The sequence below is a fragment of the Phycodurus eques genome, chromosome 8, assembly GCF_024500275.1.
Source record: "Phycodurus eques isolate BA_2022a chromosome 8, UOR_Pequ_1.1, whole genome shotgun sequence".
In the NCBI taxonomy this organism is placed as follows: domain Eukaryota; kingdom Metazoa; phylum Chordata; class Actinopteri; order Syngnathiformes; family Syngnathidae; genus Phycodurus; species Phycodurus eques.
The window spans coordinates 5,124,440-5,196,528 of record NC_084532.1 but is presented as its reverse complement, the minus strand read 5'-3'; the positions used below and the strand labels follow the sequence as shown (position 1 = coordinate 5,196,528).

The 72,089-nt window shown below is 40.5% G+C and overlaps 4 protein-coding genes across 7 annotated transcripts; 2 read left to right on the top strand and 2 right to left on the bottom strand.

Moving 5' to 3' along the window:
- Positions 1-2,823: 2,823 nt before the first annotated feature.
- Positions 2,824-11,111, top strand: glrx2 (glutaredoxin 2). Of its 4 annotated transcripts, none has more exons than XM_061684613.1 (4): positions 2,824-2,858; positions 3,611-3,677; positions 7,025-7,201; positions 10,569-11,111. In XM_061684613.1, exons 2-4 carry the CDS (start codon positions 3,612-3,614, stop codon positions 10,728-10,730), a joined length of 405 nt encoding a protein of 134 aa, XP_061540597.1. In that variant the 5' UTR covers positions 2,824-2,858; position 3,611; the 3' UTR covers positions 10,731-11,111. The 4 variants fall into 4 exon arrangements, with proteins under 4 accessions (XP_061540597.1, XP_061540598.1, XP_061540595.1 ...); XM_061684614.1 differs by having other exon boundaries at positions 2,830-2,853; XM_061684611.1 differs by lacking the exon at positions 2,824-2,858 and adding an exon at positions 2,865-3,073.
- A 471-nt stretch (positions 11,112-11,582) lies between these two features.
- uchl5 (ubiquitin carboxyl-terminal hydrolase L5) lies at positions 11,583-26,983 on the top strand. Its single transcript, XM_061684538.1, has 11 exons — positions 11,583-11,799; positions 12,256-12,319; positions 12,399-12,504; positions 15,947-16,072; positions 16,476-16,537; positions 16,699-16,829; positions 18,612-18,675; positions 18,911-19,013; positions 26,141-26,254; positions 26,447-26,545; positions 26,670-26,983. The coding sequence occupies exons 1-11, from the start codon at positions 11,724-11,726 to the stop codon at positions 26,712-26,714; spliced, it is 990 nt and encodes a 329-aa protein (XP_061540522.1). The 5' UTR covers positions 11,583-11,723; the 3' UTR covers positions 26,715-26,983.
- A 9,403-nt stretch (positions 26,984-36,386) lies between these two features.
- Positions 36,387-38,272, bottom strand: LOC133406222 (regulator of G-protein signaling 21-like). Its single transcript, XM_061683663.1, has 5 exons — positions 38,155-38,272; positions 37,972-38,061; positions 37,647-37,708; positions 37,280-37,446; positions 36,387-37,141 (listed from the first exon to the last, which is right to left on the bottom strand). The coding sequence occupies exons 1-5, from the start codon at positions 38,247-38,249 to the stop codon at positions 36,962-36,964; spliced, it is 594 nt and encodes a 197-aa protein (XP_061539647.1). The 5' UTR covers positions 38,250-38,272; the 3' UTR covers positions 36,387-36,961.
- A 16,369-nt stretch (positions 38,273-54,641) lies between these two features.
- LOC133406088 (regulator of G-protein signaling 21-like) lies at positions 54,642-62,252 on the bottom strand. Its single transcript, XM_061683362.1, has 5 exons — positions 62,017-62,252; positions 61,663-61,722; positions 61,311-61,375; positions 61,046-61,212; positions 54,642-57,299 (listed from the first exon to the last, which is right to left on the bottom strand). Exons 1-5 carry the CDS (start codon positions 62,091-62,093, stop codon positions 57,111-57,113), a joined length of 558 nt encoding a protein of 185 aa, XP_061539346.1. The 5' UTR covers positions 62,094-62,252; the 3' UTR covers positions 54,642-57,110.
- Between the last annotated feature and the right edge of the window lie 9,837 nt (positions 62,253-72,089).

Sequence of the window (72,089 nt, the reverse complement as noted above, 5' to 3'; positions counted from 1 at the left end):
ACCAGCGTCCACCCTGAATAAAAAGAAGACCGACCCCATACGCTCACAGAGACAACCGCACACATGCATGTGCACGTACAAACACTAAACTGACATGCCACCAATCGAATTTGTGCACCTGCGGTCCCCCCACACGCCCCTTCAACAAAAGCAGCAATCGGTGTTGACAGCAGGAAGGGGAAACTAACTTGACACATTGTCGTAACCTTCCCGAAAACAAATGTCACTGTCAACAGCATAGGTTTTCTCAGCTGACACAAGCCACGTCCAATCTATCAAATGTGACCCTAAACAAACTAAAGCTGACCCATGGTGAAGACAGGCACCTAGGAGCCTGGGACATATTTCAAAGTGGAGATCCTTAATACCACCACTATCACGTCGCCATTTTGCAAAATAAACAAAAACACAATATAACAATGTGTGGCATTACAGAGAGAGAGAGAGAGAGAGAGACAGATTTTATTTTATTATGATTTATTTGTTTGCTAACCGAGGAATTGCTGCACGGCATCTTTCACTACTTGTCCAGCAGACACCCCAATAGCTTCTTCCCTCTTGCCATTAACTTCTTAAAGAGTTGACTTACAATTCCATTGTAACACGCTGCCAATTTTGCACATTTCTGTTGAGATACTACTACATACAGTACATTATTCGAGCAGTCAATGTAGTCGTCTCGTCACTCTGCACTATTTGCATCCAGTATCTGTTGTTTACCAAGATTGTCCAGTCATGTGCTTGAGAAATATCTGCACCATTTGCACAATTGTCACTGCTCCAGATTATTGCACTAGTAGTCACTTTAAACTGCTTAAATAGCTTGAAGACATTTCCATTTGCACAATTGTCACTGTACCACAGATTATCGCACTATTAGTCACATCAAACTGCTTTAAATTGATTGAGGACTCTGCATCATTTGCACAATTGTCAATGTAACAGCATTACCACATTACTGGTAACCTTTCATTGCTCAATGACTCTCCGTAGTGTGCTTTTATGTCCTAAAAGTATATTTTGTCACAGTGGCTTTTGTCTGTCTGTCTTCGTAAATTAATAGAAAATGGAGCGTACTCTGCCTCCCTGAACACTGCACTCAGTGAGAGCATCAGATTGAATTTCTGAACGTACCCAGTCGCAGAGCACGCTCCATTTTCTATGACTTTACGAACGAGCGTGTTGGCCATTGGCAGGGTGCGTCCGCCATATTGAATGTGTCAGTTCTGCCTGTAAACATCTCGTCCTGCCTGACGCGCCAGCCGCTCTGTCTCCTCAGTCAGAGCGGCAAGGAGTGCGCTCCGGCAATCCCAGAGTGTGGTGCTCTGAATAACCAAACGGCACACTCCAACAATGCTCTGAATTTCCGAACGTACCCGAGGTAGCCCTGTTTATTGAATCTGAAATCAGAATGGTTGAAAAAATAAACAGCTATTACCATTGTATGTATGTTGCATTTACCACATTGAAGGCCCTGGGCAGATTATATTGACATGGCAACACATGGAAGCTGGAATCTGATTGGACCCCCGCAAAAATATATCAATGCATAACTAGAAGCTGGGTAGCCAAGACAAACACTATGAAATAAAGACAAAAGACTGTTGGAAAGGAATTCATACATATTATATATATATTATTACATATCATTATACAGTGGGTACGGAAAGTATTCAGATCCGCTTAAATACTTCACTCTTTGTGATATTGCAACCATTTTCTAAAATCATTTAAGTTCATCGCCCAACACCCCCCCTCCCCAGTGTACACACAGCACACACAGTGTACACACAGCACCCCACATTGACAGAAAAAAATGGAAATATTGACATTTATTAAAAAAGAAAAACTGAAATATCACACAACCATACGTATTCAGACCTTTTGCTGTGACACTCATATTTAACTCACGTGCTGTCCATTTCTTCTGATCATCCTTGAGATGGTTCTACACCTTCACTGGAGTCTATCTGTGTTTGATTATACTGATTGGACTTGATTAGGAAAGCCACACCCCTGTCTACATAAGATCTTACAGCTCAGAGTGACTGTTCCTGAATGGCCCAGCCAGAGCCCTGACTTAAACCCAATTGAGCATCTCTGGAGAGACCTGAAAATGGTTGTCCACCAACATTCACCATCCAACGTGACAGAACTGGAGATGATCTGAAAGGAGGAATGGCAGAGGATCCCCAAATCCAAGTGTGAGAAACCTTTGCATCATTCCCAAAAAGACTCAGGGCTGTACTAGCTCAAAGGGGTGCTTCTATTAAATAATGAATTGTTGAAAAAAAGGGTCTGAATACTGGCTGTGTGATATTCCAGTTATTCTTTTTTAATAAATCTGCAAAAATTTCAACAATTCTTTTTTTTCCTGTCAATATGGTGTGCTGTGTGTACATTAATGAGGAAAAAAAATAACTTAAATGATTTTAGCAAATGGCTGCAATATAACAAAGAGTGAAAAATTGAAGGGGGTCTGGATACTTTCCGTACCCATATATATTACAATAACAATAATTAATTAATAATGTAATGAAAATGTAAATGTAGGTCAGTGCTGCATATGCAAATGTATTTTAATTAATTATTTGTTGTTTCTTTAAAAAAAAAATATATATATATATATATATATATATATATATATATACATATACATGTATACATACACACGTGTGTTTGTATATACAGTATATATATATATATATATATATATACACAGTCAAATTGTACCAAGGGTCCTTGACAGACGCTCCACGACTCGAGACTCGCGCACATCAATACCACGTGAGCGTTGTGACGTCAGTTAGCTACGTTGAGGGGAAGACATCACTTCCGACTTCCGGTGTTCATGTAAGGTAGGCTTCAAATTAATTTATATAAAAGACGTAAACAAGCATGTGACACTATTCATGAGTGCTGTATAATTACGCGCTTCCTAAAACACTAACTGCATGTTTCATCGAGACCAATTATTTGATATTTCTGGGGCTGTTTGTAGTTTTTTTATAGTTTTATTAGAGTTTCTTCGAGCTGGATGTTTTCCTCGAGCGGCATGGACGGGCTGCCGAAGGTCATCATTTGCAATAGTTACTCATTCACTATATCATCTAACGCGACAGATCATTGTATACATACGTTTTCACCCGTATACATCCTAGGGATTAAATAAAACAACTCCAGAGTATTCGGTTTTGGAGAGATAGATCCTCTTCACAGCCTTATTACGTAGGATGGCGCTCCGAAACGCACCATCTTGATGTTTGTCAGATTTGAAAGTGTCCAGTGCGTCACCCACTTTGGTTAGTAATCCTGGATTAACCACATGCACAAACCTTCTGCAAAGCAGTTGCTCACGACATGAAAACGAGTGAAACAACGCAGTTCCGAACTCGTGAGCTACACAACCAGCGATTTAGTAATGAGCGTATGGAAGTTTAGATCAGAAATTCTGTATTTATATTCCATACTTAATTTCACCTCTTCCTGTGATAATTTGCCATTTCCAAGGTTATAAGAACCAATTTTGGGATAGTAGTAGACGAGTAGTCAATGTTGTCGACTGTCTTTGATTCAAAAGTGTGCTCAAGCAACTGCATTCTTGTTTCAGAATGGGAAATTTTGCATCCTCCACAACAGGTGGATCAACAAGTACAGCATGTGTAAAGTTTGTTCATGTAAGTAAAGCCGATTCCTTATTTAGGTGTGTGTACGTGTGTGAATGGGATGGGATAGACTCGTCTGTAAAACATTTTGGTCAGCACCCCCACTCCCCCATTGACGATTGTAGTCCGACCCCCCCCCCCCTGAAAAAACCTTGGACATAGTCTGGCGACCCCGCTAAAAACAGGCTAGTGATAAATGTTACTGTATGAGGTAGTAATTATGTAGTAAGTAGTCGTAGTAATGGTTGTAATTAGGGATGTTCGATACCATTTTTTTCCAGACTGATACCAGTAAGAGTTGTCAACTCTTGAGTACTCACCAATACCGATAGTAAGTACCAATACCACTAGTACTTTTTATTTAGAAATTTTCAATCAACACAATGACAGATAATTTTAACAAAGACTTTTTTTTTCTATTAAAAGGCAGCATGGTCACTCTGCAATAGAGAGTTAAAAGTCCAAAATAAAACACAAACAGCTCTCTCTGAGTTTAGGATTAATTTGTTATAAATTAACAAAAGTGTAATATAAAACTAACAACTTTCTAAGTTTTAGTATTTGTTTAAAATAGGTTTTCGTGCAAATTTAAACAAGTTTAAAAGTTAACGCTCCCTGAGTTTTAGTCAAAGGTGCAAAATTAATGCAAAGAACAAAACTTTGACCTTTTAGGTGGTTAACTATCTATAGTTGACATCTGAAGGTGAAAAGGGAAGAAATGTTCTTATTGAGGAACAAAAGCATCTCTGTATTCTCAGCAGAGAGTCTTGTGTCACCAAGACTGTGAGCTACTGAACTAACGAGCTGTTCTCTATCTATGCCTCTATGTTTAGAGATATTTTCTTGCTACCTTGGCCAGAGAGGAAATGTTTCTTTCTATTCAGCCCAGTAGTGGAGTGGATTGGCATCACGCTCAAGTACATTATGTGTTTTTGTCAATGTATGTCTCCAACTGCATTGCAGCAGCGATTACTGGAGCACTTATCAGAGTGCTTCGAGACGATGATGTACAGTGGGGCAAAAAAAGTATTTTGTCAGTTCTCCTACTTAAAAAGATGAGAGGCCTGTAATTGTAGTCATAGGCATACTTCACCTATGAGAGACAAAATGAGAGAGAAAAAATCCAGAAAATCAGTCTGATTTTTATTTATTTATTTTTTTAAAAAAAGAATTTATTAGCAAATTATGGTGGAAAATAAGTATTTGGTCAATAACAAAAGTTCACCTCAATACTTTGTTGTATACCCTTTGTTGGCAATGACAGAGGTCTAAGGTTTTCTGTAAGTCTTCACAAGGTTTTCACACACTGTTGCGGGTATTTTGGCCAATTCCTCCATGCAGAGCTCCTCGAGAGCAGTGATGTTTTGGGGCTGTCGCTGGGCAACACAGACTTTCAACTCCTTCCAAAGATGTTCTATGGGGTTGAGATCTGGAGACTGGCTAGGCCACTCCAGGACCTTGAAATGCTTCTTACAAAGCCATTCCTTCGTTGCCCGGGCGGTGTGTTTGGGATCCTTGTCAATGCTGAAAGACGTCTTTAATGCCTCTTGCTGATGGAAGGAGGTTTTCACTCAAAATCTCACGATACATGGCCCCATTCATTCTTTCCTTTACACGTCCTGGTCCCTTTGCAGAAAAACAGCCGCAAAGCATGATGTCTCCACGCCCATGCTTCACAGTAGGTATGGTGTTCTTTGCATGCAACTCAGCATTCTTTCTCCTCCAAACATGACAAGTTGAGTTTTTACCAAAAGGATTCACCCAATCCTCTTCTGGATCATCCAAATGCTCTCTAGCAAATTTCAGACAGGCCTGGACATGTACTGTCTTAAGCACGGGGACATGTCTGGCACTGCAGAATTTGAGTCCCTGGCGGCGTAGTGTGTTACTGATGGTAGCCTTTGTTATTTTGGTCCCAGCTCTCTGCAGGTCATTCACTAGGTCCCCCCGTGTGGTTCTGGGATTTTTGCTCACCGTTCATGTGATCATTTTGACACCACGGGGTGAGATCTTGCGTGGAGCCCCAGATCGAGGGAGATTATCAGTGGTTTTGTAGGTATTAAATTTTCTAATAATTGCTCCCACAGTTGATTTCTTCACACCAAGCTGCTTACCTATTGGATATTCAGTCTTCCCAGCCTGGTGCAGGTATACAATTTTGTTTATGGTGTCCTTTGACAGCTCTTTGGTCTTGGCCATCGTGGAGTTTGGAGTGTGACTGTCTGAGGTTGTGGACAGGTGTCTTTTATACTGATGGGTTCAAACAGGTGCCATGAATACAGGTAACGAGTGCCTCAGGAGCCTCCTAAAGAAGAAGTTACAGGTCTGTGAGAGCCAGAAATCTTGCTTGTTTGTAGGTGACCAAATACTTATTTTTCCACCATAATTTGCGAAAAAAATATTTTAAAATCAGACGTTATTGTCCGGATTCTTTTTTGTCATTTTGTCTCTCATAGGTGAGGTATACATATGATAAAAATTACAGGCCTCTCATATTTTTAAGTGGGAGAACTTGGACAATTGGTGGCTGACTAAAGACTTTTTTGCCCACTGTACGGCCGGATCATTAACTTCAGTGATGAAGCTAATGACCAGAGCGTTACACAAAGAGCTGCTAATTTGGCTCATGAACCGTCGGAAATCCCACGTTGTCCACAAATCTGAGTGGTAAGCTAGTGAGTGCCCGTGTTATTTGTAATTCCCTTGGACTGGTGCTCTTCAATTTCTCGGTTTTCTGTCGAGTTTGCTGTGACGTTGTCTACCAGAGTTTCCTCTTTTCCCGTACGCCAGCATCAACTGCTTTGTGCTAATTTTCGTGTTTCATGTGTTCATTAAAGGAACTACTATTGTGCAAAGTTTGGTTTGTCTTCATCTCAAAGAATTTCCAAACTGGCGACATTTTGACGAGATAAAACAGCCATGCTTTCGGGTTTGGTGTTGTCAGAACGGGCAGTGATTTGCCGTGGAGTCAAACTGCGGCAGAGTAGCGCCAACTACTTGCGATGAGGACTTACTCAACGTCAGATTTTTTTTGCCTCAAGGTATCATCGCTGGTATCAGTATCCATCACGAGTATTCGTGGCTGGGGATGTTACGCCTGTGATACTGTGTGCAAAACCGGCAAATTCACAGCTTTCTAATTCTTCAGCCCTCCGTTCCACATCTGTACCTTAGGCACAGAACAGCAAGCCAGGAAAATGCTGGCTTAGATTTCAAGTGAAAAAGATGTGACTGTGTGCTATTACTTCTAAAGTCTTCTGAAAATTACAAACTATTATGAAAATGCACAAGAAAAAGAGATTTTTTTTGTTTTCACAAAAATGATCTTTTGGGCTGATACTGATTGTTAAACCTTTCAGGAATTGGTGTCACAGAACTGCGTTGTGATATTTTCCAAGACCACGTGTCCCTACTGCAAAATGGCAAAAAACGTGTTCAATGAAATAGGTGCATCTTACAAAGTGATTGAACTTGATGAACACAATGACGGGAGGAAACTACAAGAGGCCTTAGCTCAGATGACTGGTGCCAAAACGGTAAGAGCCTCATTATGCTTATGGGGATTGATTTTTTTTACTTGAGTCAATTTTTTTTTTCCATTATTTTTTTTTTACCTGTCCTTTTTGAAAGCTTAGTCATGAACTATGATGAATCTTTATGCCATATCATGTAATAATGTTTTTTCTGTGAAACAGGAGAGCCTGATGGACAGTACTCCTTTGTTGTAGTTTTCATGGGTATTTATGTCTGTTGGTAATGTGGTGAGGCAGTATAAAGCAAAAAACATTTTAACTAATTTATATATTTTTTAAATCACTGACACTGACTTCATTTGACTGACTGACATGCAGCCAGCATGGGTTCAGTTCCCACTCATTGACAATGTGAATGTGAGTCAGTTTCTGTATGTTCGCTGCGATTGACTTGATGAGTCCTGCAGTGGGTACGGAAAGTATTCAGACCCCTTATATTTTTCACTCTTTGTTATATTGCAGCCATTTGCTAAAATCATTTAAGTATTTTTTCCCCTCATATTGACAGACAAAAAAATTATTGTTGAAATTTTTGCATATTGATTAAAAAAAGAAAAATTTAAATATCACACAGCCATAAGTATTCAGACCCTTTGCTGTGACACTCATATTTAACTCTGGTGCTGTCTTTCTTCTGATCATTCTTGAGATGGTTCTACACCAGGGGTGTTAAACTAATTTTATTTCGCGGGCCACATCCAACCCAATTTGATCTCAAGTGGGCCGGAGCCTTATTGCTGTGACCTTATAAGGTATTAATAACGACAATTCAACTTTTTTTTTTCACCATCTTTTTGTGCGCATATAATTACAACTACATTTGGGAAAATATTCACATTTATAAATTATTATATTGTTGCCAATTTTGTTTCAAATCATTTGAGCAATCTCAAATGTCATAACAAAAATTAGTGCAATTTCAACAATATTATGAATCTGTGTTTTCATCTACAGTTGAAATCACAGTGGATCTACAAACTGTATGCACCTTTTATAAAACACCCTATTTAGAAATATTTTTAAATGTACAAAAATTTCCACATCCATCTGAAAATCTTGAAAGTCTCAACTGTTTGATTATTTTGATTGGACTGATTGGAAAGCCACACACCTCTCTATTTAAAGATCTTACAGCTCACAGTGCATGTCAGAGAAAATGAGAATCATGAGGTCAAAGGAACTGCCTGAAGACCTCAGAGACAGCATTGTGGCAAGGTACAGATCTGGACAAGGTTACAAAAAAGGTTCTGCTGCACTTAAGGTTCCTAAAAGGACAGTGGCCTCCATAATCCTTAAATGGAAGACGTTTGGGACGACCAGAACCCTTCCTAGAGCTGGCCGGCCGGTCAAACTGAGAAATCGGGGGAGAAAAGCCTTGGTGAGAGAGGTAAAGAAGAACCCAAAGATCACTGTGGCTGAGCTCCAGAGATGCAGTCAGGAGATGGGAGAAAGTACTAGAAAGTCAACCATCACTGCAGCCCTCCACCAGTCGGGGCTTTATAGCAGAGTGGCCCGACGGAAGCCTCTCCTCGGTGCAAGAAACATTAAAGGCCGCATGGAGTTTTCTAAAAAACACCTGAAGGACTCCAAGATGGTGAGAAATAAGATTCTCTGGTCTGATGAGACCAAGATACAACTTTTTGGCCTTAATTCTAAGCGGTATGTGTGGAGAAAACCAGGCACTGCTCATCACCTGTCCAATACAGTCCCAGCAGTGAAGCGTGGTGGCAGCATCATGCTGTGGGTGTGTTTTTTCAGCTGCAGGGACAAGGGCGACTGGTTGCAATCGAAGGACCGATGAATGCGGCCAAGTACAAGGGATATCCTGGACGAAAACCTTCTACAGAGTGCTAAGGACCTCAGACTGGGCCGAAGGTTCACCTTCCGACAAGACAATCTAAGCACACAGCTACAATAACGTAGGGGTGGCTTCAGAACAACTCTGTGACTGTTCTTGAATGGCTCAGCCAAAGCCCTGACTTAAACCCGATTGAGCATCTCTGGAGAGACCTGAAATTGGCTGTCTACCAACGTTCACCATCCAACGTGACAGAGCTGGAGAGGATCTGGAAGGAGGAATGGCACAGTATCCCCAAATCCAGGTGTGAAAAACTTGTTGCATCATTCGCAAAAAGACTCATGGCTCTATTGGCTCTACTAAATACTAAGCAAATGGTCTGAATACTTATGACTGTGTGATATTTCATTTTTTATTGTTTTAATAAATCTGCAAAAATTTTAACAATTCAATTTTTTTTCTGTCAGTATGGGGTGCTTTGTGTAGATTAATGAGAAAAAAATGAACTTAAATGATTTTAGCAAATGGCTGCAATATAACAAAGAGTGAAAATTTTAAGGGGGTCTGCATACTTTCCGTACCCCCTGTATGTGTAATCCACGTTTTGCTCTAAATCAGATGGAAAAGGCTCCAGCTCCTTGCAACCCTGAACAGGATAAGTGCTATTGAAAATGGATAGACTAATAGTCTATATTTGGACTGGGAAGACAGTGCCCCTCTGAGGAAGGGACATATAAACAGGATTGCGACAGGATAGGGAAAGACAGGAACAGTAAATTAGGCAGCTCTACTGGTGTGTGATAAAGTGGGAGTGGCTGTGCAATGCCAATCACCCCTGCAAAGAATTTGAATATGTTTGCATGCAGAAATAAATTGAGTTGATGACATACCGTAGTTTGGTCCCTCCTACTTTTTCCACACTTCCCTATGAAGTCACAGTTTACATGTTGCTCGTTCCACTTAATCTCTGAGCACTAGGTAACGATGATGCTCCTTACAGCTTGTTTCCTTACTAGACATACAGCTCTGGAAAAAGTAATAGGAAAATAAACAAAAATTTGACCTTTTGCCCCCCCATTTTTTTATTTTCTGCACACACAAAAATGCTCCAAATGACAGTACAATATTTACAGTATATTTGGAATTTATGAGTTGTGTTGTCAATAGTTCATACAATAAAACCAAAGTGTTTCAAATCTAGAAATAGCAAAATCAGAGAATTTAATAATTTTGTAGTGGTCTCTTGATTTTTCTTTATATCCGTAAATGCCTCATTGAGCAGCTTGTCCGTAGAATGTTCAATATTTGTATTATTCATATTTATTATTTATTGTCTTATTGTTTACTTCTGTCTCATCACTGCTCTGTGTTGATGCTTGTCGAGTTACATACATGCAGTTTAGCCATCCTGCATGTGTGTTGTTGAATGTGTTTCATCAGCCTAAACACACCCATGTCACTTGAAATGTAAATAGATGCATATAGGCAATCAACCGGAATTGGGCACTTGGACCTGCAGTATAAATCCAGCCTCATGTGCATGTTTAATACTAACATCATATGTGTTTTCAGGTGCCAAGAGTCTTCATTAATGGAAACTGTATCGGAGGTGGCTCAGATACCAAACAGCTCCATCAGCAGGGCAAGTTAGTGTCCCTGATCAATCAGTGTGCTCCCTGCTGTGCGCCTAGCTCCGAAGGCTCAGGGAGTGGACAGTTTGAATCTGCAAAATGACTAACCGTTCTTTTGATATCTTTCAATCATGCATTTATAAATGTTTGATACATCTTGTGCTTCAAGTTGTATATTGCTTTAACAATGTTGTCTCATTTATTTATCATAGTGCACTGAATACTTTGATGTCATGCAACACATTTTCATTCAAGAGTTTACAATATTATTTAAGGTTTCACTTAAAGCATGAAGCTTCATCATAGGTTTGGTTTCAGTTGTCATTGAATACTAATAAGTGAGTTTGTTTTATTTCTGTACGTGATTGTGTACTGTAAATTGTTTCAGAGGATTAACTAGTGCCTAATGAAACAGTATCCCTCCTATATGATAAGTATATTTAACAGGGCTCATGATGCCAATAAAATATATTGAGAAATGCAATGACTGTGTGGCAATATGGTTTATTTTTAGACTTGCTCTCCATTTCAGTGGGTTTTAAGCAACTGTTTTTGGCCCAAAACTAATATTGACACACCTATGGACAATTTAGAGTGACCCACACAAGCACGGGAACAACATGCAAACTCGACACAGAATTCTAAATGCTGTTTCGGGAAAAACGATTGGACACGTCGTTGTTTGTATATTTCCCAATCAGAATAACGGCAACGCAAACACTTATCGATCTGTGAGAGAGAGAGAGAGAGAGAGAGATATATATATATATATATATATATATATATATATTTATATATATATATATATATATATATATATATATATATATATATATATATTTTTTTTTTTTTTTTTTTGTGAGACTGTTACTTATAAACATCGATGGACCCGACCGAAAACTAATACTGTATGAAATTGCTACTGTGTACGTGGTGTCACAAAACAGGCGCACCCGCTTCCCCGCAACGTTGCACGGCTCACCGTCTCCATCCTGAGCGCAGTGACATTAGCTTGACTGGATGCTCTCTTGGTAAGCTAGGTTTGCAGCCAGTAGTAAATGTGCCCTGTATCGTGACTGAATTAATATTCTTAATAATGGCTGGAAGTGCCGGTGAGTGGTGTCTCATGGAGAGTGACCCCGGCGTGTTTACGGAGCTGATAAAGGGTTTCGGTGAGTGATGTTAAGTGAGTTGCAAATACAATCGTGGTGATTTTATGTGGCTAACTATCCTAGCCTTGCGCACTTGAGCTAAATGCAACTATATAATAACGGTGTTTTCCGAAACGACTGTGTAAAATGAACCGAACCTGACTCAAAAGCAGTGCGGTCTCTTGTCAAGTATGTAGCATATTTTGAAATGCTGAACGTTTTCACAGCGCATCTCTGCCCACATTAAACAAGCTAATTGGTTAGCATTACTCAGCTTTCAAACCAACGGCGCGTGAAAATCAGTCATTGTGAATGACCGATACCATTTAAAGGACTCTGTTTTCAAATTGATACTTTAGACACCTTCGCCTCTTGGCCCTGTTTTATTTTTTTTATTTTGCTTTTTTTTTTAAAAAAAATGCTCGAATGTACCAAGAGCAGTTAATTGAATCACCCATGCGTTTGTGTCATTTGTAGGCTGCAAAGGTGCCCAGGTTGAAGAAATATGGAGTATGGAACCAGAGAACTTTGACAACTTGAAGTATGTAAAAAAATAAAATAAAATCAATACGCATACCTTGACTGAAGATAGGCATTTTCATTTACACGCTCTATTCCAGGCCTGTCCATGGATTGATCTTCCTGTTTAAGTGGCAAGCAGGTGAAGAGCCAGCAGGATCAATTGTGCAGGATTCAAGACTTGACCACATCTTCTTTGCCAAACAGGTAGCCTACGATTTCGTATGCCATGTACTGTATACATTAACTATAGAATGTTCAAAGAACTGCAAATGCTAAATATGCAGTCTTTAGCTCTACCTTCATAAACAACCACATATTAGGTACCTGCGCAGTTGAGGTCTCCTGCAATTAGTATTTGGCCTGTAATTGTACTGGCATCTTTTTGCAACTGCATCAAAACGTGCATATTAAGTGCTATTTATTAAAATATAAAGTAAAATCACACATTTGTTCCTCTAAATGCCGATAATTCAAATTTATTATGTAATATCATTTATTATTTTTTTTTTGGTATTGTTGTAAAACTATTTTCATATTGAAAAAAATAATGAAAAATGAAATCTGTCTAAGGGAGGCATCAAGTGGGCAAGTTAAATCAAGCTGTTGCTTGGTTACGCTAAAATGAAAAGAGCTTCTTATGCATAGCCTAGGCCCCAAGTGATTCAGCCGCTTCTTTAATTTTCTCTCTGGTAGCTACAATTGTTTCACACAATACATGGATAGTTCTGACATCCCAAACACTGGACCTTTTTGTACTGGTTAGAGTTAAGTGGATGACAGTAAACACAGTGTATAAATTATGGTATAAAGAAAACAAAAATTGTTCATGCTTACTTACTTACCATTGATTGGCCCATTTTATTTTGTCTTCAATTTTTTTGTATATCGTTTTTTATTGTTACAATATTCCAATATGCTTAAGGAGAAATTTACAACAACAAAGAACATATTACAGTAGGGGGTATCAAATTCAATATAATTCATGGGCCACATACAGCCAATTTAATGTCAAGTGGGTTGGACCAGTAAAATCATAGCATAAAGGCCTTTTCATACTGCACTTGGTTTTCTTGGCGATCGCCGTGGGGAAGCGTGCAAGTACGACAAGCATAGCCCATATTTGGAAGTGCTTGCGTAGCAGACTTCCATAAAGTAGCAGGAGCTTTTCCAGCTGGTTGGTCTACTGGTGCTTGCAGTCGAAATTCACTCTGCCAGCCCTTCTCCTATTGGATGCGCTTTCTGACGTCACCTTGACACCGCTCTCGAGTTGAACATTTTTAAACTCGAGGGTGCATCGCGGCAAACACCCAACGATGCGACCTGCGTCACACCCTTGCAGCACAGACACAATGGAGTTTGTTGACTGCACGCTGCGCATTGCTAAATGCAATGTGGAAATGTCTTAACTATTTTATTCGAGTCATACTCATGATCCCACAAGGGGAAATTCAACTCTCACTCTGCTGCTAATTTTTGTTGAACCAGATCCCACACAGGCAAGGCGAGATTCAGGTTGAAAGTGGTGCGCAAACAGTGCTGCACCTCTTGTTCGGGTTGGAGATGGTGCAATGATATATAATGTTCAAACTGGTGAAACTTATTATTATTTAGCTAAATTCACTCATTTTGAATTTGATACCTGCAACACGTTCCAAAGAAGCTGGGACAGGGTATGTTTCCTTTTAACAACACTCAACAAGCATTTGTGAACTGAGGACACTAATAGTTGAAGCTTTGTAGGTGGAATTCTTTTCCATTCTTGCTTGATACAGAATGTGGTTTGGCACTGAAATCAGCAGGGACGTCCCTGAAAAAAATGTTGCTTGAATGGCAGCATATGTTACTCCAAAAACCTGTATGTTGTACCTTTCAGCATTAATGGTGCCTTCACAGATGTGCAAGTTACCCATGCCATGGGCACTAACACAACCCCCATGCCATCAAAGAAGCTGGCATTTGAACTTGCGCTGATAACAATCAGGATGAACCTTTTCCTTTGGCTGGCAGGACATGACGTCCATGATTTCCAAAAACAATGTAAAATGTGGAGTCGTCAGACCACAGTACACTTTTCCACTTTGCGTCAGTCCATCTCAGATGAGCTCAGGTCCAGAGAAGCCGGCGGTGTGTCTGGGTGTTGTTGATATATGGCTTTCGCTTTTCATGGTAGAGTTTTTAACTTGCTTTTGCAGAGGTAGTGATAAACTGTGTTAACGTACAATGGTTTTCTGAAGTGTTCCTGAGCCCATGTGGCAATATCCTTTCCACAATGATACCTGTTTTTAATGCCGTTGTCTGAGGGATTGAAGGTCATGGGCATTCAGTTTTCAGCCTTGCCACTTACATGCAGAGATTCATCCAGATTTTCAGAATCTTATGATGATGTTAGGCAGGGTTCGACATTAACTGTGGCCCGATGGCCCCGGGCAAGTACGCTGCTCTGTCGGGCCACTGCCTACCTATAGATGCTGGTCTGAACGGGCCATGGAGAAGCCCATAATGTAATAACGGCCCATAACATAATAACTGGCCAATAACATAATACAATTCCTGAACCTATAACATAATAACGTATTTTTGGGGGGGACAGTTTTGTTTTCTTCAAAGTTAGACGTTTACATACATTTCATTAGTATTTGGTACTATTTCCTTTGGGCACGAATATGGGCTGTATTTTTATTTTAATCCTGTATTTAACCAGGTAAAAGCTTATTGAGTGATAAAATCTCCATTTCAAAAGCCACGCGGCAGCAGATTTTATACAGGCAGCAGAAATTATACAGTACATAATAAACCATTCATACAGTAAATAATAACAAAGACTAAAACAAAGACTAAATCTGCAATATAGCGGAACCGCGAAGCAACAACCGTCACATAGCCAAATATTACTGCATACGTACATACGTACGTTGCAGGGACTTAATGTTCAAGGGCAGGGACTAATTATTTCCAGACATGTGCATCCTGGGACTCACATAGTCTCAAGTGTAAAATGATCTATGCTCTAATACTACAATATTCGATAGCTGTAGCCCTACATTGAGTTCCCTGATTATATTGTCGTATTTAATAAAACCCCTGCTTTAATAAAACCCCTGCTTCGAGGGCCAGTGCGATAAACCTGCAAAAAATGTCTCCACAAAATTAGAAAGTTTCTCCTCAAATGAAGAAATTATTAGCAAAACTGCTCCTTAAAGAAAAAAATAATAACTTGAGCCTTGCTCTTGACGATTTGCAACAAAATGTTTGATGGTCCTGTGATCATGCCCCAATATCTTAGAAATTTCAAGAGTGCTGCATCCCTCTGAGAGACTTTTGATATCTTTTTTTTTTTTTTTTTTTTTACTTTTCAGTCATTTAAATCTCTCTTTTTGGCCCATTTTTTCCTCAAGAAAAGAAGCTATGCTTAAATCCATTAATCCATGTCAGATCATACATTTTGAATTATTTCAATTAGTTTACAATGATTTTTGTCACAAAACAGCAATTTTAAATTGCAAGAGCGTTCCATTAACACAGTTTCTCTAATTCAGTCCTCCTTTTAACCTTCCTGATGCTTAATCAATCAATGATGATGAGGTTTTGTGGAGGCAGACAGCTTCCGGTCTTATTGTTTTAATTTAATTTACTTGTGTGATTTCAGGTCATTAACAACGCTTGTGCCACCCAGGCAATAGTCAGCGTTCTGCTCAACTGCTCCCATCCCGACATGTTGCTTGGAGACACACTAACGGAGTTCAGAGAGTTTTCGCAGAGTTTTGATGCTGCAGTATGTTTATTAATATTTTCTATGAATATACAGTATCTCAAGTGAGTACAGTACACCCCTCACATTTCAGCAACCATTATATCCCTTTTGTGAGGTACTGTAAGTCATCGGTGTGTAGTTTAGTGAATGTTATTTTCTTCACATTAGACTGGCATCCTTAAATACAGTAATGGCCAAGTGGTAATAAAAATATAATATTAAAATAATGTAAATGCTGTTCTCCACCTGAAATCAGTCATGCAAGCCACACATTCGATAGTAATGGTAATTACAAAGTTTATATTTAGTTTATTGATTCATAATTTATTGCTTAAAAATTAAGCCAGAAACCCATATTTTTATGCTAATTGTAAATGTAGGAAACCGTCAATTGTATAATCCTAGCTCCCTGTTTGTCCCTTAGATGAAAGGTTTGGCTCTTAGCAACTCTGAAGTTATCAGACAAGTTCACAACGGCTTTGCCAGGTAATGTCATGCTTACGTTTTATCTGGAACAGTTTTTAATTGACATAACCAAAAAAAGCCAAATGTTTAGTTCGTATCATGGACCACCTCAATTTTAATTAGCAGTGGCCATTTTACTTGTGACACTTTATTATTCTTTGTTTTTTTATTTTCATTTGCAGGCAGCAAATGTTTGAGTTTGATGCAAAGTCATCTGCAAAGGATGAGGATGCCTTTCACTTTGTGAGTTATGTTCCTGTAAACGGTCGACTTTACGAGTTGGACGGACTTCGAGAAGGACCAATTGACCTCGGTAAGCATGAAATGGCTGATTTACCTCATACATCTTTTTTTCTTTTACATGAATTCACAAGTATACAATGAAATCACCCACTAATATAATGTAATAATGTCTAACCTTAATGACATAACCAAAACACTGCACTATATTCGCTACCACCACTTAGCAGAACCAACATTTCAGCTCCGTCCACATGGAGACTGTCAATCAACCCTGACTGTCATGACACAGAAACACTATGATAGTACAGTACTTGGGAGCCTGAGTCTTTTCTGCTCAAACCATGAGTTGGTTTCTTTATGTAAGGGAAAACACAAGTTAATCCTTTGATGTTGACTGAAATGAAGTCTACTGATATCTGTTGACTGTTCACGTGATATGCTGGCAATAGTTCTTTTTCAGTTCAGTTTGTCGTCATTACAGCTTTACTCTTCGGCACAGTATGTGCTTGCGTTTTGGAAAAAAGTATCTCAAAATGCTGAAGAAAATGCGAAATGTCCCAAATTAATCATTCGGCTTAAGTATCATATGATTTCACATTATTTGAACACGTTTGGACCCCCAAAATGTTAAAACTAGGGCATATTTTTATAAAACTGAGGCTGAGTCCCAATTGTACAACTTTTGGCGCGTTCAAACCAGTGTTCCCAACTTCACAACTTTTTGCCGAGATTCCGATATTATGAATATTTCTCCTAACGAAAAAAAAAAAAATGTAGTGACTAGGGTTGTCTCAAGACAACTTTTTCACTTCTGATACAGTAACGATTCAGCAAATCCGCTGAATCGATTCCCCTCCTGACCAGTGATAGGTGGTTTGCTTTGATTTGCGTTGTATGGACGGAAGCCGCACAAGGCCAAACAACAAAAAATGGCGACTAAAGCAAGCAGCAGCTGCAGCATGAAGCAGGCAACTTCTCCTTTTAAATTTGATGTTTGGGTTCATTTTGGATTCCTCTGTAACTCCAGAACACAGGAAATAGACAAAAGACCACCTACCTCTGCTTGCTCCTCTGTCGGCTTAAGATGCTAAGCATGTCTGCTGCTCTGTAGGCTGCTGGGTTTTTCCAGCTTAAGCTCTCCGAGGCTCGTAAACACTCCTGAGTATGCTACGCTATGAACCCAAAGTTACTGAATGATCATAATTCCAGCTAGTGCTAGCGATCATATGTTATTTTACTGTGGAGAGTGACTATTTTTTGGCATCGTAGGTCAAGATTTTTAGTCAAAATATATAACCAGCAGGACACAGTCAGGGTAGAAGCCACCCACACCCCAGGACCCAAGGCAGTACCCCAGCCCAACCGAAGCACCCCGACCAGTCGCCAAGGGATCATATTTCATAAACCATCAACAGTTTCATCCTTAAGCAAGTGTACCTATTGATCTGGCTAGTATGTTCATATCGTGTACATATATTGGGGAGAGACTTATTTTGTACATAAATTAGAAGACACTCTCTATCACTAACCTGCTAATACAGTAATTAATTTGTGATTACAGAAAATATTTGTGTGAAAACACTTCTAGGCCAGAAATATACATTTAAAAGAACAGAACCAATAACATTTCTTAAGTAGACTTCTGTGGTAGGCTTGCCCACTGCAGACGTTTACCGCTGCACACACGAGCTCATAGTGCATCATTTTGTTTTTTACAATGGAAACGCTATAAATTGAAACGTATTTCTTAATAAAATAGGGGCGTTTTTTTCGTAAACCATGAAATGCCGTAGGTCAAGGGCGTCATAAACCAAGGACCGATGAACAACTTCTGTCTTCTGTTTTTCACTAGGTGCCTGCAACCAGGATGACTGGATCAGTGCTGTTCGTCCAGTCATTGAGAAAAGAATACAAAAGTGAATATTTCCACTGAACACATAATGTTCATGCATCTAAATGTTTAACTATGGTTTTATCTTGAATTTCCATATCAGTTATTCAAAGCTCAATACCCACGGCCATTTCCTTTATTTAATTACAATTATACTTTATGGGCATTGTTTCATAGTTTCGCATCATCCAATGAATAAATATTCTTACGTGTATAGTTTTGCCTTTTGTCTTAATGTGACACTATTGCATTCCTCTCAGGTACAGTGAAGGAGAGATTCGTTTCAACCTAATGGCCATCGTGTCAGACCGGAAGATGATATACGAGAGGAAGATTGCAGAGCTTCAGACTCAGCTTACTGAGGTGAGGAAAAAGTAAAACAGCTAAGGACAGGAACATTCAAACCGGTTTGAGGTCCTATTCCCCGGTTTAGTGGACGCTGGCACGACCTGAGGGAAGGAGCTGGTGACCGGGATGTGGAGGGTCCGAGAGGATTTTGTACGCTCTTGTCTTTGTTCTGGCAGTGTGCAAGTCCTCAAGGGTTAGTAGGGGGGTACCGACAATCCTTTCAGCAGGATTGGAGCAGGACTTTCAGCTTAATGAATCTAGTGTTGCACCAAGTACCGATTCCAGTACTGGAACGAGGTATTTGTCAAAAATAGCACAGTACCAGTTTTTTTTGTTTTCTTTTGTTTTTTTAGTACTGGTAAAAAAAACGCAACAGCGCTCAATGCATACAAGTATGCAAAAAGCTGATAGTCAGCCAATGACTGCCTGTCTTGAAAGTTAGGGTTGAAGAAGAAGAAGAAGAGGAGGTTGAAGAAGTTAGAAATGCCTTAAAGTGTGGACGGGGAGGATTCTGTGTGGGCAACTGAATGCGAGCCGGGAGACTTAAATGGCTTCAAACTCCCACCTACCACGCAAGATCTCACCCCGTGCAGTCAAAATGATCACAAGAACGGTGAGCAAAAATCCCAGAACCACATGGGGGGGGGTGAACGACCTGCAGAGAGCTGGGACCAAAGTAACAAAGGCTACCATCAGTAACACACTACGCCAAGGAACGTATGTTGCCATCTAATAGAAGACCATTTATCATTTGTTCTCTGTCACTATGCCTCACTGGCATTAATAGATGAACAAAGATACATTATTTATTGTAAATATAATTTTTTGAGCAATTAAGTGCATAAGTATATACAGTTAATGAACAGGTCATTTAGATAGACACATTCCTCCATCTTGTGATCGTTTTTTTTCAACTCGCCGATCAGCCCCAAAGATCCTGATTGTGTTAACCCTAATATATATATGGGTCATTCCACTGTCACAATTTGTGACATGTAAGAAATATTTAAGAACTTTACTCATTTTGTTGAAAATATGTTAGTAATATTTCTTTGAGGTATATCAGTTGCATTTAGGTGTTCATGGGATAAAAACATATAGTTTACTTAATATGACCATTATTTGACCAGTGGTTGCTTGTAACACCAACTCTAGATATGAACATGGAAAGCTGTTTATTGTATGAAAACCTTGGGAATTTTTCACACAAATACTAGGGTTAGGGTAGGTTCACAAACCAACTTATGTCCTACTTGTTAATGCACCGCAAAGTATCGAATGAAAAATTTACTTAGTGCAAACTAGTGTGTAACATTGACTTTTAGTCAATGTTACTTAGTGTAACATTGACTACAAATACAACATGGAAAAGGAAGGACCTGAATACTAACAGGTATAAGTGAATGAATTCAGTGGATATCAGAACTTAATAGGACGAGTGAATTTTTCAATATCAGTTTCCTTACTTGGTATGATACCCTTCACAGTTAGACCATCAACTTGAAGCTTGAACGTTGACATGTTCCATCACTTGCCATTTTTAACTTCCAAATCAATCATTTGACCAACTATGTTTATCTAATTGTACATGATAAACAATGTAAAGTCATCATTTTAGAGCATAGGGAACATTAAGGTTGTTTATGTTTTTATTTTTATTCAGGTTTAACTTTTATTGCCATTTTTTACTGCTAAAACCCTAGATGTACCTTTTCAGTGTTATGCTTTGTCAGTTGGAAGTACACGCAAAATTGTTTATGAAGAACAGCATGTACGTAACTTTGACTGGCCTTTCTGCCAGTCAAACACATTTCCAGTTACACACACCATGGCATTCCAGAGTTTCAACATGTATTCCAAATACCAATCCTTGACTGAACAATACTATGATTTCAAAACGTTAACACACAGTTCTGAACACAATGTCTCCACAGAAGTCAGTGTTAATAAACGATAATACAGCCATTTAGACACCAGCGGTCTTTGCCAGTGCACATGTCATGATGCAAGCACCAGTAACAATCCACCGTGCCACCACACAACCTCAACATTTTTATCAACAAAGTGAATCATATGTTTTAATTTAAGATAGTTACAAACGTTTAACAGGTGGCCTTTATAACCGAAACCGACTCAAAGTTTAATAATAAGGATTAAAGTATGCGGGTAATCATGACCACATCCTCAACACTGCTGTGACTCGTCAAAATTACCAGCGAGTCAGCAGTGCAGTCAGGAGACACAGAAAACAGCCTGTGCACTAGCGATAGAAAACGGTCGAAATTCACCAATCATTTCTCCTTCAACTAATCAAACAAGAAACCATCTAATTCTATACAAACTCGCTTTTCATCATTGCTAGTAACTTGACCGTTTGAGATCGAAGCATGTGACATTTTAACATCATTTTCTTGCAAATACTTACCAAGTTCTCCCGGTTCCCATTAAGCTCAAATGTTGCCGTATGCTGGTCGTATGTAAGCCGGAATGGTTCTGGGTGATCGATGTTGCAAAATAGTCAACAGTTTTTGTTGTTTTGTCCAAGTCGCTCAAACGAAAATATGACCAACACTTAACTATCTAAGTCAATATTGTCTCCTACTCCTTCTGAAGCATTTGATTCTTCCTTCTATTATTATTTTTGGAGATTATTGCATCAATTCCAAATAGGCGTCGTAAAATGGTCGTTGTTTGTTTACAGTTATGAAATTGAGTGGCCGCTTGCTCGTAACACGTTTTGACGGACAACGTTACGAGCACGATGCCTATTTCTAATAAATACCTCTAAGAAATCTCGCCAAGGAATGTCATTAACTTCTGTTGAGTGGTAGGCGCACCCTTTTTGCAGATATTGGCGAAGTGGTTTCATCATTTTGCCGATACTTTTCACCCTTTGCCGAGTTCCATTGAAATGTCACACTTCGGCGCTGGTCAAAAACCACAAAAACGCGTTTGACATGGTTTATTGCAAAATAATTGGAGGTGGAAAATTCTTGATACAATATTATTTTATATCTACGTGATACCTGATTACTGACTATACTGTTGTGTGTTAATATTTGCCTTTTAATGTATTTTGCCGTTAATAATTGCTCGTAACATTTTACATCCGTGGAATGACCCATATATGTATATACATATATAGTATAAAATAAAACCAATAAAAATTATGTTCAGGCTGATACAAATTATTTGTTCTTTTTATGTTTTTCCCCGGCTGGTTTATTGATATCTTTGATTGCTGCAGTCTTTAGGATCTCTGTACTCGTTTTTGTGCTTCTTCTCCAGGTGATAGAAGAGGTTTGTTGCGTTGGCGTCAGGCAAGGAAACCTTCTCGTGGCACAGGTCGCGTATGACTGTTTGCTGCTCCACGTCGGACTAATAAAACCCATATTGTAACCAAACCGAAGCTGTACACCCTCTTTTGGGTAAAGGTGCCTCTCGGTCTGCATGGGACCCTCCCTGTCTGCCCATTGTGACCGCAGGCATGATAGTTTCAGCCACGCATATGTTATTAAACGCAAACGTAAAGCAGCATCATGTCGCGAAACCAGGCGAGCTGCGGCTAGACAAACCACAAAGACAATAAAGCAAAATAAAGTCAGAAGACGTAAACGTGGTGACATTATGTCTTTTGCAAAAATAGCTTCCCATTCTTGTTTGTCTCTTGGATAAACAATGCATAATGACTAAAATAATAGTGTGGTTGTGGTCATTTGACATAAATCCGGCCACAGAATTAAGGGCCAATTGATGTTCCATACGCGAGTTTTTGGTGTGCTGGACCTCTGGCTTACTGCAATGTTTTTCTTCCAAACAATGTGTAGTTTGAGATAAATATTTTCACTGCTACGCCGCCTGAGACTCCCTTTCTTCGGCACCAGAACATTCTGGAAATCTTTCCGTGATGAATTGATAAATGATAGACAATGGAAGAGAAATGAAATCTTCCCAACAATATCGCCCAGCATGACTTGACGGTATCCGAGCCTGAATTCTGTATATTTGAAAGAACTGTTTTGAAGCTGCCTGGACCCACTCCCACCATTGTTGCCCTTCTAAGACCACACAGTGAGACGTAAATGTGAGATAATTGTCATGTCTGCTGGATAGCTTTACTACACTGATTTTCTGACACACACTGAAAGTCATACTATGGATTTAATCTGCTGTATGGGTTCACTCCCTCCTACCACTCTACAGAGGAACTTCATGAAACTGACTGCTTCCTCCTCACATTCAACATAACTCTCTGCTGTCAAGTCTCCACATACAGTCCTGCTCACCATTACTGGCACCCATGAAGTTTAACTACTAAATGTGGAATATCTCCTGAAGAAGATTAATCAAGTGAAACCAAATGTTTCTATTGAGAACTTGTTTGATACAAAAGAGCAAATGATAAACATTTTACGGACAGATGAAGCAAAACTAGAGCTTTTTGGCAATGCACACAAACAGTTTACAGGTGGTGCAATGAAGCCTTTAAGGAACAGAACACCCTGACAACATTCGAGCATGGTGGAGGATCCATAATGCTCTGGTGCTGCTTTGCCGCATCTGGTACTGGAAGCCTTGACTGTATCACAGGCATCATGAAATCTGAAAATTATCAAGAGATTTTAAAGCGAAATTTCTTACCCAGTGTAAGAAAACTTGGTTTAAGGCGAAGGTCACGGGTCCTCCAAGACAAAAGCCCAAAGCACACATCCAAACGCACACAGGAATGGTTAAAAAAGGGGAAAAAAAGAGTTTTTTAAAATCGCCAGCAATGAGTCCTAATCTCAATCCAATTGAAAATCTTTCGGGGAAAGGAACCGTGCAAATGCTCAAGAGCTTGAACATATCTCAAAGTAAGAGTGAGAGAAAATGCCAACTGAGAAGTGGAAAAAGTTTATAGATGGATACAAGAAACGCTTGTGTGTGCAACCAAATATTAACAAGGGGTGCCAATATTGGTGCACATGCTCTTTTCAGTTTTTTTTCTTTTGAAATTACAAAATCTAAATTGGGGGGAAAAAAAGTATTTCTTAAATTACTTTGGGGCGGCACGGTGAGTGACTGGTTAGCACATCTGACTCACAGTTCTGAGGACCGGGGTTCAAATCCGGCTTCGTCTGTATGGAGTTTGCGTGTTCTCCCCGTACCTGGGTGGGTTTTCTCCGGATAATCTGGTTTCCTCCCACATCCCAAAGATATGCGTGATAATTGAAGACTCTAAATTGCCCATAGGTGTGAATGTGAGTGCGAGTGGTTGTTTTTTTAAATGTGGCCTTCGATTGGCTGGCGACCAGTTTAGGGTATACCCCGCCTCTCGCCCACAGATAGCTTGGGATAGGGTCCACCATGCCTAGTGAGAATAAGCGGTACAGAAAATGGATGGATGGAAGGGAGTTACTTTGGACCTCCAATTAAAAGATCCTTATGATATATTTTGGGTACATTTCCATTTATTTATATGTAGTTTATGCAAAAAACAAAATATTTGGTCCCAATAATGGTGAGTAGGACTGTACCATATAATTTTGGAAAATAAAGCATATCAAAATCAAAAGTTAGTTCCAAAATTGACAATATCTTCATCTCTGACTAGCCCTCCAACCCTGACACATTGGTAGCACATTACAACGGATTATTTAGAGATTCTCAACTCTCTTGCCCATGTGTAAACATCCTCTTTCTCCTTCTCAACTGTCCTTGGTATACCCACTGAATTTGAATGAAAACTCAAGGTCAACAACTTTTGTGACTTTGCAAAAAATCTAGTCTTCCATTTCACTAAGAAGTGCACATAACACACAATCTTTTAAAGCACCGTTTGCTCTAACCAGATCAGTTTCCTTCTCTGGTCTTAATTTTTCAAAAGAATAAAAAAACAAAACACTGTTCTCTTTGCTTAGCAAAATTATCAACCTACCTAACTCTCCAAAGCACACCTGAGCAATGAATTTCAGCCGCGGGCCTACATGAGAAATCTGAACTGATGTAAGGCCAGACCAACAATAACTTTTTTCCCCCCTCTTAATAGCGATTTTCTTTAATTAAAAAAAAAAAGTAGGGGTGGGAGTCTATAAAGAAAATGAATCTAATTAATTTGAGGCTTTTTAATTAACTAATCTTAATTCATCACATTTTAATCGTATGACAATATTTGTCCAAAAAGCAACATGGTTTGAATTAATTGGATTTTAGTGGATGACTGAATCAAATAATTGACACAGACGGTTATTGTTATCTCTGCAAAAAAATGCATTTCGTTGCATTTTAATACAAAACGGTAGAAAAACTAATAGAAAACATTCCTGGGCCAAATTAAACAGGCCAAAAGTTAAAGTGCCATTTGAGGACACTTTTTTTTTTTTTTTTTTTTTTTAGTATTGCCTTTACATGGTTTCTGCATGGCAGTTGAAAAGTTGGATCACGTGGAGAGTTGAAGTGCTTCGGTGGTATCAAAACTCCTTTTTGCAAAATTTGCACAAAACCACGCATTACCAAGGCTTCCATCGAGTAGTTTTTTTATTTTATTTTTTTTTTTTAAATGGATTTTGCCTCCCATCAGCCCTAGCAATGCTGTTTTATGTAATGCCTCCATTTTGGTAGCCGAGGACACCACCCAGACTGAGGGACCCAGGGTGGTCTACCTGCCCCACAAATGTCAATTTTACAACAGCATTCAAACAAAACTCTCTACAACTCCCTGTTTTCTCCTAATCAAATATTTTAACATAATTATATGAATTTGTGATGATTCTGTTTAAAATGAATCCTGCATGTTTTTTATGGCCCATTAAAAAAAAAAAAAGTGGCATACCATGTAACAGCTACAGTAATACATATTGAAGAAGAAAGTGAGGCAGGTTGTGGCCAGTTGCTCACGTTTATTGTGTAAAATAGTTGGTTAGCAGACTTTATTTGTTTACGCAATTCATACCACTGCCAAGTATCGCTACTGGGTGTTCCCTGAATTGCCTTCTTTCTTCCATAACAAATCTCATCTTCCACAGTCATTCTGACAATATGTGGAAAATGAAAGTTTGATGCCATCATTTGAATTGTACAGATTGGCCGAGATGTATAAACTGAAGTCCCTTTATCTCATTCTGACACACAGAAACCTCTTCATGTGTTCCTTCTGTTTCCAGGATGAGCCAATGGACACAGACCAGAGCAGCACATTTCTGAGCTCCATTCAATCAGAGATTGCCAAGTACCACCTTCTTATCGAGGAAGAAAATCAGAAACTTAAAAGATACAAGGTTGGTGTCTCCTCAGCTGTTTTGTGGAAATGTAATGTTTTTTAATTCTTCTATCACACCTGTCACACGCATTTTGTTTTGGCATGCAAGTGTGTGTACTCCATAAATTAGTTGGTTAATAACTGTTTTATGCTCTATCAATCGTATTTTTAGTAATACACTTCCTTTACTTTGGTTCGTTTATTGTCACAGGTTGAAAACATTCGACGGAAGCACAACTATCTTCCATTCATTATGGAGCTATTGAAGACATTGGCCGAGCACCAGCAGTTAATAACTTTGGTGGAGAAGGTGATGTTCATCTTTTTGGGGGAGGAGTTTACCTGAATATTTTTGTGAATAAAACACTTGGCATTAAAATGTGGTTATTGCCACACTTCATGAATGACAATCATTTTGACTTCTTTTTCACCAGGCAAAGGAGAAACAAAGCACCAAAAAAGCCCAGGAGGCCAAGTAAACATCACACTTCAGAGGCCACACATGCGCAAGCCTCCAGTCATGATTTTGCCTGTGAGCGACATACAGATTCTGTACATCTGCCATATTTACGTCCATGGCCAAGGGTGACCTGCAGCACATCCTCACTGTGGTATTTGCGTGCATCCAGACTTCAGAAATGTGTTGTTGCAGGTGTAGCAGAGCATAATGTTCATCAGATTATGTGCATGATTGAAGGAAACATGCTGAAATTGTCTTATTTTCATAATAAAAATGTTTTCAAGCAGGCGTTTGTCTTTGTCAACAGTTCCCAATGAAATATTGTTTTCTTTTTGGTTTTTAAACACACCCGGGAAGTATCCAGCAATCCATTTACCATAATGCTTATCCTTACTTGGGCCGCAGGTAGCGCTGGAGTTTCACAGTTTAATCTGGGCGGGGTACACTTTGAACTGGTTGCCAGCCAATCGCAGGGCACGTACATATAAACAAACATCCATTCGCACTCACATTCACACCTATGGGCAAGTTACGAGTTTCAATTAACGAACCATGCATGTTTTGGAACTGTGGGAGGAAACCGAAACAGGGATGGGAGCACATGCAAACTCCACACTGGATTAGAACATGAGTGCTCAGGACAGTGAGGCAGATGTGCTAACCAGTCGTCGTCCCCTGCCACCATCGGTGAAGTACTGTATACATTTGTGACAGTTAGACGTAATGGTACCTGACTACCACCCAATGGTGAACGAGAGGAATTACAATGAACAGAAATTTAATATTCCCATTTATTAACTTGTACTCATGTTGAATGCATCCATATGTATTTTACTATTCATGAGTATGGCGATTTTAATAAAACATAATTGTCAATACCTAAGGTAAGTTTGACTACAAAAAAATTAATGGTCATGTATTTCATTCATTTTTTTTTTTCAAACTATCGAACAGAATTGTGACTAGTTGAAATGACAGACATCTACAATTTGATTTCACCTACAACCCCAATTCCAATGAAGTTGGGACGTTGAAGTTAAATAAAAACAGAATACAATGATTTGCAAATCATGTTCAACCTATATTTAATTGAATACACTACAAAGACAAGAAATTTAGCTCTGTCTCCCAGTGAAAATGTGCGGCGCATTATGAAGTGTAAAATATGACAACGGAGACCCCAGACTGTTGAACAGCTGAAGCTGTACATCGAGCAAGAATGGGAAAGAATTCCACCTCCAAAGCTTCAACAATGAGCGCCCTCAGTTCCCAAACGTTTATTGAATGCTGTTAAAAGAAAAGGTGATGTAACACAGTGGTAAACATGACCCTGTCCCAGCTTTTTTGGAACGTGTTGCAGCCATGAAATTCTAAGTTAATGATTATTTGCTATAATCAATCACGTTTATCAGTTTGAACATTAAATATCTGGTCTTTGTAGTGTATTCGATTAAATATCGGTTGAACATGATTTGCAAATCATTGTATTCTGTTTATATTTGTTTAACAGTACGTCCCAACTTTATTGGAATTAGGGGTGTTTTTAAAACTCGATTTGAGAAGGGGCATGTAGAGATCTTGAATTTCGTTGAATTAAATATATCTTGAACTGGATTTATGACTAGTCAGAATCAAATTGTAGATATCTCAAACTACAGATATCTGCTACATACTGAGTCTACCTATTAAATGGTAAGCCTTGCTCTTAGTTAATTTAAATGTTAAGAAGGCTTGCCATACAAAGTTGAATTGTCGTTTCGACCAGTCACAAATACATGACAGATATCTTGAATGTTTTTTTTTTGTTTGTTTGTTTTTGTTGTTTTCTCAAAATGGAATTATGACTCGTTCAACAGATGTTCTCATCAATGTTGATTCCAGATAGTCCAACCCAATGCACAAGACGTGTAGTGACGTTGTTGAACTGTAGATATCTAAAAATACGTGAGGTAAATGGACCGTGGTACCGCTGCAAGTAACTGCAATACTTTGGCGAAGATTTCCTGGAACAGGCAGGCTTTAATACCGGTGGTGATGAGGCTGATTGGAGGCACGTGCTGAAAACAGAGAGGGGGGGGGGTGGGGGGAGGACGCAAAGGGCCCTCCAGGATCCAGTAATGAAACTGCAGGGCAGTATATGACATATCTGTGACACATCCAGTGTAGTTGTTTTATGTTGAGAGGGTTTACGCAAGAATAGCTATTTTCTGTGCCCCTTTTGATTGGTATTGTACTTGACTTACGGTATGCAATATGACCTGATCACACTCGTTTACGGGTTGCTGTAATACTTGAACATTGTGCACATGTTTGGGGTTTGTGACAAGGCAGTAGACTGTGTGATGATCCTATTTTTGGCTCCAGTGTTGACTTAACCGCACTCACACACACACACTCCCTTGAATCACGATCCCTCTTGGCAAGAAATGAAACCCTGCAGGTTTTACTACAGTACAAACCCTGCAAAAGATCACGAGCTGGCTTTCAATGTATGGTCTGACGTCAAACCACTCTGACACCAAAAAAAGTATTTATTGTGACTGTTTCACGTGTTCTGCGGGACTTCACCAAAAGCTGCAATTATTATTATTTTCACTTGTAGTGTGAAATGAATAGGGCATCCGGAAAGCGTTCACAGTGGTGGCTCACCTTTTACACATTTTATGTTACAGCCTTATTCCAAAGTGGATGAAATTAACCATGCTGTGGGGATGTTTTTCTGCGGCAGGACTGGAAGACTATAGTTGGGATTGAGGGGACAATTAATCATTGTAGCAATATACACAGACTTCCCATCTGAAAACTCACTCCGGGGTGCTCTTGCCCTCAGAAATGAGGTGATGGTTCACAGCCAAGATTAAAGAATCGGTTTCACCACAACTCTGTCAATGTTCTTCAAACACTCAGAGCAAAGACCTAAACCCAATTGAACATATTTAGAACGATCTGAAAATGGCTTTGCGCTAATGCCCCCCATCCAACCTGATGGAGCTTGAGAGGTGCTGTAAAGAGGAAAACTGCCCATGGACAGATAAGCATAACATTCAAAAAGACTTTAGGCTGTAATTGCTGCCAAAATTGCAAAGTAATACCTACCTAATAGTGAATAACTATGTGTATATTCTATATAATTCTTTGTTGTTGTTTTCATCATTTATACATTTGCAAAACATAAAATCTGTATGTTTTGATGTCATGGTGTGAAGACATTTAAGAAAATAAATTGACAAATTTGGCAAGAAAGGTGTTAGATAATAAAATGTGGAACAAGTAAAGCGCTACTGGATGAACTAACTATGCATTCTGGAAGCACTGTCTTCTTCTTTTCCTTTGGGCTTGCCCCTTTAGTCGTCGCCACAGCGTGTCATCCCTTTCCATGTAAGCCAACTCCTGCATCCTCCTCTCGAACACCAACTGCCATCATGTCTTCCCTCACGACATCCATCAACCTTCTCTTTGGTCTTCCTCTAGGTCTCTTGCCTGGCAGCTCCATCCTCATCATCCTTTCACCAATATACTCACCCTCTCGCTTCTGGACGTGTCCAAACCATCGAAGTCTGCTCTCTCTAACTTTGTCTCCAAAACATCGAACCTTGGCTGTCCCTCTGATGAGCTCATTTTGAATTTTATCCAACCTGGTCACTTGTAGAGCGAACCTCAACCTTTTTCATTTCCGCCACCTCCAGCTCTGCTTCCTGTTGTCTCTTCAGTGCCACTGTCTCTAATCTGTCCATCATGGCTGGCCTCACCACTGTTTTATAAACTTTGCCCTTCAGCCGAGCAGAGACTCTTCTGTCACATAACACACCTGACACCTTCCTACACCCGTTCCAACCTGCTTGGACCCGTTTCTTCACTTCCTGACCACACTCACCATTGCTCTGGACGGTTGACCCCAAGTATTTAAAGTCCTCCACCCTTGCTATCTATTCTCGCTGTAGTCTCACTCTTCCCCCGCCACCCCTCTCATTCATGCACATATATTCTGTCTTACTTCAGATAATCTTCATTCCTCTGCTTTCCTTTCTAACTGTTCCTCCACCTGCTCCCTGCTTTCACTGCAGATCAAAATGTCATCTGCAAACACCATGGTCCACAGGGATTCCAGTCTAACCTCATCTGTCAACCTATCCATCACAACTGTCAACAGGAAGGGGCTCAGGGCTGATCCCTGATGCACTCCCACTTCCACCTTAAATTCGTCTGTCATACCTACAGCACAACTCACCACTGTCCTGCTGCTCATATGTGTATTGTATTATTCCAACATACTTCTCTGCCACTCCAGACTTCTGCATGCAGTACCACAGTTCGTCTCTGGGTACTCTGTCATAGGCTTTCTCTAGATCTGCAAAGAGACAATGTAGCTCCTTCTGACCTTCTCTGTACTTTTCCATCAACATCCTCAAGGCAAATAACGCATCTGTGGTACTCTTTCTAGGCATGAAACATACTCACTTCTGTCCTGAGTCTAGCCTCCAACTTCATTGTGTGGCTCATCAACTGTATTCCTCTATAGTTCCCACAGCTCTGCACATTTCCCTTGTTCTTAAAAATGGGCACCAGCACACTTTTCCTCTATTCCTCAGGCATCTTCTCACATGCTAGAATTCTATTGAAGAAGCTCGTCAAAAACTCAGAAGCCACCTCTCCTAGATGCTTCCATACCTCCACAGGAATGTCATCAGGACCAACTGCCTTTCCATTTTTCATCCTCTTTAATGCCTTTCTAACTTCCCCCTTACTAATCATTGCCACTTCCTGGTCCACCACACTCTCCCTTCTCTCTCATTTTCCTCATTCATCAACTCCTCGAATTATTCTTTTCATCTATCTAGCACACTACTGGCACCAGTTAACACACTTCCATCTCTATCCTTAATCACCCTAACCTGCTGCTCATCCTTCCCATCTCTATCCCTCTATCTGGCCAACCTGTACAGATCCTTTTCTCCTTCTTTAGTGTCCAACCTCGCATACATGTCATCATATGCCTCTTGTTTGGCCTTTGCCACCTCTACCTTTGCCCTATGTCGCATCTCAATGTATTCCTTTTGCCTCTCCTCAGTCATCTAGTGTCCCACTTCTTCTTAGCTAACCTCTTTCCTTGTATGATTTCCTGTACTGTGAGGTTCCAACACCAAGTCTCCTTCTCTCCTTTCCTGCCAGAATATACACTGTTGGATTTATCTTACCCAACATTATAATAAATAGACACAAAAGGAATGAAGGACGCTATTTTCTTTTTCTCATGAGGAGTTCCTTTCCTGGATGCCGTACCTACCCATCACCCCTATTTCCTTCACCAACATGTCCATTACAATCTGCACCAATCACGACTCTCTGTCTTGGATGCTCAGAACTACTTCGTCGAGCTCCTTCCAGAATTTCTCTTTCACCCCTAGGTCACATCCCACCTGTGGGGCATAGGCACTAATCACATTATAAATAACACCCTCAATTTCAAGTTTCAGCCTCATCACTCGATCTGATACTCTTTTCACCTCCAAGACATTCTTAGCCAACTCTTCTTTTAAAATAACCCCGACTCCATTTCTCTTCCCATCTACACCATGGTAAAATAATTTAAACCCTGCCCCTAAACTTCTAGCCTTACTGCCTTTCCACCTGGTCTCCTGGACACACAATATATCAACCTTTCTCCTAATCATCATTTCAACCCATTCCAGAGAATTTCCTGTCATAGTCCCAACATTCAAAGTCCCCACATTCAGTTCTAGGCTCTGTGCTCTCCTCTTCTCTTTCTGCCGAAGAACTGCTTTCTACCTTCTTCTTCTTTCGACTTTGACCCATAGTAGCTGAATTTCCACCGACGCCCTGTAGGTTGACAACTGCCGGTGGCGGACGTTGTTAACCCGGTCCACGACCGATCCGGTATGGAATTCTTTGGATGAACGCTCATATTTGTTTGGCAAAGTTTTAAGCCGGATGCCCTTTCTGACGCAATGCTCTGCATTTATCCGGGCTTGCGACCGGCCTACATTTTGCACTGGCTTGTGCCCCCATAGGGCTGCATACTGTACCTACTATAAGTAGCCGAAGATGGAGTATGCTATATATGTAATATAGTATGCTATATATGTAAAGCGTAAAGCGTGTAGACTATCAAGGCAAGTAAAAGCTAGACAATACCACTGGTATAAACATCCCGCTTTAACTATAATTCCGATAATTCTCCTCGACAAGAACACACATGGAGAGCCCTGACTTCTGTTTTATTCATCCATCCATCCATCCATTTTCTATTCCACTTCTCTTCATTAGGGTTGCACTTGTGTTGGCGTCTATCCCGGGTGACTTCGGGCAAGAGGCACACCATCGACTGGTCCCCAGTCAATCGCAGGGCACATATAGACAAATAACCAGTCACACTCACATTCAAGGACAATTTTCAGTCTTCAACTAACTTAACATACATTTTTCTGGAGTGTGGGAGAAAACCCACGCAAGCATGTGGAGAACATGCAAATTCCACACAGTAAGACCACAGCCTGGGTTGGAACCTACCACCTCTGAACTGTGAAGCAGATGTGCTAACCAGTCATTCACTGTGCCGTCCCTTTTATATTCAAATATGATAAAATTACTTGGCTGTGAATACAGTTTTTAAAATGTATTTATTTAAACCATGTTACTACTCTCACGACTGAGGTCGGTAAAAAAAGGCCCACTAATTTTAGGATCATAATAACAGAAAATCACAATTAAGCCATTGAAAAGCTTACATCTCAGTTTTTTTTCGAATAAAATAAAATAATATATATATATATATTTTCATGGAAATATTTGATGTGAGTGCATTGAAGTCAAGCTAAATTGCAAACCCCGGTTTCTAATTGATGTTTAATTCCTCAGCCTCAAGATGTAGAACATTTATTCCTGCCGAGGTGATTTAAATACACCCGCACAGAAGTGCACTGGTATGAGTGGAGATCATCAGTTGTCACCACACAATGAGTATCATCCCTGTGTCTGGCCATTGTCATCCTCTTCTATGAGTTCATGACTTCCGTATCAGACAGCAGATGCATAACGGGCTCAGGGAACAGTCTGCCACCAGTCAGGGCTTTCTCCCTCTTCTTGAAACATAAACATGTTATTTTTGTATGGGACTAAATAATGATGTAGCCGCTGACAGAAAAATGTTCCCAAAAGAGGAGTAATTTTGCTTTTCTGGAATGAAATGACACAGCTATCATCTGGTAGTGGAAAATATTAATGATAATCGCAAGGATCTACACATTGGGTCATTTAATATATATATATATATATATATATATATATAGAGAGAGAGAGAGAGATGAAAACCTATAGAAATTCACTTCTAGAAGAAGAATCACCTTTTATTGTCATGAACAGGCATGCATGCACACAAACTTTGTTCTGTGCATTTAACCCATCACAGTGAACACATACACATATTAGTGGAATACACTGGAGAAGGGGGAAGCTGAAGCACCCAGGGAGCATTTCAGGGTATTAGTGTCTTACTCAAGGACACCACAGATATGAGTCCAGGGGATGGTCCAGTTGGGGTCTTGAACCAAGGTCCCCCCCCACCCCCCACGGTGGCAGGCGATGATCTTAACTATTGGGCCATGGCTGCCCTAGAACATTCATTCATTCATCTTCTGCGTGCTGAAGCCTATCCTAGCTATCTTCGGGTGAGAGGCAGGGTACACCCTGAACTGGTCGCCAGCCCATCGCAGGGCACATAGAAACAAACAACCATCCGCTCTCACATTCACACTGATGGGCAATTTAGAGTCTTTAATTAATGCATGTTTTGGGATGTGGGAGGAAACCCATGCAGGCACGGGGAGAACATGCAAACTCCACACAGGCAGGGCCGGGATTTGAACCCCGGTCCTCAGAACTGTGAGGCAGATGTGCTAACCAGTCGCCCACCGTGCCGCCACTTCTTGAACAATTTGTCCAAACTTGTCTGAATTACCATATTTTCCAAATTTTGTTAAGAGCATTAAGGTGGGACAGTTATTGCAGTATATTATGTTATAGGATAAAAATCATTCTGCATACCGTTAAATTGAACAACATAATCATGACTATAATAGTAATTGTTAATAAATTATGGCACACAGAGAACATGCAAACACCACAGAGGTGGGGCCGGGGATTGAACCCCAGTCCTCAGAACTGTGAGGCAGACATTCGAACCAGTCGGTCACCGTGCCATCCTGTTTTGAACATTAGTTAATTAAATAAAGTTTATTAAATCTGATTAATCCGAACAAAACTCAGCACTGCATTTTTCAAACAAACAAATAACATTGCCGATAGATTGAATTGGATACTTTATGCATGGAAAATATTTTAAATTTCTATTTTGTGAATGTACTCTGATAGCTGTGACTTAGAGAGAGACAGAGAAAACCTTTGCCTCCGCGGCTTGGAGGGGGTCGCATAATGAAATTGTTTACCCCCAAGCAGTTTTTTTCCACTCTTTTCGTCATGCTGGCTGGACACACCACTGTACTGGCCGGTAATGTTGGACGCTGGATTTTTTCTCCCCCAATATCCAGAACAATCGGTGTTACTACCGTAATGAGTCAGCGTGTCATATCATACTTGAGTTTCTCAAGCCACACCTAGGCCCGATACTGCCATGCCTGTTGTCAATCAAGAAATCACTGAAATAGGACCTGCCTGGCAGTGAAGTACACTAAAAGATCCTCAAAAGCTAGACATCATGCTGAGAGCAAAAGAAATTCAGGAACAAATGAAAAAGAAAGTAATTGAGATCTATCAGTGTCGACAAGATTATAAAGCCATTTCTAAAGCTTTGGGACTCCAGCGAACCACAGTGAGAGCCATTATCCACAAAGTGCGAAAACATAAAACACTGTTGAACTAAAGCAGGAGTGGCTGGCCGACCAAAATTACCCCAAGAACACAGCGACGACTCATCCAGGAGGTAACAAAAGAACCCCCACAACAACATCAAAGCAACTGCAGGCCTCACTTTCCTCAGTTAAGGTCAGAAGACATCTTGATGATGGCGACACGGTGGTTGACTGGTTGGCACATCTGCCTCACAGTTCTGAGGACCAGGGTTAAATACCTCGCATATGTGTAAATTGCATGTTCTCCCCATGCCTGAGTGGGTTTTCTTTGGGTACTCCGGTTTCCTCCCACATCGCCAAAACATGCATGGTAGGTTAATTTAAGAATTGCCCGTAGGTGTGAATGTGAGTGTGAATGTTTTTTTGTTTATATGTGCCCTGCGATTGGCTGGCGACCAGTTCAGAGTGTATCCTGCCTCTCGCCCGAAGATAGCTGGGACAGGCTCCAGCACGCCTACGACCCTATTGAGGATAAGCGGTATGTAAAATGGACGGATGCACATCTTGAAGATCCCCAAGACATTTGGGAAAATGTTTTTTCTCCCCTAATAATAAAAACCTTCATTTAAAAACTGCATTTTGTGTTTACTTGTGTTGTCTTTGACTAATGTTTAAATTTGTTTGATGATGTGAAACACTTAAGTGTGACAAACATGCAAAACAATCAGAAATCAGGGAGTTCTGCAAAAACTCTTCTCACACCACTATAGTGTACACACACATACACACACACACATACATACGTTGGTAATGACCTGGCTTCTTGTAGTATTAGTAAAAAATATAATCTGAAACACTGTGCCATTGAAAAATGTGTTTTAATTAGAGCGGGCCTGCTGTCCCGAACATAATAAAATACATGATCATGAAATACTGTACATTTTATCAGATCTGATGTTTGATTAAACGGCAAGTCATGTTAAAGTCAAGTATAATCAGACTGTTTGTGTGCAATGGTGCAAACACGTAAGTGGGAAAAAACATTCAGGTTTTATGTTGTCAAAGTATCGTCAAACAGCACTGGCATTTCAGTGGTACAAAGGCATTGACTATACAGTATACTGTACAGTACCCTCTACTTTGATTCAGTGTGCTATGTATAACCACAGGATACAGTTCAAAGTAGCAGAGAGAAATAAAATAGTCGTAAAAATAACAAAGTGATGTGAATCTCAACAGGCTGTGAAATTCCGCTTCATTGTGCAAGCGTCATAAAAGTACTTATTTGAAAAAGAAGCTTAAAACAGCTTCAGTTGTGTTATCCCACAGCTGCTGCGAGTGTTTATGCTCAAAAACAGAAAGATTAGGGTCCCATTGGCTGAGGCCGTGCTGCGATCTGATTTTCATCCATTCGCACAGTTTAGACTAAACGCGTAAGCCCTTAACGTCGTCTCCTTGCAGCTGCCAACAGTTCTTTGTAGATGTCAGAATGGATAAACCTTGGGTAGGAGTCGTTCTCCATCAGGCTGTAGACTTTTCCCTGGGCTTCCAGAAAGCTGGACACATTAGGCTCACTGAGACTCTGGATGATCTTGTTTTTTGTGTAAAAGTCAAGGTTGACCTGTAACAAAAGAGAAACACTCAGAATGTAACTCTGGCATCCCTTGTTGTACTCATGCATGTTCCAACTTAGGTGACGATATCTGTTTTCTGAAGCTACTGTATATGGAGATATTTCATGAAGTTTGTTAGCCGTTACCTCTTTGGGAGCATCACTTTTAATGAACTCCTCGTAAATGCTGTTGGCCTTGGATGTCAATTGTTGGTGTGATGAGAGCATCCGGAAATCCTCACACGCCATCCAAAACTCAATGTTTTCCTCACAGAACTCGGTCTTCAGAAAAATGCAAAAGGCCACCTTTCCATCTGTGGGAGACCGACAAACAAAAGAGAAATCATCTTTCTGTGCATTCCAGGTAAGGTGACATGAGTGCAAAGCCATTGCAGTCACAGGTTCAGTTTTAAGTGATGGCATAAAAGCCGTCACCGTTGAGCACACAGTAACCGTCTGACCTTTGAGACTCTCTTATCTAATTGTGGGCATATCGGGCTCGATTGATGCTTACATTTATGACTGAGTAGTTTGTCAAGTGACTGCGCCCACTGGGTCACATCATCTGCAGTCGGCCTGAGGAAAGAGAGGACAGATCGGTCAACAGCTTATTACAAAAGGAGAACTGCTACTAAATCTGAGAGATGCAGGAGAATGACATTTGGTCAGAGTGAAAAATGCAATATTTGAATATACATGTCTGTATGTCTTTAATACAGCAAACATTTAAAATGAATACATTTTTAGGAGACATCTATAAAACCGATTACAATTCAACATGTTGATTATCTTGTATCAAATGTGATGCATAAAGCAAATATACGAATGAATAAATGTACCTGTGCGATTTGTTCTTTCTTAGATTTGATACAGCATGGGCTGAGTTTGTCTTCAAGAAGAGTGCCATTCTGTTTTTCCAGTTTCTCCCCCTGAAAAAAAGAAAAGAAAATATTTAGTAGTCAGTAAAGGTCAGGCATACTGTATATATAGTGGACACACTGTATATCGTGGATATAACTTACTTTATTCCCTTTTTCTTTTCGGACGGATCTGTGGGGTTCGTACAGTCAATGAAAGCCATGCTCCAATGAGACACACTAGTCAGGTCTTCCTTCATGGTTCTCGCTCCTTTCTCTCTGCTTTGACTTGCTGCCTAGTGCCTATCTTTATAGTCTGCCTCCAGCTGTGCTCTGCAGCTGACAGGGAGGAGGCGGGTCTGGCACAACAGGTCTTACACACAATGTAACGTTTAAACATCGACAAGCCTACTTACGACCCAACGTGACTTTTTCCACATAAACAATACACTCCAAACTTGCAAAATCTATTTTGAATTTGACCCTTTTTTTAAATTCTAGGATCTTCTTTTTTAGAATTTGGTGCTGCTCTCTGATTAGTGTTAATAGCCCCCCCCCCCCCACACACACACACCCTTTCTACTTAACTACCAGTTGCAGCAAGCTTTAGATGTAACATTGCTACACCATGACTAAGGAGTTGCCTCCTTATCTGCTCAGGATCTAAAAGAGTAACAATTACTTAATTGTCTTTGAACACAGTGTCTTATAAATCACACAGAGTACATCCGGCACAAAGTCCAAAGAACATGAAGCACATGAAGGTTTGACTTTTTTGTACAACGATAATGATGCCATGTCCTTGTATTTCAACGGTTCATCCGAAGCAGAGCCAATTAAAAATTTAGCTTGTTTAGCACTCAAGCTTACGGGACATGGTGTTGTGGGGTGTTTGCTGGACATGAAAAATGTTCTCACTCTGAGAGAAAACTTTCCGGTGTGCACAAGCAACATGACCCCCCCATTTCCAGTTTTAGGGGATCTTTACATGCTCCCTCTGCAGTCAACTAGTGATGGTAAGCCAGTATATTTTGGTGCTCAACAGAATATACATGTCTGTCAACAGCAACAAAATCATCATCTGCTGAAAAAAAATGTCATTGTGCGGCAAAGTTCTTCTAAGTACTAGGGGTTTCCCGAGCCAATATTTGATTTCAGATAACGCTCCGATATCAGCAAAAAAAATGAGAATCGGATTATATCGGACTGGATGTCATGGTCTGCGTTTTGGTTTGGGTTGTGTTTAGTTTTGTTCCATGTTTTCCTGTGTTCCATGTTTGCCGTGTGCTCATTTAGTTATTGTGTCCACCTGTTCCCGTCTACCTTGTGTCGACCAATCAGATCCCTGCAGCCACTCGTGTCTTGTCCAGGTGTTCCCCGTTGTCTCGTCAATCTTTTTGTATTTAGTTCCCTGGTTTCATTCATTTCATTGTGGTATGTCATTGTCAGGAGCCATTGTCCCTGTCAGTTCCGCGTCTTACTCGCCAGTCATGTTTCGTTTCTGTTTTTGGTTTATTCAAGTTTCTTTGTTACTTTAGTTATCTATTGTGGGGCTTTGTTTTAATTGCTTTATTCATGTTCCTTGTTTGCACTTTTTGGGAAATTAAATCAAATTTTTTGAGACTCCTCCATTCTGCAATTGGCTCCACGTTTTTGCCTTGCCTTCCTCACCTCCAAATAACCTAACCATGACACTGGATCTATCTATCTATCTATCTATCTATCTATCTATCTATCTATCTATCTATCTATCTATCTATCTATCTATCTATCTATCTATCTATCTATCTATCTATCTATCTATCTATCTATCTATCTATCTATCTATCTATCTATCTATCTATCTATCTATCTATCTATCTATCTATCTATCTATCTATCTATCTATCTATCTATCTATCTATCTATCTATCTATCTATCTATCTATCTATCTATCTATCTATCTATCTATCTATCTATCTATCTATCTATCTATCTATCTATCTATCTATCTATCTATCTATCTATCTATCTATCTATCTATCTATCTATCTATCTATCTATCTATCTATCTATCTATCTATCTATCTATCTATCTATCTATCTATCTATCTATCTATCTATCTATCTATCTATCTATCTATCTATCTATCTATCTATCTATCTATCTATCTATCTATCTATCTATCTATCTATCTATCTATCTATCTATCTATCTATCTATCTATCTATCTATCTATCTATCTATCTATCTATCTATCTATCTATCTATCTATCTATCTATCTATCTATCTATCTATCTATCTATCTATCTATCTATCTATCTATCTATCTATCTATCTATCTATCTATCTATCTATCTATCTATCTATCTATCTATCTATCTATCTATCTATCTATCTATCTATCTACCCATCCATCCATCCGTCTGTCTGTCTATCTAGTCTGTCTGTCTGTCTCTTTCTGTATATATAGATAGATAGATACAAGCAGTCCATTCCAGGCTCCGCTCTCGCACTTCTATCTGGCAGCGACTGGATCACGGCATGCAGAGTCCACTGTGTAAGCATGCGACAGTAAAATAAAAATAATTCATTTCTGCTATTATAAGAACTGTAATTCCAGTCAAATCTAAAAAAAAATCTATCTATCTATCTATCTATCTATCTATCTATCTATCTATCTATCTATCTATCTATCTATCTATCTATCTATCTATCTATCTATCTATCTATCTATCTATCTATCTATCTATCTATCTATCTATCTACCCACCCACCCATCCATCCATCCATCCATCCATCCATCTATCTACCTACCTACCCACCCACCCATCCATCCATCCATCCATCCATCCATCTATCTATCTATCTATCTATCTATCTATCTATCTATCTATCTATCTATCTATCTATCTATCTATCTATATATCTATCTATCTATCTATCTATCTATCTATCTATCTATCTATCTATCTATCTATCTATCTATCTATCTATCTATCTATCTATCTATCTATCTATCTATCTATCTATCTATCTACCTACCCACCCATCCATCCATCCATCCGTCTATCTATCTAGTCTGTCTGTCTGTCTCTTTCTGTATATATAGATAGATAGATACAAGCAGTCCATTCCAGGCTCCGCTCTCGCACTTCTATCTGGCAGCGACTGGATCACGGCATGCAGAGTCCACTGTGTAAGCATGCGACAGTAAAATAAAAATAATTCATTTCTGCTATTATAAGAACTGTAATTCCAGTCAAATCTAAAAAAAAATCTATCTATCTATCTATCTTCACACATTTTATGTGAGATGATCTGTGCAATAATGTATCTATATCCCCTGTTGTGTTGCACCAGTTAGGGCTTTCCGGAGTGAATACACAGCGTTTACATCATCTGTTTATTATGATGTGCAGACTTTGTGTGAGCGGTCATATGTTTAGAAGTGGATGCTGAGCAGAGCCAAGTTTCCACTAAGGCCCAAGCTCAGTCCAAAGGGTCTGACACAAAAGGAAAGGTGATTCCCAGCACTGTCTGTCGAGCTTCGAGAAGTTGTTATCAGTTGTGCCTGTCTGCTTTACTTACTTACGTATGAGTCTTTGTTTTTGTTCCTTTTCCAATGTCTATTTAAAGGGCACGTACATAAAAGTCAGACAAGGAATTACAAGTGGCTCGACCAGATATAGTGGATTACACACATTTTAAATAGACTCACCCAAAACCATTACCAAAAGTCAATGGACATTTAAAAAGAAATACACGTTTTAAATTATATTTTATACAGGAAATAGTAGTAACCTCATCTCTACTGTAACAGCAACACATGTGGTTAATCTTTTTGTTTTTACATTTGACATGTTTTAAGCTTTAATGGAACCTGTAAATCGAACACAATTCACAATACATTCAGGGACCCATTTTCCAATCTCTATTAATGGAAGTAACATTATTATGATGATGATGATTATTATAGTTTGCTGTATCCATGTTCCTTGTTTGCCCCTTTTTTTTTTTTTTTTTTAAATTGACTCCTGCATTCCTGCCTTGCCTCCCTGCTTCCCTGGGATCATGAGCACATCCACTCGTTTTCCAGAATTTAGCCTTTTTATCACTTTGGTAAAGGATCCTTTTTTTTAGGCTTCCATATTCTAGCAAATTCTCTGTACGTTTGGTCATGAAGTCTCTAAAAACAGTGTGATAGCTTCACTTCTGCCCTCTGGAGGTTTTTAGGGACTTTATTTGCAACTCTTGGAATGTTTCTTTCATCAATTGCTGCTATTTCCCTTGAGCTTGAGCAACGTCTGAAACTTAGTACACGAGTGGTCTCTGTCTTCTTCAGGACATTCCAAATATGGGCAATGTTTGCGCAATTACTACTTGATTTTCCATCTTCTCCCAGCTACAAAATTGCTTGCTTTTCACCAATATTCCGCTTTCTTGGTTTCATGTTGGTTACACATCTAACTATTGTAAATGTAGTCTCCACAGCCAAAACTTAGCAAAGACATTCAATGCTATTTATTGTTTGAATATTCAAAGTGATAGGACACACCTGTGCAAAAACAACAACAACACACTGTAAAAAATAATTGTGTTACAAATAAAATGATGAGATGTTGATCCCTTGTCTCATTTTCATCTTTTGATGTAAACTCCAAATAAAATCCAAATATTTTAAGCAAAAATAGGACGAGTGGCATCACTGTACTCATACTTATGGCAGGGACTGTATAGAAACAGTAGCCATGTCGCAGATGTTTTGGAATATAACTTTCTGATGACACTAGAACTATGTACTGTATTAATGAATTATTAGTCAGGTGCTACCAAACCACATCACACAACTTACCATACCTACATTATTTGTATGCCACTAATGGGCTGCCCTAAGTGTAATTACTGTCTGTGTGTCCTTAATACACTGTGTCCCAAATGACTACGCATGTACTGTTTTTGTTTATTCTCCTAAACAGTCAATGCTGTTTGCAGTGAATAGCCTTTTTTGATCATCAACAATTATTAGCTTCCGTTGTAGCTGGGATTATACTTATCAAAACCACAATGATGACAACAGTATTTTTGTTGTTGTTACAATATAAGACAAAATACAGCGTTTCAGATTACTACCCACAACAGTGGGGGAAAAAAAACAGGTTATCAAGAATATTTTTTAAAAACTTGCATTTCTGTGAGATTTTTAAAAAAAAATGCTGTTTCGACCAGAACATCTTGCCGAGCTACATGTTAACATACTGTAGCTCCTCTTTGAAATCACTTTAAAAACTCTCTTTGCCATTGAAATTTGAAGTCCATGGATAGTTTCTGCCATTATCTCTTCGTCCCAGAGTTGCTGTTTAGAGGCATGCTAATGTCCATACTCATAGATGCCATTTAAGGTTGCTAAGTTCTCAACAGAACTGAGATCAGTGAGTGATGGCGACTTCACCATGCATTTTTCTCTATTTATAACAGCAGCTAAAGCTTCAATGGTGTCTTTTGCATTTGTACTTCAGAAGGCCCATTTAAAAAAAATAAAATAAATAAAAAAATAAAAAAATATATAATATATATATATATATATATATATATATATATATATATATAGAGAGAGAGAGAGAGAGAGAGAGAGAGAGAGATTTTAATACCAAATGAAATGGTCAGAAACTCGTGTAGCGGATGTGCTCCCCCCAACACGAGGCATCACAGTGACTACCACGAGAAGACACCTAGTGGACCCTAAACTAATTAACATCTACCCTAGAAATCTGAACTCCCAAGCATCAAAGGCCCCCAGATGCTTTCACCGGACCATCTGTCCTTGAATAGGAACAATTGCTGGGACAAGGCGACGACCGCTGGAGTTGAGAAGAACTGCAAAGCCGACCGGGGACTCTCATTTCGATGTTTGTTAACCAAGGATAAATCTCTGTTTTGATATTTCACGAACTCTGCAGAAATATTCCATGTATGCATTGATGTCTGTGTTAGTGTGTCAACTTTACAAGCGCAGCTGGGCAATTTTGAGAACTGTTAGTCTTGATTTGACTCCAAGCAGCATTAAATGTGATTTGAACCATAATTAACCATAATTGATTATCCAAGACTAAAGTATAAACAGTAATCCTATATGCTTGACCTATGAGTAAAGAGAGTACAAAGTTGGGGATATTTTATATTAATCTATGATTTTAAACCCATTTTATGAGTCAAAATTGTAGACTTGATTCAAGCTGATGGGTGTGGTCTTGTCTGGTCCTCAGTCCTCTGTGACACGCCCCCGGGGTACTTAACCCCTGACTCCCGCTGTCTTCCTTCTTGGTTTTTCACACTTGTCTTGCTATCACCTCCGGCCACCCCTCCCCTTTCTTTGTTCAGGCACACGGCTCGGTAACCGCGGGCCTTGGGGATGAAGACCCGGCTCCCTAGCCTCCGTAGATCGCCGCTGCTAAGCCTCCAGAACAGTTGCAGCTGAGCTACCAGATACGCTCCCAGCCAAACATGAGTTTTCTGAACTTGCGAGCGGATCCCGGATCCAACGCGGGGAACGAGACGGTCATATTTTCCCAACGTGGCGTGACGAACAACAATTTTTCTTCTTCCGCCTCTTTTATTTTTGTTAAATTTTTCTGCATCATTTTTCTCATTCGACCAAACCTGCCTCCTTGCTTCTCGGGATGGCTGAGACAGACCACCCCTCCTACCAGCTGATCTACATTCGTGAGTAACACACCAGTGTTTGCCAGACTGTACAATATTAGTGCGTAATCATTTTGGGAAAATTACTAGCTTCACACAAAGTCCTAACTTTGTCTGCTCTCTCTCTCTCGTCCCGAATGGACACATTAAACGCTCGTGTTTTCTACTTTAGTACAACACACCATGTTCTATTTCCTTTTTCGTACACCTATTTTTCCTTCTTTTTACCATTATAAATCGGACTTACCCAGAAGTGAATGCAGGCGTTTACCTTCCTTCGTATCTTTTGCCAAATAAATTAAAATATCGATCCATCCATCCATTTTCTGAGCCGCTTCTCCTCACTAGGGTCGCGGGCGTGCTGGAGCCTATCCCAGCTATCATCGGGCAGGAAGCGGGGTACACCCTGAACTGGTTGACAGCCAATCGTAGGGCACATACATACAAACAACCATCCGCACTCACATTCACACCTACGGGCAATTTAGAGTTGTCAATTAACCTACCATCCATGTTTTGGGGATGTGGGAGGAAACCGGAGTGCCCGGAGAAAACCCACGCAGGCACGGGGAGAACATGCAAACTCCACACAGGCGGGGCCGGGGACTGAACCCCGGTCCTCAGAACTGTGAGGCTGACGCTCTAACCAGTCGTCCACCGTGCCGCCCAAGTAATAATAATAAGTGAATAATTAATACTGACCAGTGGCATGTTGGGTGCGACTGGTGAGCACGTCTGCCTCACAGTTCTGAAGACCAGCGTTCAAATCTGGCCTCGCCTGTGTGGAGTGTGTGCAGTTTGCATGTTCTCCCCGTGCCTGCATGGGTTTTCTCCAGGTCCTCCAGTTTCCTCCCACATCCCAAAAACATGCATGGTAGGTTGAGTGAAGACTCTAACTTGCCCGTAGGTGTGAATGTGAGCATGAATGTTTATTGTTTTTTTTTATATGTGCCCTGCAATTGGCTGGCGACCAGTGCAGGGTGCACCCCGCCTCTTGCCCAGAGTCAGGTGGGATAGCAGTATGGAAAATGGATGGATGGATGACTAGTGAACAGTGAATCATAACTGTTTGAAAATTAGTCTTCATGCATTTCTGTGCACACTGGAAATGTTTCATCTTGTGAGATTGCATCGAGAAGTTCTTGGGACTCCTTGGAATTTTTGAAATCAGTTGATTATTATATATGTACTTGGCTTCTAGTCTTTAACAAAGTAATCTCAAATATGGTTTGTGGAATCTTAGGACACTCGAATGTCTCACCTATCCTCATATCATGCAGCTATTAATGACATTTTATTTTTAACACAATCAAACAAATGTAAAAATCAAAAAGTCAACACGAGATAATTCCCGACTGTATATATGTGTCATTATCAAATAATCACAGTATGCTATGCAATATAGTTTCAAGCTTGGTAAGATTTCCATCCATTTTATGTACTGCTTGTCCTCAATACGGTCGCAGGTTAGCTGGAGCTTATACCACACTGTTAGACATTTCTATAAATTCTAGTCATTTTCCACATACCATGTAATAAAATACTATCGATTGTACTGTAATTAAATTTATTTTCCACTGCATTATGGGATTTTCATTGACGATAAACTGAGTAACTGTATTTTTTTTCAAATTGATGTTTATTCCTGTAAAACAAAAACTTTGGCACAAAAGACAAAGTAAGCTACTGTACATCAATTTGAAATTTCATTCACTTATTTTTATCAGGTAAATATTGTATTAGACCATTTTCTTTGATAACATAATAAATTAATGGAGGCACTGTCATGCTAGGCTAAGTTTAAAAGCAGCAGAATTGTGAAGTTATGGGGTCTCCAGCAGGCATTGCACAATGCAGTGTTGAACTATGCGATACAGTGACATCCCGGTCAATTCTGTTGTATATTTACTAAACTAAGCTAAACGTTACCTGGCAACTTAGCTGCCTTAGATACTAGGGTGCAATTCATTTTGATTCGTGATTCTCTGTTTATAGTGTGTGACGTGAGCCAAAATCCCATGATGCAGTGGAAACTACATTTAACACTTAACTGTATTTTATTGTATGCCATCACTGTAGAATTTACAGAATTGTCTAAGTGTACTGTAATACATGCCCATAATTCCCAGCATGCATTAGAACATTCATGGCTCCACAGTGTTTGAGGATTTTGTTGTAATAGACACACATAGTGTACATAACAAGAGACACAATGCAAGAAAATACGATTATACAAGAAAGAGAATGATTATAAAAATCTATTCTGTAGAAATACTACACACTAACAATGTGGCACCATTGCAGAAAAGCATTGGTGTATATGTTTCTATAATGTATGTGTTGTGGCCACAGTATACTTCTGTGTGAGGAGGCTCATTGTACAAGTCAAGACACAGTTGCCAATTTTTGCGTTTCGCACAGTGTGGCCTAATTCAGGTGAGTGAGTCATTGATAAATACTGCTCAATACTTTCAGCGGCTGATGGATGAGTAAGCTGTATGATGTGGCACATGACACCGGAACCTAATTCAAACTATTCTCCTCCCACTTTTCTGTGTTGTTTTCTCTCTCCCAGTAACTTACTGACAACCATGTTGCCAATAAGCTACTGTAATTGAAGTGTAATTTTGAGTGTCAGGGAAGCCGGAGTACCCCAAGACCATGCAAACGTCACACAGGAAGGCCGGCGCCTAGATACTGTGGGGCTGATGTGCTAAGAGAGATAGCGAGACCCAGTGCATTCCATAGAGCACCAATTAGGAACCGCTCCCATTTATGCAAAAATACCTGACTAATGGATTGAAACATACTGTCACAGGACAGGTTTATCTACTCCAACAATCCACAAACCGTCTAACCTTACAAGGACATTGGCACCTCACAAGTACAACTGAATGAGAGTACTGAACAGTATGTCCAAAAGATAATAATCTAAAATCTAAAATGCTTTTGAGAGAGGGAGAATCAGAACTTAAATGCATGCCTGTGGTAACTTCACACACAGTGGGTACAGAAAGTATTTAGACCCCCTTAAATGTTTGACTCTTTTTTTATATTGCTAAAATCCATTTGCTAAAATCATTTAAGTTCATTTTTTCCCACATTAATGTACACACAGCAGCCCATATTGACAGGAAAAAAAACCGAATTGTTGAATTTTTTGCAGATTTATTAGAAAAGAAAAACTGAACTATCACACAGCCATAAGTATTCAGACCCTTTGCTGAGTATTTAGTAGAAGCACCCGTTTGAGCTAATACAGCCATGAGTCTTTTTGGGAATGAGGCTAATGTTTTTCACACTTGGATTTGGGGATCCTCTGCCATTCCTCCTTGCAGATCCTCTCCAGTTCTGTCAGGTTGCATGGTGAACATTGGTGGGCAGCCATTTTCAGGTCTTTCCAGAGATGCTCAACTGGGTTTAAGTCAGGGCTCTGTCTGGACCATTCAAAAACAGTCACGGAGTTGTTCTGAAGCCACTCCTTCGATATTTTAGCTGTGTGCTTAGGGTCATTGTCTTTTTTGAAGGTGAACCTTCAGCCCAGTCTGAGGTTCTGAGCACTCTGGGGGAAGTTTTTGTCCAGGATATCCCTGTATTTGATGATGCTGCCTCCACCATGCTTCACTGTTGGGACGATATTGGACAGGTGATGAGCAGTGCCTGGTTTTCTCCACACGTCCCACTAAGAATTAAGGCCAACAAGTTCTATCTTGGTCTCACCAGACCAGAGAATCTTATTTCTCACCGTCTTGGAGTCCTTCAGGTGATTTTGTTTAGCAAACTCCATGCAGGCTTTCACGTGTCTTGCACTGAGGCGAGGCTTCCGTCGGGCCACTCTGCCATAAAGCCCCGACTGGTGGAGGGCTGCAGTGATGGTTGACTTTCTAGAACTTACTCCCATCTCCTGACTGCATCTCTGGAGCTCAGCCACAGTGATCTTTGGGATCTTTGGGCTCAGGTCCGAAGATGGCTGCGTTGTATTGTGCGTGTCAAAAGAGAAGAGGATGCTGCTTTTTACCTTGCACTGACTTACTTAGCATTTGTAGAAAACTAAATAGAAGAGGATAATGCACAGACATCGAACTTAAACTGTATTATTTTAATTTGATATACTTTGCCTTTTCAAAAGGCTGCTGTTTTATTATTTAAGCAGGCTGCGTTTTAATTGCAGGCTGTGATTTATCACGCTCATGTGAAATTGTAGACTATTCATTTGTGTCTGTTGCCGCCATTAGGAGGGAAAGAGAAGAGGATTGTGCATTATTTTATTTTATTAATCGAAATGAAACTGGCTTATTTTCGTCGTACTTACCTTTTCAAATGACTGCTGTTTTAGTTTTATAATTCCAGGCTGCGTTTTATTACACTCTGTTGCCCAGATAAGGGGGAAAAGAGAAGAGGATTGTTTGTATTATTGAGGATGGAAGAGGACTGGGTGGCACGGTGGCCGACTGGTTAGAGCGTCAGCCTCGCAGTTCTGAGGTGCGGGGTTTAATCCCCGTCCCCGCCTGTAGTGGAGTTTGCAGGTTTTCTCCGGGCACTCCGGGTTTCCTCCCACATCCCAAAAAACATGCATTAATTGGAGACTCTAAATTGCCCGTAGGCATGACTGTGAGTGCGAATGGTTGTTTGTTTCTATGTGCCCTGCGATTGGCTGGCAACCAGTTCAGGGTGTACCCCGCCTCCTGCCCGATGACAGCTGGGATAGGCTCCAGCACGCCCGCGACCCTAGTGAGGAGAAGCGGCTCAGAAAATGGATGGATGGAAGGATGGAAGAGGACTTCATTTTATTTCCATGGGGAGGTCTGAAATTACAGGAGGCATGTTCCATTTAGTTTTTTGGAATCCTCAAAATAAAAATGACATAAAAAAATCTGTTTTCTTTATTATATTTCTATAATCTCATCAATGCAATGAAATTTAAAACACCATTGTGTAGCAGAGTAGTCACGTGGTGCGTCATTCTCTCCAGGAAAAATAAACATTTAATCATGAATGCTCATTATGTCATTTGGATAGTAGGCTAATATAGACACTTACAGCATGTATTGCCTTCATTATAACGCTTGTATAAGGCTTTTTTTTTTTTTTCGCTCCAGACAGATTTGTTTTTTGTTTTCTTGGTCCAATATGGCTCTTTCAACATTTTGGGTTGCCGACCCCTGGTATAGACTCTATATGATAGACAAACATCTATTCACAGCTCATTCAGACCTACATTAGGCCCTATGGACAATTCAATTCAGTCTTCAATTCTGTCTTCTGTTGTGGCTGATTAAACACCAATCCGAAGCAGTTTATCATTCAACAGAAAACTTTGGATTATAATGAAGGCACAGGAGAAGTCAAAGAATATTACCCTTATATTTCTTCCACTACCATCCAGGTGTGTAGCAAGCATCATCAGAATCAGAATCATCTTTATTTTGCCAAGTATGTCCAAAAAACACACAAGGAATTTGCCTCCGGTAGTTGGAGCCGGGCGGCACGGTGAACGACTGGTTAGAGCGTCAGCCTCACAGTTCTGAGGACCCGGGTTCAATCCCCGGCCCCGCCTGTGTGGAGTTTGCATGTTCTCCCCGTGCCAGCGTGGGTTTTCTCCGGGCACTCCGGTTTCCTCCCACATCCCAAAAACATGCGTGGTAGGTTGATTGAAGACTCTAAATTACCCGTAGGTGTGAATATGAGTGCAAATGGTTGTTTGTTTAAATGTGCCCTGCGATTGGCTGGCAGCCAGTTCAGGGTGTACCCCGCCTCCTGCCCGATGATAGCTGGGATACACTCCAGCGCTCCCGCGACCCTAGTGAGGATAAGCGGCTCAAAATAGGAATGGATGGATAGTTGGAGCCGCTCTAGTACGACAACAGACAGTAAATTGACAGAGAACACTTTTGAGACATAACGACATTGAGAAAAACAGTCACTGAGCAATAAAGGGTTGCTAGTTATCTGGTAATGTCGGTACAATTTTTACTTATTTATTTATTTATTTTTTAAAATTGTGCAAAAAGATGCAGAGTCCTCTACCACTTAGAGCAGTTTGAATGACTAATATAGCAATAGTCCAGTGCAATGACCATTGTGCTTAGGGCGCAGAGGCTTCAAGGAGTGTATGCAGTTTAAAGTGACTAGTAGCATGATAATCTGGGACAATGCTGATTGTGCAAATGTTGCAGATACTCCTCAGTCAGTGTGCAAGTGGGGCAGATGCTACTCTGACATGAGTGGCCAGTATTGGTCAACAACAGATATGCAAATAGTGCAGCGTGGCGAGACTACTACAGTGAGTGCACGAGTAATGTATAAAAAACCCATAATTGAATCATTGACAAGAATATCCTTGTGCAGTCATTGTAGAACCCTTATTTGCTACATCCAACCTGTAAATGATAAAAAGCTTCAAGCCGCATTATTACACATTTGGTATTTCTTAATTACCTTTAGTAATGGGTAAATAAGTGTAGATATTTAATAGTGATATATATTGTATACAGTCATTGTGTAGGGCTATATGTGACCGTCAAGAATGGCTCAAATAGGGAAGATTTAAACAAACGACAATTCGGGAATGAGCCAAACACAAATAATTATTCAAAAACAGGTTGAGGCCGCAAAAGCCAGTCATACAAGCCCCCAAAAATCCAAGGGCTTCGCTCAAAAATGCCGAAAAGTTCAGACACATAGAATACCAAGACATGAAATTGAATGCTAGGACACAATGTAATGACCTGGCACAGATATCAGGGACTATCATACCTGAAGTTTGCTTTCTCTGATCGGAATCAGTTGATGAGATGATAAACAATGTCCGTGCCACGCCAGTGTGGTTTGTGTTCACATCGTATAAATTTCGAGCAACCAGAATGTGTCGCAACTAAACATGTCAGAGATCTATTGCATTCATCGTGTCTTCTTTCATGATAATTCTTAAGATGAAAAACATTTGTCTGAAATCTGACAAATCTAAAATAAACATGTCATGGAGCTCTCTTCTCTTCTCTTCTCTCTCCGCTGATCTTCTCTCTCTCCACGAATGACTGCACCTCAACGCACGCGGCTGTCCAACTCCTGAAGTTTGCAGATGACACCACAGTCATCGGCCTCATCAAGGACGGTGACGAGTCTGCATATCGACAGGAAGCGGAGCGGCTGGAGTTGTGGTGCGGCCGACACAACCTGGAGCTGAACACGCTCGAGACTGTAGAGATGATCGTGGACTTCAGGAAGCATCCTTCGCCACAGCTGCCCCTCACGTTGTCCAGCTGCCTTGTGTCAACCGTCGAGACCTTCCAGTTCCTGGGAATTACAGTCTCTCAGGACCTGAAGTGGACGACCAACATCAACTCCGTCCTCAAAAAGGCCCAGCATGAGGATGTACTTCCTGCGGCTTCTGAGAAAGCACGGCCTGCCACAGGAGCTGCTGAGGCAGTTCTACACAGCGGTCATCGAATCAGTCCTGTGTTCTTCCATCACAGTCTGGTTTGGTGCTGCTACAAAAAAAGGACAAACTCCGACTGCAACGGACCATCAAAACTGCTGAAAAGATTGTCGGTACCCCCTTACTCACCCTTGAGGACTTGCACGCTGCCAGGACTAAGACAAGAGCATGCAAAATCCTGTTGGACCCTCCACATCCCAGTCACCGGCTCTTCCAGCCCCTTCACTCTAGGCGCCACCGATCAATGCAAACTAGAACTAGCAGACATTCCAACAGCTTCTTCCCTCTTGCAATCAACTTCTTAAACTCCTCACCTACAATTCCATTGCAACATGCTGCCAATTTTTTTTGTCTTGAGTTTGTTGTCACTTTTCTGTCGGGCCAATTATACATTATTCGTGCACTCACTGTAGTAGTCTCGCCACGCTGCACTATTTGCATATCTGCTGTTGACCAATACTGGCCACTCATGCCAGAGTAGCATCTGCACGACTTGCACACCGACTGAGGAGTATCTGCAACATTTGCACAATCAACATTGTCCCAGATTATCGCGCTACTAGTCACTTTAAGTGGTGAGACTTGCCCCATCCTTGCTTGTGAACAACTGAACCTTTCCGGGATGCTCCTTTTATACCCAATCATGACACTCACCTGTTTCCAATTAACAAATGTAATTGTGGTTTGTCCAAAGTCCTGACCTCAACCCCATTGAGATGCTGTGGCATGACCTCAACACAGCTATTCATAATAGACATCCCAGAAATCTTACTGAACTGCAACAGTTATGTAAAGAGGAATGAGCTTCAGGTAACATTTGTTTGAGGTTATTGCTGCCAAAGGATGAAGGCTTTCTTTTCCTTCCCTATTCAGTCTATCTTTACGTTATGATCTGTAAAAATATAACATTTAATTATTTGCGGTATTAGATTAACCAGACAGTTTTTTCCTGTGATTTACATGATGATCAGATTACATTTGATGACCAATTTATTCAGTAATTCAAGAAATTCCAAACTCCAAATCCAGCCATCCATCCATCCATTTTCTGTTCCGCTTATCCTCACTAAGGTCGCGGGCATGTTGGAGCCTATCCCAGCTATCTTCGGGCAAGCTGCAGTGTACACCCTGAAATGGTCGTCAGCCAATTGAAGGGCACAAACTCCAAATAAATCAATAAAGTTTCATTTGTATTGCAGGTGGCAGTAGTATACATTACAGGCAGAGCTAGGTGCACAACTGACAAAAATTGTCTTCGTAACTGAAGAATAGTTATGAGAATTACATATTTCATATTTACCTCTCACACAAACACAACTAAATCGCTTTCACACACACTTCTGAAATATTTTTGTCAGTATATTATGAGAGCGTAGATCATTTTACAAGCATGAAGCATGACTCGACTGCGAACAGTGGTGGTCCTAGCTTGAATGGTGCCCTGTGCTAGAACCCCCCCTTTTCCCCACCACCAACACGCTGCCCTTTTTTCAAAAGTGTCAAGCTCATTGCAATGGTGCTGCCGCTGATCATTGACATAATCTTCAGTTTATCCAAAAGTGCCTTCGACTTTGCCTTGTACGACTCAACGCCGGCCGAAATAATACGTATGCGACCATGGGAGTCCCAGTCACTTTCATTAACAATGAACTGCCTTTAGTTCCTCCCCCAAATACAGAGATTTTCAAACAACAAAGATAATTTATCACTTCAATGTTTATTTGCAAAATCCTTGAACAACCCTTGGTCTCCACAAGAGGGCACACATTCCAAATGCAAACGCCAATGATTTACATTTCATGATGGCAATAGAAAATATCATATATCTTTTTTTTTTTTATTTTTTAACCACGTTCCACTGTGCTGCCTGAATATAATTAATATAATTACATATAGCAGAGTGGTTCATTCACCTGACTTGACCTGTGTAGACTCACTGGGCTCAGTTCCAACTGAAATGGTTGCCCTGTGGTAGACTGACAACCAGAAAATACATGATTACACCTCATAAAACCAGTTTAATTTTGACATTGTCAATACACTGCTACTTGTCTTTTTTTTATACCGTTTTTTAAAAATTGTGGTCTTTTTGGCGGACTGGAACAGCTGAATTGCATTTCCATTCATTTATTCATTCATTCCTTCATTTTCAGTACCGCTTATCCTCACGAGAGTCGCAGACGTGCTGGACCCTATCCTGGACGAGATGCGGGGTACACACTGAGCTAGTCGCCAGCCAATCGCAGGGCACACATAAAAACAAGCAACACTTGCACTCACATTCACACCTAGGTGCAATTTAGAGTCTTCAAATAACCTACCATGCATGTTTTTAGGATGTGGGAGGAAACCGGAGTCGCCGGAGAAAACCCCACGCTGGCACGTGGAGAACACAAAAACTCCACACAGACGAGGCCTGATTTGAACCCTGGTCCTCAGAACGGTGAGGCAGATGTGCTAACCAGTCGCTCACCGTGCCGCTCCATTTATTTTAAGAGGGAAATATGTTTTGAGAGTGATTTGAGGTAAGAGCATGGTCACAGAATGAATTAAACTTGTATCACAAGACACCACTGGATTATGATTCACAGTTGACTGGGCTTCATACAAAATATATTTGTCCCAGCACAGTACTAATGGACATTTCAAGAACTATGGAGAACTTAAATGCTTCACTGTGCTTTTTTGGCAAATGGTTTTTGATGAGTGAAGTTCTGCAGGCTTGACAATAATTATGTTGAGGTTTTTTTCTGTAGTTATATCGTACATCCAAATATATCTTATTCGATACCATGTCAACAAGAAAGATGGATTATAAAGTCTTGCGAGCAACTGTTCCATGCCAATGTCTGTTACTTATACAGTGGAACATATAACAGATACAGTAAATGTGCACACCGAACATTTATTTTGTAGTGCAGGCATTCCAATGAGATCATTAGAACTGTGTTGCCACCCTGCCACCCCATGGGAATATCCCAGCTCACACACACATTCATGATAATAATAAATAACAAAAGACAAACAAAAGGGTTAGTATAATCGACTTCATTTTGATGAAGATGGCAATTTAAATAATTTAATCTACTTCTTTCATTACCTTTTAAAAAGCACTTCAACAACAGCAACACACTACAGTATGTTATTGAGTGAATTGAAATAAATAATACAATGTTTAACTCATATTTACCTCCTAAATGTACATTTTAAATTATTAGAATTTTAACAGCATGCTTTAATCTTTATCTAAATTGCATTTTAACCGTGTAACATGCAATGTCAATACATTAAATCATGAGCGTTGACAATTCTGTGCTGCAAAAAGTAATCCTAGACTTCTATTATGGCCTGTGTAGTCAGCATATATGAAAGTCACTGTTTTTAAAAGGAAAGTTGCCTTAGTTGCTGTTGTGCAACATTTAATTCTGATTCCACTCAAATGTAAGTTAAAGTGTCACATAAATAGTGAAATGTCACAATTGCATAACTATGTCTTCATAAGTGCAAAATGACCAACTGTACAGACATCGACTGACATTTCAAAACCTGACTGAAAAATGAGGACATATGAGTACTCATGATATGACCCATACATAGCTCTGTCATTCAACAGTCTTGTATTTCAATGAACGCATCTCACGGAGCAAACGAATAGCAGCATCAATATTGCCAATACGAGCTGAACACGTAAGGTTTGGTGAATTGCAACAATGACAAAACAACCCTTTGATTGTCTATAAACGGGAATTTGTGTCTTCAAAGAATGATGGTGGGTGTGTATCACAGACAAAACCATCCTCCACGTCCTCCATGCTTTGGTGTACCTACAATATCATGTCATCTCATCAAGAGGATAGAATGATTTCAAACTGCACAAAGTAAATACTCTCCAATACACACATGATTAGGTGAGTGTGACTTCTGTGTTGCATGCTTAATCCTTAGCTCCAAAGGAACCATCTTTGCAAACAAGGGGAGTTGAGGTCCGGTCTTTGTGTGTGTGCGTGTGTGTGTGTCAGTGACGTGCGGTCAGGGTAGGCAAGTGAGGCAGAGCCTCACTGCCCCCTGGTGGTCTTTCCTTTCCACTGCATGGGAATAGTAAAAAAGAACCTTATGATTACATTCAATTGTTTCATTTTAGTTTCATGGTCCGTGCTTTACATTGATTTTCTTTTTCAATTCAATAATTTCAATGATTTCATCATTAAAATAGCTGGTTTCATATTTCCTGTTCAAATGCATAGGACGCACAGCTACGAGCCACGTTGAGTCATCACTCCCATGCTTCAAGAGACCACGCACACATCCATTCAGGCAGGCAGTGATTGGTCGATCGCTTCACACAAGAGACATTGGTGTTTCCTCATTGTATCGCCAAGAATATACATTTTATCACACATGTACTGCACTTGCTGATGTTTAACAGACTGTCTAATATATTTAATGAAAGTGTGTGACATTTAGCCTTTCTTATCGACCAGAAAAGCCACTAAAAGTGCACAGTGGAGTCTGGTACGTACGGTGCCACAACCAGCATGTGCCAGTGTTGAATTGAGCTTCGTAGCGCTCCAGACGTCACGTGACTGTAGTCAGTGCCTCACCAATCGTGAACCTCACCGCACGTCACTGGTGTGTGTGTGTGTGTGTGTGTTGTTCTTAGCTCATTGACCAGAGCATGTGTCAGTCACTGCGTTTCAGCCAAAAGCATCAACGACTCAGTTGGATCCCAACAAATCACATACTACATTTTCTTTAGGACTGGTGGTGTGGTTATTTAGTTGTCTGCTTTCACATTCAATAGGTGCATAGTGCTCCGTGTGGGAATCCTTTCATGACTGGACCAGGGCAGAGTTGAGGGCCCAGTGACGACTTCAATGCTTCCTTTTTTGTCTGAGGCATGCTTATTGATCATCTTCCTTTCGACTATATCAGTCCTCCCTGCTGAATAGAGTCCAGCATTCCAGTCATGAGTTGTATGTCCATTGGTGTGTTCTTGCTTTCATCCTTTTGTGGCATCAGCAGAAAGGTTTTCGAGGAGAGTTCTGTAAATGTCTGAGCGTAGAAACCGTGGGTACGAGTCTCTTTCCATCAACCCATAAACGATTTTCTGAGCGTCATCAAAACAGTATATGGTGGGACTCTTGATGCTTCTTTTGATCTGCTCTCGAGTGTGATAATCAATGTTGATCTGGAACGAGGCAGATGACAGGCTATAAGGGGACATTAGAAGTTGTATGACCATATGTACTGGAGTGAGTGAGTGAGGCAGTCTGTCTGTCTGTCTATGTATCCCAGTTAACAAACATACGTTGCACTGACGTCAGTGTTTGGAAGGCACGTCGGCCAACCGTTGCTATGCGTCTGACAAGCATCGACCAAAAAGCATGTATTTCCCAGCTTCATGAAATGTCCCACCAAGGTCTGTTTTGCGTCGGCTTGGCTGGCCAATCCCATGTTGTGTGGACGTGAATTTACCGATCTTAGAGCGCAACGCCTGCACAAATTGTTCACAGCTAAATTAATTACAGCACCAGCACGGCGTTCGCCACGAGCATTTTTTAGGTAAATTATCATTTCAGTTAAATTGGCAGAAAATTACAATGTTGTCACATGTAGATAAATTACGTTACTTTAGGAACAAACTGAGTTTGCCAAGCTGCCTGCTTTACACACATATTAAAGGTAACTCAACCATGAGTTTATGATTTTCACGGACAATACTACAGAATATGAATCGGTGTCTATCTGATTTACCAGCCAGCAATGTTTTGTGATAATCTTTTAGTTATGCAAATGGTTCGCCTTTTATTTCCACTGTTATTTTCACACATCTTTCTGTTTTAACCTGAGCGGGTTATATAATACCACGGCACATGTGGTAAATTCAACTCGGTCTAATAGATTATACAGGTATCACTCAAAACAAATTCATGGGTCTAGACCAAACAATATGTGCCCGCCATGAGTTTGACAATTGGTTTGAATGATGAAATTTATACGATGATGTGATACTGAAGTGATGTGGTCACTATTTTTTTTCTAGGTACTGATTTTGGTGTTGCTTATTGATGTTCATGAATTATTATTCATTGTATTTTGCTCTTGTTCTTGCTGGAGATCTGCAAATACTTTCTTAACCTGAATTGTGTGAGTTTATATAGTAGTAGGATTTCCAATGCACCTTGGGCAAGTTAGCTAATCAGCACTGAGCTAATCAATGGACTGAATGGAGCAGAACAACGCTGGCTGGCGCTTCAGCTTGAATTGTTCAGGTGTCGTGTGGTGGTAATTTTTGATAAAATTCCAACGTCTCTACGACATACAGTATTGCCAATTAGCAATCGCTATCGCTTCAACATCAGGGCAATGGAACCTTTGATGATGGGCCGACGTCGGTGCGACATATGTTTGCTGACTGGGATGTATATATGTATGTACAAACCCCAATTCCAATTAAATTGGGACCTTGTAAAACATAAATAAAAACAGAATACAATGATTTGCAAATCCTTTTCAACCTATATTCAATTGAATACACTACAAAGACAATATATTTAATTTGAACTGATGGATGTTCATAGTTTTTTTGAAAATGTTCTCTCATTTTGAATTTGCAACACATTCCAAAAAATCTGGGATAGGGGGCAAAACAAATCTGGACAAGATGTGGAATGCTCAAAAAACACCTGTTTGCAACAGTCCGTGGGTGAACAGGTTAGCTGGAAACAGATGTTTGTCAGGATGGGGCAATGTTCACCACTTTGTGAACAACTGCATGAGCAAATAGTCCATCATTAAAAGATTCAGACAATCTGGAGAAATATCTGCATGTAAGCAGCAAGGCCGAAAACCAACAGTGAATGGTCGTGACCTTCGATCCCTCAAGCAGCACTGCATTAAAAATCATTTTATAAAGGCTATTGCCACGTGGGTTTAGGAACACTTCAGAAAACAATTGTAATTTAACACAGTTTGTCCCTACATCTACAAATACAAGTTAAAACTATACCATGCAAAGCAAAAGCCATTTATCAAAAACTTCTTTGGGTCTGAGTTCATCTGAGAAGGACTAACGCAAAGTGAAAACGTGTGCTGTGGTCTGATGAGTCCATGTTTCAAACTGTTTTTGGAAATCATGGATGTTGTGTCCTCCGGACCAAAGAGCTAAAGGACAATCTGGCTTGTTATGTTAGTGCCCATGGCAATGGGTAACTTGCACATCTGTGAAGGTAACATTAATGTTGAAAGGTTCATACAGGTTTTGGAACAACATATGCTGCCATCCAAGCAACATCTTTTGCAGAGACGGGCCTGCGTATTTCAGTAAGACAATGCAAAGCCACATTCTGGATGTGTTACAACAGTGTGGCTTCATAGTAAAAGAGAATGAATACTAGACTGGCCTGCTAGCAGTCCAGACCTATTCTCCTATTAAAATGTGTGGAGCCTTTTGAAGTGCAAAATACAACAGCAGAGATCCCGGGTTCAGTTCCCACTCAGTGATGGTGTGAATGTGAGTGTGAAGGGTTGTCTGCATATATACGTTCCCTGCGACTGACTGGTGAGCAATTTGGGTGTAGTCTGCCTTTCGCCTGAAATCAGCTAATATAGGCTCCAGTGCCCCGCGACCCTGAACAGGATAAGCGGTATTGAGAATGGATGGAGATGCCGGACTGTTGAGCAACTGAAGTTGTACATCTAGCAAGAATGAGAAAGAATTGCACCTACAAAGCTTCAGCAATTAACGTCCTCAATTCCCAAACGCTTATTGAGTGTTGTTAAAAGGAAAGCCGATTTTATAACACAGTGGTAAACAATGCTCCTGTCCCAGCTTTTTTGGAACGTGTTGCAGGCATCAAATTCAAAATGTGTGAATATTTGCAAAATAAAACAAAATGTTTAAACTTTGAACATTAAATATCTTGTCTTTGTAGTGTATTCAATTGAATATAGGTTGAAAAGAATTTGCAACTCATTGTATTCTGTTTGTATTTACATTTACACGGTATTCCAAATTAATTGGAATTGGGTTTTGTACAAGATGTGTCAGAAAGGTTCCAGGACTGCTGTCACAAAAGGTACATTTCAAATCCTAAATCAAAAATATTGGCACCACTGGGGTGCCAAGAGTTTTAGCCATGTATAAAAGACACATTCACTTTTTTTCCCCCTGACTGTCTGACCTGAAATCAGACTGTACCCTTCCTATTTTAGGTTAATAAGGATTGTCAAAATAATTTCCATTTGCTAAATGCCAGAGGAATGAGAGTAAGAAGTTAGAATATATAGATGAAATAGAAAATCAATTCATAGCTAAAAGCACCAGGGGTGCCATTATTTTTTAGTGTGTACAAGTTTTCCCATTCGAATTCCTCTGGAGTCTAGCATACTTTCCCAGCCTTCACTGCCACACATTCATGCACTGGTCGGTCATCACGGCCATCTAGATGTCGTCCACGTCTTCATAACGGGTCCCCTTGATGACCTCCTTGAGCTTGGGAAAGATACAAAAAAAATCACACGGAGCCAGGTCGGGTGAGTAGGGAGGTTGCTCCCGCACAGCGATGTTCTTCTCAGCCAGGGCATTATGAGCAGGCACGTTGTCATGGTGCAGCAGTTGTCCTGCCGCAACTGTCAGTTCTTCTCACACAGCGAACGCAGCCAACGCAATAGGTTCTCTTTGTAGACTGTGCTTTTTGATCATCTGGCCCACAGTGAATGGGAAAACTCTTAATTTGGGTTTGAAATATATTGTTTGTGATGCCAGTCCTGGAACCTTTCTGGCACACCTTGTATGTATGTCCCGTATGTGTATATGTCCAGTGTGTATGTATATCAACATTCGATCCCAGAGAAAAATCAATATTAATGTACTTAAACCAACAGATAAAAATTTTTTGTATGGTAGTTACGGTTGTTCTTCAATGAAATTACCTCTTTAGGAGATTCAGCTTTGATAAATTGTTCATAAATTTTCTTGGCTTTTGACGCCATTCGGAACGAAGACTTGATCTTCTTGTAGTCCTCACAGGTGAGCCAAAACTCAATATTCTCATCGCTGTATTCAGATTTCAGAAAGTTGCGAAAAGCAGCTAATCCGTCTGAGGTGGGCACAAAAAACACAACAGACCTAAATGACAGGTCCCATCATGTTGCTTGTATAAATCTTTGTGAAAGTTTCTCAATTTTCTCAACTTACATTTAGAATCCAGAAGCCTTTCCAAAGACTGTGACCATTGTTGGGTATCTTCTAAAGTTAGCCTGCTGAGAGAGAACACAAATTTTAATACACAACCAGAATAAAAAATGTTGGTAGTGTGGATGACAAAACAACATCAGATGACAACAGCTAGGACACATTTGTGCTCTCATCGAGAAACAGAGCCGATGACATGTTGGTGATGGGAAATGTTGGTAAGCATACGGTGCCAAAGCAAACATGGTCTGTAGTCCATTTGAATCCTTTCATACTGCCATAGATGGAAATGAAAGCAGCAGGGGAGCTATTTTAAAACTGAAATCTATGCAAAACACTCAATAAGTCTCCTTACCTCTCAGAACTTGATGAGTGTGAGAACATGCACTGGAGCCGGCACATAAAGTTCTTTCCGCTGTGCGAGATAAAAGAAAAACATGAATATATCCCTGGATTTATTGTAGTAAAATTAATTTCAAGTGAATCTGTCCAAGAATGTGGGGCATGTTATTACAAGCATGCAGCATCGTAAAGAATGGAAAACATGATTAACTTGATTTATTTTAAGTAGCAAGATATCCTTGATATGCCAGTGCATGTATTCATGCTGACACTAAAATGCCAGACTTGGAAAAGTAAATCACATCAAATGTCAACTAACAAGTATTAATTGCACGGAATACCTGTCAAAAATAGCGGTCTCACTCACATGTTCTTGTTTCGCTTCCTGTCATCTCTGTCCATAATGAAGTGCTGTGAGGGTGGGTCGATAATTAAGCTTGGCATTGTTTTGTTAGGTCCACACTCTCAGGCTCTTGGTCCTGGTCATGCTGCAGCTGAGAAACACTTTGGAGGCTTCCCTGGGCTTGTTGCTTTTTATACTAAGGTCTCCTGCTGCTATAGGCAGGGGCTGCTGGGATACATCAGCAGCTCAGCCCAGACTGAAGAGGAAGCACCCCTTCCTCCTCCTCCTGTTTATCCTCTCCTCCTACCTCACTGCTGGAAACAACACAAACTGACACTGTACTGTGCTACTTCCTCCTCTCGATGTTTTACTCCCTTGGACAGTATGTGTTCTTTTTCCTTTCTTTATCTTTTTTTAAAAAATCTTCCGTCCTGCCGCTTCTTCTCCGACAAGCCAAGTAGGCAGCATTCAGTGGGTGAACGCATGCTGTTGTTGACATTATTTTTTTCACTCAGAAGAGAAGATGCAAATGACAGTAACGGTGACTGTGATAAGCAAATCGTGACCTTCGCATGCTGCATCTGGGTTTTGGTATTGTGGCTTGTCGAAGGGATATAGCGCCTCTCTTTGGCCTTCATTTCCCCCAAAGGGTTTTTACCATTGTTAGAAAGGTAATTATAAATTCCCCATGAAATTAAAATTCATAAAAGTAAGTATTGTAGTGTGAACAAAATAAAATTTGATTGAGCCTAAGCCAACACCGAAGACAGCGTATCGCATCATGGCTACGGACTACTTAATCATTAAAAATGAAACTGCAATGTAAACCCTTGTATGGGGAGTAGAACACTGTTATATTTCATTTGTTGGTGTTTGGATTGTCATAAGAATAGAAAGACTTGTGTTTGTGTAAAACTAATCAATTGCCATTTTGGACTGGGCAAGACAAGGAAAAGTAGAACTGGCCAACAGCTCACTGCAAGGAATTTGAATCAAAAGAATGTTCGCCCAGAATTTCAACACATTTATTTGTCCAACTCTTTTTTGTTTTTTTCCTTCACTTGTATGACCAAAAACGATATTATATTCTACTTAAGCCATTCATTATTTTAGTATTTCAAAGGTATATTATGGCAAATGTTAGACACCCCAAAAATAGATTTATTCTAATAACATTATTTCTTATGGCGAAAATCCCACAGGCCTGTCCGCGCACAGATGAAATGTATTGTATTTGTGCGCAAACCCACACTTGGCTGATAATGTCATTCCATCAACTGTGAGGTCCTCAAATCTGGGAAATTCACAACTCACCTTAAAAATAGACATGTTTTCGTTCTAAATGATAGTAAAAAGAGAGCAGCAGTGAGTAAAAAAATATTATCATTATGAGTCAAAATGCACTCTTACCCTCTAAATTTTTCAGGCTTTCCAGATAAACTCTACACACAACTGCAATTACTTCTGATGTGTTTTACAACTCGCTTTATGGTGATGGTTGTGACAAACAAAGTCTTCAGATTTGGTATTGTATAATATATAGGCATGTGATTGCCTGGCGACCAGTTCAGGGTGCACGGAACCAATTCGTTCCTCTCGCCCGAAGACAGCTGGGATAGGCTCCTAGCACGCCCGCTACCCTTGTGAGGATAAAGCGGTATGGAAAATGGATGGCTGGATGGATAATATATCGGCAAAAAGAGTCTTATAACAAACATATGAACTCAAAAATAAAACTTTCCACAGGACGTTGAAATCTGCAACTTGGACCATGTTGCAATTAGATGACAGTTACAGAGTCACTGTAGCAGGAAGAGTGGCAAACAATTTGTGTATTCGAGGAGAACTGTTGATGGAGGAAAAATGTTGCTGTAAAGTAGATTTATGACTGTATCAAACAGTAATTCAAGACCTACAGGGCTCTGGTAGTAGCTCAAATTGGGCGAGGAAGTGAAGACATGATCCTTCTTTCTAAGCAGTGCTGAGTTGCACATAACCAAGGAACCTACGAACTGGTCAAGTGCACGGCACCATTGCACTGTCCCCACATTCTGAAATCTTTCCCTTGTCTGCCTGACTGTATAATCCTGAATTAGCGCAAACCATGCAACAAAGAAGAAATATGATTTGTTTTTCCTGCGGTGGTTTAGTTTACAATATAAAACTAGCTAAAATGAAAATGGCAGTTTGATTTCTTCAAAACAAAATATATAATATTTTTCTTAAATCATGCGTTGTGTTCTTTACAATTCTCAAACTAAGAATGTGGGTTGAATTCAGACTTAATAAAGAGTAGCACCAGTGGAATGAATATACTGTAAGTATTTCACACAGGGAGATGTACACAGATTTGTGAGAGAAAAGAAAGAAACTGAAAGGAAAAGTCCCAACAGATGGAAAAACATGTGGAATCCATCCTTTGTTGAGTCCAGCCGATGTTGCCCCTGCGCCTAAATCTGGCCCGTGGCTCAGCCTCACTCATGTGGTTCTTCCTCTTTTGCCCAAACACGGTAATAAGAACTCAGGCGTTACAAACAGACAATCAACACTCCTAAGTGAAGGTTGTCCCTCACGTGCAGCGGCAATTTGTTTTTGTCTTTTTCATATAACGAGTCTTGTATTATTGTGTATAAAGTGAGGTTTTGGAAATGACACTTGAAAGCACCAAACTCATGCAGCTGTGATGAAGTTCCCCAATTTGGCCCATTTTGACCATGGCGGAAATCACTTCCTTTTTGATGCCATGGTAACTGCAAGACTGTGAGAACACAGACAGATTGTGTGTGAGGAATATTGAGCAATGTTATGTGGGAGACGTGAGACCTTTGCCATTTAGCAGGAACATTCTCGACACCTTTAGTGTACTCTAGACATTTGCCATCGACAAAACTGTTGTGCTCATTAAACGTTGTGTGTGTATGTATATATATATATATATATATATATATATATATATATATATATATAAAACCTTTCCAAAAAAGTTTAATATCATGTAAAAGTTAATTTATTTCCATAATTCCATTCAAAAAGTTAAACTTTCATAGATTTCAACAATTCTAAAATTTCAACAATTATTTTAAATATACAATTTATTTTTACATAATTACGGGCTGTTCGGTCCCTGTATGACCGGAGTCAGAGTTTGGTCCGCATATCCGGCAGTAAGTCGGACTCGTTTCCGCCAAGGCTGCCCTTTATCACCGATTCTGTTCATAACTTTTATGGACAGAATTTCTAGGCGCAGCCGAGGCGTACAAGGGGTCCGGTTTGGTGGCCTCAGTATTGCATCTCTGCTTTTTGCAGATGAAGTGGTTCTGTTGGCTTCATCAAGCCGTGACCTCCAACTCTCACTGGGGCAGTTCGCAGCGGAGTGTGAAGCGGCCGGGATGAGAATCAGCACCTCCAAATCTGAGACCATGGTCCTCAGTCAGAAAAGGGTGGCGTGCCCTCTCAAGGTCGGGGATGAGATCCTGCCCCAAGTGGAGGAGTTCAAGCATTTTGGGGTCTTGTTCACGAGTGAGGGAAGAATGGAACGGGACGTTGACAGGCGGATCGGTGCAGGGTCTGCAGTGATGCGGACTTTGTATCGATCAGTTGTGGTAAAGAAGGAGCTAAGCTGGAAGGCGAAGCTTTCGATTAACCGGTCGATCTACGTTCCTACCCTCACCTATGGTCACAAGCTGTGGGTCGTGACCGAAAGAACAAGATCCTGGATACAAGCGGCCGAAATGAGTTTCCTACGCAGGGTGTCCGGGCTCTCCCTTAGAAATAGGGTGAGAAGCTCGGTCATCCGGGAGGATCTCAGAGTAGAGCCGCTGCTCCTCCACATCGAGAGGAGCCAGATGAGGTGGCTGGGATTGATTCGGATGCCTCCCGGACGCCTCCCTGGTGAGGTGTTCCGGGCATGTCCCACCGGGAGGAGACCCCGGGGACGACCCAGGACACGCTGGAGAGACTCCATCCTTCGGGTGGCCTGGGAACGCCTCAGGATCCCGCCGGAAGAGCTGGAGGAAGTGGCTGGGGAGAGGAAAGTCTGGACGTCCCTGCTAAAGCTACTGCCCCCGCGACCCGACCTCGGATAAGCGGGAGAAAATGGATGGATGAATAATTTGGGCTTCCAGCTCATAAAACCCACAAAATTAGGAATTCTAACTACATTTGAATACTGTGAAGAAATCACCATTTACTTTTTCAAATTTTTGTAGAAAAAAAAGAAAGAAATTAGCGTCACATTACATCCATCAAAATATGGTACTTTCAAAACGATATGTTAATCTTCAATACTTGATTGGGAATCCCTTTGCTTTAATCACTGCTTCGATGCGCTGTGGCATTGAAGCAATCAACCTGTGGCATTGCCCGGGAGTTATGGAAGCCCAGATTTCATTGATGCTTGCTGTCAGTTCTTCTTTGTTTTGGGATCTGGTGCCCCTCATTTTCCTCTTGATAATACCCCATAGATTCTGAATGGGGTTTCGATCCGGCAAGTTGGCTGGCCAGTCAAGCACTGTGATGGCATGGGCATCAAACCAGGTTTTGGTGCTTCTGGCGGTATGGGCAGGGGCCAAGTCCTGCTGGAAGATGAAATCTGCATCTCCATACGGATCCTCAGCAGAAGGAATCATGAAGTCCATTCTGGTACACGGTTGCGGTGACCTTAGATTTAAGAAAGCAGAGTTTACCAACACCTGCACTGGACATTGCACCCCAAATCATGACTGACTGTTGATATTTCACACTGGATCTCAAGCAGCTTGGGTTCTGTTCTTCACCCGTCTTCCTCCAACCCCTTGTACCTTGATTCCCGAATGAAAGGTACACTTTACTTTCATCGAAAAAGAGGACCTTGGACCACTGGCCAACAGTCCAGTCCTTCTTCTCCTTGGCCCAGTTGAAACGCTTCCTACGTTGGCTCAGGCTCAGAAGTGGCTTGACCCGAAGAACCCGACAACTGTAGCCCATCTCCCGGATACGTTTGACTATGGTGGTTTTTGAAGCTGTGACTCCCGCCTCATTCCACTCTTTCTGGATTGCTGCTAGATTCCTGAATCTTCTCTGTTTGATAAGCCGCTGAAGCCCACGGTCATCTCTTTGGCTGGTGCATCTTCTCCTGCCACATTTTGTCCTTCCATTGATATGCTTGGACACAGCACTCTGTGAACAGTCAGCCTCCTTAGCTATGAAGTTTTGTAGCTTACCCATCTATGGAGGGTATCAATGATGGTCTTCAGGCCAGTTGTCAAGTCTGCAGTCTTCCCCATATTGAGACAACTGAACCAAACTGAATTTAATGACACCTGGGGAAACCTCTGCAGGTGCTTAGAGTTCGATCAGTGTTTGACACTCAGTTTAAAACATTTATGGGCTGCAAAATTTGGGCTCATTGTTTCACAGTATTCAAATTTTTTGAATTCCTTATGTTGAGGTTTTATGAGCTGGAAGCCCAAATTATGTAAAGATAAACAAATAAATCCTTGAAATTGTTTTAATTGTGGGCCCTGAATCTATAATCTAGGAAAGTTTAACTTTTTGAAAGGAATTATGGAAATAAATAAACCTTTCCACGATATTCTAGTTTTTTGGAAAGGGTCTATATATAGTATATTAGTATGTTGGTGCGCAGCTGTGTCCACATGCTTTTTTAAATTTATTTTTTTGGAGGTTAGAATATCATCAATCAGAGACATATGTGGACAGCGGTTATTACATTACATTTAGTAGGGTTTGCTTGGCAATTATATGGATATATTGATTTTGTTGATATCATCACAAGACTTTACTGTCACTATCTATCAGTGGGGGTGTTTCCCCTCTACACAATGCACAGTTAGTAAAGTGTTGGCTTATTCACCCGGCATCTAAAACCCAGTGATAACAACGACAATAATGAATTTCAATACATAAGTACAGTAAGTATAGCATATGCGATGAGCTAAGAGATGAGGTAAGGCAATCAAGAGTGTGAATCGTCTGTAATAACGTTTTTCAACGGCCAACAACTGGATTAGCACAGACTGGCTTTTGACTTTGTGAATATGATTCTGTTCTACTATTATGTATGCCTTGACTCTGGAGCCGTGTTTCAGTCAAAATCCACTTGATTAACACCTCTGGTAGGTGTCTGTGTTTTAATCGCAGTACGGTCCCTTCAGATTATACAGTATTCAGTATACAGTATACGTTTTAGTTTGTGTTATTGAGCTATGCTTGCTTTTTACATTATGTTGACTGATAGCAAGGGCTCTATTTTCATGAACGACGTAAAACCAGCATGGTGGGCGACGCAACTGTGCGCCAGAGGCAAGTTAGACCGGTGATCCACCGGCATTTGCGCCCCACTGCAAATGTGCCGTCTACAAAAATAGACCCCATAGTGTATTTTCATGGCAAGTTTGTCGTTGAGCGTATTCATTGCATGTCCGTCATGTTGTTGATGGAGCATATTGAGATGGATTTGTTTGACGTGTACCATTGCAGGAATTGCTACTGGGAAATGTCCAGTGTGAATTCATATATAGAGCTTCCATTTTTGTACTAAATGTGCTGTTCACTCACTTGACTCAAAATTGAAATTAAAATGATTGTTTATATATCTAACTTACAATAAACTACCTGCAGGTGTATTGGTTTCCTGTGCCTTTCCTGGAGAATAAATAAGTATGATGATGATGATTATGTATTTATAGATTTTAGTTCTAAATTCAGTGAGGTTCAGATAGCTTCTTGTTGTATGTCATACTAACATCCAGTATTGTTTCGGCAAAACTTATTGTGGCATGTATTTAAGCTTTAAACATTCCAACAAGATTAATTGACAGGCAAAATGTACATAATTTACAATAATTATAATAATATGTAATATGGAGTCTGCATTGTGTAGGATATTTGGTTATAAAATACACAACTTTTGTCACATCAAGCACTTGTATTTGTCTCCCATCAGAGTGTGATGAGATTATTCCCCTAACAAGGCAGCACATTCAGGCTGATCTGTTCCGCATCAGGTTGTCTGATGACTCCCGTGCTGTCGTTTAAGCCCCTGAGTTATTATTAGCTGGCTCAGTACTCCTTTTTAAGGCACAATTTTTATGAATAAGGCCATTTACAGAGCAGAGTGGTATCAAGGGTTACTGCGGGGTTACCTTTTTCCAGTTTGGTAAACCCTATTGCTGCTGTGCAGTGTAATCTCTGTCTAATTAGAGGATATGCAGTATCAGACGTGACTAAAAACAGAATATCCTTGCCGGGTGAGCTGTGGAAACTGTTCTCTTCTGACTAATGCCTATCAGCATGCATCCAGTTAGTCAGAAAGATAAAGATAAACCACTGCCTCAAAACTGTCATTATATCAAACATCGTAGTCATATATAGTGGATATAAAAAGTCTACACATGCCTGTCAGGTGTCAGGTTTTTGGGCCATATAAACTGTTTTTGGGCCATATAAACTGAGAACAATCCTTTCGAAACCTTTTCAACCACTAGTTTGACCAAAAACCTGTAGAACAAATTTAGAAAAAAATAAAATTGAGAGGGGAAGTAAAAACAACTGAGATAATGTGGTTGCGCAAGTGTGTACACCCGCTTAACTAAGGGGGTTTGGCTTTGTTCACAATTAACCAGTCGTATTCAAACTCATGTCAAATGCGATTCAGCACACATTTCCCAGAATTTAAAGGGAATCTGATTAACCCTTCCATCCATCCATTGTCTTCCGCTTATCCGAGGTCGGGTCGCGGGGCCAGCAGCTTCAGCAGGGAAGTGCAGACTTCCCTCTCCACAGCCACTTCCTCCAGCTCTTCCGAGGGGATCCCGAGGCGTTCCCAGGCAAGCCGAGAGACGTAGTCTCTCCATCTTATCTGGGTCGTCTCCAGGGTCTCCACCCGGTGGGACGTGCCAGGAACACCAGGGAAGCGTCCAGGAGGCATCCTAATCAGATGCCCGAGCCACCTCATCTGGCTCCTCTCAATGCGCAAGATCAGTGACTCTACTCTGAGCCCCTCCCGGATGACCGAGCTTCTCACCTTATCTCTAAGGGACTGCCCGGACACCCTGCGGAGGAAACTCATTTTGGCCGCTTGTATACGGGATCTTGTTGCACAGTTCGTGACCATAGGTGAGGGTAGGAACGTAGATCGACCGGTAAATTGAGAGCTTCGCCTTTCGGCTTCTTCACCACAATGGACCGATACAAAGTCCGCATCACTGCAGACACTGCACCGATCCGCCTGTCGATCTCGCGTTCCATTCTTCCCTCACTCGTGAACAAGAACCCAAGATATTTGAACTCCTCCATTTGGGGAAGGATCTCATCCCTGACCACGAGAGGGCACTCCACCCTTTTCCGACTGAGGACCATGATCTCAGATTTGGAGGTGCAGATTCTCATCCCAGCCACTTCACACTCGGCTGCGAACCGCTTCAGTGAGAATTGGAGATCACGGCCCGATGAAGCCAACAGAACCACATCATCTGCAAAAAGCAAAGATGCAATACTGAGGCCACCAAACTGGACACCCTCTACGCCTCGGCTGCGCCTAGAAATTCTGTCCATAAAAGTTATGAACAGAATCGGTGACAAAGGGCAGCCTTGGCAGGGTCCAACCCTCACTAAAACGAATCTGACTTACTGCCGGCAATACGTACCAAACTCTGACACCGGTCGTACAGGGACCGAACAGCCCGTATCAGGGGGTTAGGTACCCCATACTCCCAAAGCACCCCCCACAGGACTGCACGAGGGACACGGTTGAACACCTTCTCCAAGTCCACAAAACACATGTAGACTGGTTGGGCGAACTCCCATGCACCCTCGAGGACCCTGCCGAGGGTGAAGAGCACAAACAACAGTCAGGACCCGTCCCCCGACCCGAAGGCAGAGGGAGGCTACCCTCTCGTCCACCGAGGTGAACCCCAACGAACAGGCGTCGAGCCGGGGGGCAATAAGTATACCCACACCTTGCTCGGTGCCTCTCACCGTTGGCAACTCCAGAGTGGAAAAGAGTCCAACCCCTCTCAAGAGGATTGGTACCAGAGCTCAAGCTGTTTGTGGAGGCAAGCCCGACTATATCTAGTCTGAACCGTGGTTTTATTGGACCATAAACATTTTCCCACGTGTTTGGGAGCTTTCAAGTGTGTTATTGTAAGATGCAGTCAGGCTTGGATGATTTTCATTGTAAGAAAAAGGCTACCGTCCTGGCACCCTCCTCCGTAGACTGGACATTTGAAGAAGAAGGGAAAATGTTGTCATGTGTACTAAACAGTACACATGACAACTTGCCAGAAATTCCTGTATGTCCTTCATTGAGAGGGCAGACGCATTCACCAGTTTTCTTCTCATCTTTTCAGCAACTTTGGACGGGTGTCAAATTCTTGGTAATGTCACTTTCGTGCCATATTTTCTCCACTTAATCTTGCCTCTCTTAACAATATTTTTTCACCTTTTTCCTGACTGATACTTTTGAAAAATGAGATCCCTCTGATTCTGCGGAAGCTCTCTGCAAACCATAACTTGTGCTTTTAACTGTGACTAAAAAATTTTAAGGTAAAGCCTACTCGAACAACTGAACTTTAAAAGGTGGCAGGTGTGTCCTGAGTCCATTTATCATGCGTTTCAAAGTGATATATTAATTCTGAACACAGCCCTGTCCCCAGTTATAGGAAGGTGTGCACACCTTTGCAACCACATTATCTCAGTTTATTTTTACTTCCGCCCTCGAAGATTAGTATTTTTTTAAGTTCATGTTGAATGCTTGAAAGCTTCTAGGTCACATTATTGTTTTAAACGGTTCTAAAATGGCTTTTCTGCTTCAGATTTTTTAATATCACAATAACGTGCCTTGTGGACAGGGGTTTGTAGACTTTTTACACCACACTTTTTATGCAGTGACACATCCCAAAGATATCATTTCATTCACATACAGTGATTCTCATGTTTTAATATCTGAAAAGTTTGCCAATTCAATGTGGGGGGGGGGGGGTCGGGGTGTAGACTGTTTATATCCACTGTACAACCATTAAACACATTCAAAGTCGAGAGTATTCAATGCACTGCATAGCCACAGTTTTAATACAGTGACACATCCAAAAGATATT

What these genes read in the sequence shown, in the direction of transcription:
- LOC133406088 (XM_061683362.1), bottom strand. Translation starts at nt 62,093, where the DNA reads ATGCCAAGCTTAATTATCGACCCACCCTCACAGCACTTCATTATGGAC. An exon ending in AGGAAGCGAAACAAGAACAT is followed by an intron (nt 61,723 to 62,016) that starts GTGAGTGAGACC and finishes TATCTCGCACAG; the next exon opens with CGGAAAGAACTTTATGTGCC. An exon ending in AAGCTGAATCTCCTAAAGAG is followed by an intron (nt 57,300 to 61,045) that starts GTAATTTCATTG and finishes GCCTCGTTCCAG; the next exon opens with ATCAACATTGATTATCACAC.
- LOC133406222 (XM_061683663.1), bottom strand. Translation starts at nt 38,249, where the DNA reads ATGAAGGAAGACCTGACTAGTGTGTCTCATTGGAGCATGGCTTTCATT. An exon ending in AGAAAGAACAAATCGCACAG is followed by an intron (nt 37,709 to 37,971) that starts GTACATTTATTC and finishes CTCTTTCCTCAG; the next exon opens with GCCGACTGCAGATGATGTGA. An exon ending in AAAGTGATGCTCCCAAAGAG is followed by an intron (nt 37,142 to 37,279) that starts GTAACGGCTAAC and finishes CTTTTGTTACAG; the next exon opens with GTCAACCTTGACTTTTACAC.
- uchl5 (XM_061684538.1), top strand. Translation starts at nt 11,724, where the DNA reads ATGGCTGGAAGTGCCGGTGAGTGGTGTCTCATGGAGAGTGACCCCGGC. An exon ending in GAGAACTTTGACAACTTGAA is followed by an intron (nt 12,320 to 12,398) that starts GTATGTAAAAAA and finishes GCTCTATTCCAG; the next exon opens with GCCTGTCCATGGATTGATCT. An exon ending in TTCAGACTCAGCTTACTGAG is followed by an intron (nt 19,014 to 26,140) that starts GTGAGGAAAAAG and finishes TTCTGTTTCCAG; the next exon opens with GATGAGCCAATGGACACAGA.
- glrx2 (XM_061684611.1), top strand. Translation starts at nt 2,955, where the DNA reads ATGTTTCATCGAGACCAATTATTTGATATTTCTGGGGCTGTTTGTAGT. An exon ending in GCATGGACGGGCTGCCGAAG is followed by an intron (nt 3,074 to 3,610) that starts GTCATCATTTGC and finishes TTCTTGTTTCAG; the next exon opens with AATGGGAAATTTTGCATCCT. An exon ending in CATGTGTAAAGTTTGTTCAT is followed by an intron (nt 3,678 to 7,024) that starts GTAAGTAAAGCC and finishes TAAACCTTTCAG; the next exon opens with GAATTGGTGTCACAGAACTG.